General features: G+C 37.7%; 1 protein-coding gene and 4 pseudogenes across 1 annotated transcript; all 5 read right to left on the bottom strand.

Moving 5' to 3' along the window:
- LOC114118355 (olfactory receptor 4A15-like) overlaps positions 1-2484 on the bottom strand; it is a 2781-nt pseudogene extending 297 nt beyond the window's left edge.
- Positions 2485-29772: 27288 nt separating this feature from the next.
- LOC105614466 (olfactory receptor 4C6-like) lies at positions 29773-32528 on the bottom strand (annotated as a pseudogene).
- A 7482-nt stretch (positions 32529-40010) lies between these two features.
- Positions 40011-40937, bottom strand: LOC101117277 (olfactory receptor 4C3D-like). The gene has a single exon (XM_004016520.3). The coding sequence runs from the start codon at positions 40935-40937 to the stop codon at positions 40011-40013; it is 927 nt and encodes a 308-aa protein (XP_004016569.3).
- A 4550-nt stretch (positions 40938-45487) lies between these two features.
- On the bottom strand, positions 45488-46939 carry LOC106990769 (olfactory receptor 4A15-like; annotated as a pseudogene).
- A 17075-nt stretch (positions 46940-64014) lies between these two features.
- Positions 64015-65011, bottom strand: LOC105614520 (putative olfactory receptor 4A4; annotated as a pseudogene).
- Between the last annotated feature and the right edge of the window lie 7078 nt (positions 65012-72089).

Raw genomic sequence — 72089 nt, 5'->3', positions numbered from 1 at the left:
AGTACCCCATGCAAAACCCACCAATCAAAGTACGTAGCAGCAACAGAATACAAACTCGTTTATTCATGATTGTCAAATAATGCAAGGGTTTGGAGATGGCCATATAATTGTCATAGGCCATGATCACCAGGAGTATTATATCAGAATCATCAAATAAGTGCCCTGTAAAAAGTTGTACCATGCAAGCTTGGAAGGAAAAGATTTTCTTTTCACACAGCAAGTCTATAATCATGTTTGGAGTGACTATTGTAGAATAAACACCATCAAGAAATGATAAGTATATGTGTTAGTATACTGTATTGGTGTTTTTCTTTCTGGCTTACTTCACTCTGGATAATCGGCTCCAGTTTCATCCATCTCATCAGAACTGATTCAAATGAATTCTTTTTAACGGCTGAGTAATACTCCATTGTGTATATGTACCACTGCTTTCTTATCCATTCATCTGCTGATGGACATCTAGGTTGTTTCCATGTCCTGGCTATTATAAACAGTGCTGCGATGAACATTGGGGTACATGTGTCTCAATTCTGGTTTCCTCGGTGTGTATGCCCAGAGGTGGGATTGCTGGGTCATAAGGTAGTTCTATTTGCAATTTTTTAAGGAATCTCCACACTGTTCTCCATAGTGGCTGTACTAGTTTGCATTCCCACCAACAGTGTAGGAGGGTTCCCTTTCTCCACACCCTCTCCAGCATTTATTGCTTACAGATTTTTGGATCGCAGCCATTCTGACTGGTGTGAAGTGGTACCTCATTGTGGTTTTGATTTGCATTTCTCTAATAATGAGTGATGTTGAGCATGTTTTCATGTGTTTGTTAGCCATCCGTATGTCTTCTTTGGAGAAATGTCTGTTTAGTTCTTTGGGCCATTTTTTGATTGGGTCGTTTATTTTTTCTGGAATTGAGTTGCATAAGTTGCTTGTATATTTTTGAGATTAGTTGTTTGTCAGTTGCTTCATTTGCTATTATTTTCTCCCATTCAGAAGGCTGTCTTTTCACCTTGCTTATAGTTTCCTTTGTTGTGCAGAAGTCTTTAATTTTAATTAGATCCCATTTGTTTATTTTTGCTTTTATTTCCAGTATTCTAGGAGGTAGATCATAGAGGATCCTGCTGCGATTTATGTCGGAGAGTGTTTTGCTTATGTTCTCCTCTAGGAGTTTTATAGTTTCTGGTTTTACATTTAGATCTTTAATCCATTTTGAGTTTATTTTTGTGTGCAGTGTTAGAAAGTGATCTAGTTTTATTCTTTTACAAGTGGTTGACCAGTTTTCCCAGAACCACTTGTTAAAGAGATTGTGCTTACTCCATTGTATATTCTTGCCTCCTTTGTCGAAGATAAGGTGTCCATATGTGTGTGGATTTATCTCTGGGCTTTCTATGTTGGTTCCATTGATTTATATTTCTGTCTTTGTGCCAGTACCATACTGTCTTGATGACTGTGGTTTTGTAGTAGAGCCTGAAGTCAGGCAGGTTGATTCCTCCAGTTCCATTCTTATTTCTCAAGATTGCTTTGGCTATTCGAGGTTTTTTGTATTTCCATACAAATCTTGAAATTCTTTGTTCTACTTCTGTGAAAAATATCACTGGTAGCTTGATAGGGATTGCATTGAATTTGTAAATTGCTTTGGGTAGTATACTCATTTTCACTATATTGATTTTTCTGATACATGAACATGGTATATTTCTCCATCTATTAGTGTCCTCTTTGATTTCCTTCATCAGTGTTTTATAGTTTTCTATATATAGGTCTTTAGTTTCTTTAGGTAGATATATTCCTAAGTATTTTATTCTTTTCGTTGCAATGGTGAATGGAATTTAGAAAGATGGCAATGATGACCCTGTATTCAAGATAGCAAAAAAGACTCAGATGTGTATAGCGGACTTTTTGGACTCAGAGGGAGAGGGAGAGGGTGGGATGATTTGGGAGAATGGCATTGAAACATGTGTAATATCATGTAAGAATCAAATCACCAGTCTATGTCCGATGCAGGATACAGCATGCTTGGGGCTGGTGCACGAGGATGACCCAGAGGGATGTTGTGGGGAGGGAAGAGGGATAGGGGTTCATGTTTGGGATCGCATATACACCCGTGATGGATTCATGTCAATGTATGGCAAAACCAACACAGTACTGTAAAGTAAAATAAAGTAAAAGTAAAAATTTTTTAAAAAGTCCTATGTTGATACTTTTAAAATCAGCCTTTATGTTGATGTATGGCAAAACCAATACAATATTGTAAAGTAATTAGCCTCCAATTAAAATTAATTTATACTAAGAAAACAAGAAATGATAAGTCGCCAGTAAAGAAATACATAGGGAAATGCAGAGTAAGATTGAACACCACAGTCAAGACAATGAGTAGATTGCCCATCATTGTTGCCACGTAGATGAGCAAGAAGACAACAAATAATGTTTCTGACCCTGGACACTCTGAGTGAGCCCCAAGAGGACAAATTTAGTTACATTATTCCTTTGTTCCATAGGTTCTTCTGTAGTTCTTATTTCAGAGTTCGGGGGAAAATTACCTTCAAATGCAATTATTACTAGAGGATTTCTGAAGTCTTAAGTTAAATTGTTTATTCATTCAAACAATGAACCTTAATGTTTGTTATGATGCAATACTGTCAGATATTATAAGGTTGATCAAAACATTGTCTTGATCTTAAAAATCTTATAGAGTGGAAAATAACTGAGATTTATATACATGGGAAAAAGGACACTGTATTAAATAAAATGGATGCCACAACTAGCTTTCCATCTGGAAGCTAATGAAATAGCAAAGATAGTTAATATTTTATATAAAATAAAAACTGAATAGAATTTTAGTTAAAATGTAAAGCAAGATTTTCTTTATTTTATATTCAATTTATTAAAGATGTGATTGTCTTCATTCCAGAGGTAGAAGAATCTTCTTAATCAATCACTGAAATTGCAAATTGATATATTTGACAGTTTGATATTTCTGTTTTGGATTTAGGAAAGGATCTAATAACATCAACTGAAAAAAGTATTAATTGCTTGAAAAATAATTTATGTTTTAGGGAGTATACATAGAGTAAATTTCTAAAATAGACACATATCTATAAGCAACTTATAAATAAGATTATAAATAAAAATATAAAAATATTTAAAGGAAGAATACATCTAAATGACCAGCAAACATACAATCAGATGTGGAAACTCACCTGTGAATAGAAAAGTATAAAATGCAGTAGTAGCTTGCTTCCTGCCATATTACCTTGGTTTCTTTAATGTTACTGAATCAACATTTACAGATGCTACATCATCTTTTAATTTTGAAATTTAACAAAAAATGTTTAGAGAATACAGTAAATGAATCTAATATCAAATTTATAAATATCTGTCCATGAAAATGTTCCCAAATAGTAACACTTGAGATTAATTTCTATTAAAATTTTGTTATAGAAGGAAATTTTATTTCAGAGAATTAGAACATGAAGGTATCTAAAAAGTGTATTACAAAATTTTATTTTTGGTGATCACAAAAGATTCCTAACATGGTTGATTATGAAAATCACAAAGGAAAACTCATAAAAGACTGAATTCTCACACCACCAATGTACTCTTGCAAAATGGAAAGCCTAAGGCAGAATCTTGTATAAAGTACAGTTCCAGTTTACCTGCATAAGAAAACAATCATTCCATCCATGTTCTGGGCTCTGATGTTTTCTTCTTTTCCCATCATAACTGATGCCAGCTCTATGAAGACAAAAAGTCAGATACATTCATTATCATTTCCCTTTTAACTCTTTCCATGTGACCAACTCTTTCCATGTTACAGAAAATCTAATTCATCTCAGTATTTCAGAAAGACACTACCTTTCAAACTATTTGGATTTTCAATATGAATATGAATATCCTATCACCTAAAGAATTCTGACTCTTAACTGCGAAGAGAGACTCAAAATATTCATAGTTATCAGGATTTTTCCTAAACACCAGTGTTAAATCAACATTTTAATTGGAGAGAAAACTAGACTTCCCTGGTGGCTCAGAGGTTAAAGTGTCTGCCTGGAATGCAGGCGACCTGGGTTCGATCCCTGGGTTGGGAAGATCCCCTGGAGAAGGAAATGGCAACCCACTCCAGTACTCTTGCCTGGAGAATCCCATGCAGGGAGGAGCCTCGTAGGCTACAGTCCATGGGGTCACAAAGAGTTGGGCACGACTGAGTGACTACACTTTCATTTACATAAAAATGTTGCTCTATATATTTTATACCAATGAAAGTAAAATAGTGAAATAACATTTATAGTTATTTGATTCTCAATCAGTTTTACTGTCTTCTCTTCAGTGTTGAACTTTGGTTTTCCTGAAGGATGGAGAGTAATTTCATATACAAACTTGATTATGATTTGAGTCTACTGTTTAAATTCATAAAAGTCTGTCATGTGAAGTGAGGGAGAAGGTCCATAAATACCTTATCTATATTTGAAAAATCACACATATTATTGAGTCATTCAATTGGTGCCTCTCCAGGGATAATTTTGGACTAATTAAATTCCTTGGGAAACCATAATCATAACTTTGATAGTACATTCTTTAACTCCAGAGATGCCACCAAAATAAAAATAATCATCATCTGGAACAAGACTTAGAGAAATCTGTTCTCTAGGGGAAAAGTTATAAAAAATTTTTTTGAGGTCATTTCACCCAGATGGAAAAGACCAGTCTGGACAGAAGTAAAATATCTAAAAACTTCCTTGATTAAATTATGGCTTACAAAATAGGTAAAATAGGTAAACTTATTTAAGTTTAAACTCTTTCATTGAAGATTATATCTGACTGGATTTCCAGAAAATGATGGATGCTGATACCAGAACAAGTCATTCAAAATCTGTTTCAAATGACGTACTTTGTCATAAAATTTCAGAAAGGCAAGTTGATAAAATTAGTGCTAGTAGGGAAGTGGGGATAAAGAAAATATTTGTGGAACTATTATTCTATTCATCTGAGAGTATTCATTAACCAGACACCAAAGTAGACAATTACTATGCCATTGCCTAGCTGCAACACATTCCAAAGGATTTATACAGTGTAGATAGAGAGATATATGGATCGATTGATAGGTAATGCACTACACTTATCATATATATATATATATATACATATATATATATATTTTACTTTATTTTATTTATAATACCATATTGGTTTTGCCATACATCAAGATGAATCTGCCATGGGTGTACACATGTTCCCAATCCTGAACCTCCCTCCCACCTCCCTCCCCATACCACCTCTCTGGGTAATCCAGTGCACCAGCCCCGAGCATCCTGTATCCTGCATCGAACATAGACTGGCGATTAGTTTTTATATATTATATACATTTCAATGCCATTCTCCCAAATCATTCCACCTTCTCCCTCTCCCACAGAGTCCAAAAAAGTCTGTTCTATACATCTGTGTCTCTTTTGTTGTCTCGCATGCAGCGTTATCATTACCATCTTTCTAAATTCCATATATATACTGTATTGGTGTTTTTCTCTCTGGCTTACTTCACTCTGTATAATCGACTCCAGTTTCATCCACCTCATTAGAACTGATTCAAATATATCCTTTTTAATGGCTGAGTAATACTCCATTGTGTATAGGTACCACTGCTTTCTTATCCATTCATCTGCTGATGGACATTTAGGTTGCTTCCATGTCCTGGCTATTAAAACCAATGCTGCAATGAACAGTGGGGTACATGTGTCTCTTTCAATTCTGGTTTCCTTGATGTGTATGCCCAGCAGTGGGATTGCTGGATTATAAGGCAGTTCTATTTTCAGTTTTTAAAGGAATCTCCACACTGTTTCCATAGTGGCTGTACTAGTTTGCATTCCCACCAACAGTGTAAGAGGGTTCCCTTTTCTCCACACGCTCAACAGCATTTATTGCTTACAGACTTTTGGATCACAGCCATTCTGACTGGTGTGAAATGGTACCTCATGGTGGTCTTGATTTGCATTTCTCTGATAATGAGTGATGTTGAGCATCTTTTTATGTGTCTGTTAGCCATCTGAATGTCTTTGGAGAAATGTCTATTTAGTTCTTTGGCCCATTTTTTGATTGGCCATTTATTTTTCTGGAATTGAGCTGCATAAGTTGCTTGTATATTTTTGAGATTAGTTGTTTGTCAGTTGCTTCATTTGCTGCTATTTTCTCCCGTTCAGAAGTCTGTCTTTTCACCTTGCTTATATTTTCCTTTGTTGTGCAGAAGCTTTTAATTTTAATTAGGTCCCATTTGTTTATTTTTGCTCTTATTTCCAATATCCTGGGAGGTGGGTGATAGAGGATCCTGCTGTGATTTATGTCAGAGACTGTTTTGCCCATGTTCTCCTCTAGGAGTTTTATAGTTTCTGGTTTTACATTTAGATCTTTAATCCATTTTTAGTTTATTTTTCTGTATGGTGTTAGAAAGTGTTTCATTCTTTTACAGATGGTTGACAAGTTTTCCTAGAACCACTTGTTAAAGAGATTGTCTTTACTCCATTGTATATTCTTGCCTCCTTTGTCGAAGATAAGGTGTTCACAGGTGTGTGTGGATTTATCTCTGGGCTTTCTATTTTATTCCATTGATCTATATTTCTGTCTTTGTGCCAGTACCATACTATCTTGATGACTGTGGCTTTGTAGTAGAGCCTGAAGTCAGGCAGGTTGATTCCTCCAGTTCCATTCTTCTTTCTCAAGATTGCTTTGGCTATTCGAGGTTTTTTGTATTCCCATACAAACTGTGAAATTATTTGAACTAGCTCTGTGAAAAATACCGCTGGTAGCTTGATTGGGATTGCATTGAATCTGTAGATTGCTCTGGGTAGTATCCTCATTTTCACTATATTGATTCTTCTGATCCATGAACATGGTATATTTCACCATCTATTAGTGTCCTCTTTGATTTCTTTTACCAGTGTTTTATACTTTTCTATATATAAGTCTTTAGTTTCTTTAGGTAGATATATTCCTAAGTATTTTATTCTTTTCATTGCAACGGTGAATGTAACTGTTTCCTTTAAATTTTTTTCTACTTTCTCATTATTAGTGTATAGGAATGCAAGATATTTCTGAGTGTTGATTTTATATCCTGCAACTTTACTATATTCATTAATTAACTCTAGAAATTTTCTGGTGGAGACTTTAGGGTTTTCTGTGTAGAAAATCATGTCATCTGCAAACAGTGAGAGTTTTACTTCTTTTCCAATTAGGATTCTTTAATTTCTTTTTCTGCTCTGATTGTTGTGGCCAAAACTTCCAAAACTATGTTGAATAGTATTGGTGACAGTGGGCACCCTAGTCTTGTTCCTTGCTTTAGGGGAAATGCTTTCAATTTTTCACCATTGAGGATAATGATTGCTGTGGATTTGTCATATATAGCTTTTATTATATTGAGGTACGTTCCTTCTATTCCTGCTTTCTGGAGAGTTTTTATCACAAATGGATGTTGAATTTTGTCAAAGGCTTTCTCTGCATCTATTGAGATAATCATATGGCTTTTATTTTTCAATTTGTTAATGTGGTGAATTACATTGATTGATTTGTGGATATTGAAGAATCCTTGCATCCCTGGGATAAAGCCCACTTGGTCATAGTGTATGATCTTTTTAATGTGTTGGAATCTGATAGCTAGAATTTTGTTAAGGATTTTTGTATCTATGTTCATCAGTGATATTGGCCTGTAGTTTTCTTTTTTTGTGGCATCTTTGTTAGGTTTTGGGATTAGGGGGATGGTGTCCTCATAGAATGACTTTGGAAGTTTCCCTTCCTCTGCAATTTTCTGGAAGAGTTTGCATAGGACAGGTATTAGCTCTTGTCTAAATTTTTGTAGAATTCAGCTGTGAATTCGTCTGGACCTGGGCTTTTGTTTGCTGGAAGATTTCTGATTACAGTTTCAATTTCCATTCTTGTGATGGGCCTGTTAAGATTTTCTATTTCTTCCTGGTTCAGTTTTGGAAAATTGTACTTTTCTAAGAATTTGTCCATTTCTTCCATGTTGTCCATTTTATTGACATATAATTGCTGATAGTAGTCCCTTATGATCCTTTATATTTCTGTGTTGTCTGTTGTGATCTCTCCATTTTCATGTCTAATTTTATTGATTTGATTTTTCTCTCTTTGCTTCTTGATGAGTCTGGCTAATGGTTTGTCAATTTTATTTATCCTTTCAAAGAACCAGCTCTTGGCTTTGTTGATTTTTGCTATGGTCTCCTTTTTTTCTTTTGCATTTACTTCTGCCCTAATTTTTAAGACTTCTTTCCTTCTGCTAACCCTGGGTTCCTCATTTCTTCCTTATCTAGTTGCTTTAGGTGTAGAGTTAGGTTATTTATTTGTCTTTTTTCTTGTTTCTTGAGGTATGTCTGTATTGCTGTGAACTTTCCCCTTAGCACTGCTTTTACAGTGTCCTAAAGGTTTTGGGTTGTTCTGTTTTCATTTTCATTCGTTTCTATGCATATTTTGATTTTTTTTTCAATTTCTTCTATGATTGTTGGTTATTCAGCAGTATGTTGTTCAGCCTCCATATGTTGGAATTTTTAATAGTTTTTCTCTTGTAATTGAGATCTAATCTTATTGCATTATGGTCAGGAAATATGCTTGGAATGATTTCAATTTTTTTGAATTTACCAAGGCTAGATTTATGGCCCTGGATGTGATCTATCCTTAAGAAGTTTCCATGTGCACTTGAGAAAGAGGGGAAATTCATTATTTTGGAGTGAAATGTCCTATAGATATCAATTAGGTCTAACTGGTCTATTTTATCATTTAAAGTTGTGTTTCCTTGTTAATTTTCTGTTTAGTTGATCTATCCGTAGGTGTGAGTGGGATATTAAAGTCGCCCACTATTATTGTGTTCTTATTAATTTCCCCTTTCATACTTGTTAGAATTTTTCTTACATATTGTGGTGCTCCTATATTGTGTGTATACATATTTATAATTCTTATATCTTCTTGGATTGATCCTTTGATCATTATGTTGTGTACTTCTTTGCCTTTTCTTACAGCCTTTGTGTTAAAGTCTATTTTATCTGATATGAGTATTGCTCGTTATTTTTCACAGAGCTAGACCAGATAATTTCACAATTTGTATGGTAATACAAAAAACCTTGAATAGCCAAAGCAATCTTGAGAGAGAAGGAAAAACGGAACTGGAGTAATCAACCTGCCTGACTTCAGGCTCTACTACAAAGCCACAAGACAGTATGGTACTGGCACAAAGACAGAAATATAGATCAATGGAACAAAGTAGAAAGCCCAGAGATAAATCCACACACCCTATGGACACCCTATCTTCGACAAAGGAGGCAAAAATATACAATGGATTAAAGACAATCTCTTTAACAAATGGTGCTGGGAAAACTGTCAACCATTTGTAGAAGAATGAAACTAGAACACTTTCTAACACCATACACACAAATAAAGTTAAAATGGGTTAAAGTCTAAACGTAAGACCAGAAACTATGAAACTCCTAGAGGAGAACATAGGCAAAACAGTCTCCGACATAAATCACAGCAGGATCCTCTATCACCCACCTCCCAGAATATTGGAAATAAGAGCAAAAATAAACGAATGAGGCCTAATTAAATTTAAAAGCTTCTGCACAACAAAGGAAACTATAAGCAATGTGAAAAGACAGCCTTCAGATTGGGAGAAAATAATAGCAAATGACACAACTGACAAACAATTAATGTCAAAAATATACAAGCAACTTATGCAGCTCAATTCCAGAAAAATAAACTACCCAGACCAAAAAAAAAAAAAAAAAAAAAAGGGACCCACGAACTAAATAGACATTTCTCCGAAGAAGACATGCAGATGGCTAACAAACACACGAAAAGATGCTCAACATCACTCATTTTCAGAGAAATGCAAATCAAGACCACCATCAGGTACCATTTCACGCTAGTCAGAATGGCTGTGACCCAAAAGTCTACAAGCAATAAATGCTGGAGAGCGTGTGGAGAAAAGGGAACCCTCTTACACTGTTGGTGGGAATGGAAACTAGTACAGCCACTATGGAGAACAGTGTGGAGATTCCTTAAAAACTGCAAATAGAACTGCCTTATGACCCAGCAATCCCACCGTTGGGCATACACACCAAGGAAACCAGAATGGAAAGAGACACGTACCCCACTGTTCATCACAGCACTGTTTATAATAGCCAGGACATGGAAGCAACCTAGATGTCCATCAGCAGATGAATGGATAAGAAAGCAGTGGTACCTATACACAATGGAGTATTACTCAGCAATTAAAAATAATAAATTTGAATCTGTTGTAATGAGGTGGATGAAACTGGAGTCGATTATACAGAGTGAAGTAAGCCAGAGAGAAAAATACCAATACAGTATACTAATGCTTGTATACTGAATTTAGAAAGATGGTAACGATAACCCTGTATGCGAGACAGCAAAAGAGACACAGATGTATAGAATAGTCTTTTGGACTCTGAGGGAGAGGGAGAGGGTGGAATGATTTGGGAGAATGGCACTGAATCATGTATAATATCATATATGAAATGAATCGCCAGTCCAGGTTTGATGTATGATACTGGACTTTTGGGGCTGGTGCACTGGGACAACCCAGAGGGATGGTATGGGGACGGAGAAGGGAGGGGGGTTCAGGATGGGGAAAACATGTATACCTACGGCAGATTCATGTTAATGTATGGCAAAACCAATGCAATATTGTAAAGTAATTAACCTCAAATTAAAATAAATAAATTTATATTTTAAAAAAAGAAAGAAAATTCTCATAATGGCAGTTTCCAATCTCTATGGAGAGAAGTGTATTCAATAGCTGGCCAGAATGTGAAGAATGTTTCCAAGTCTTACTTTGATGCCTAAGAGAGAGGGGAAGGGCGGCTCTGGCAGATGAAGTCAAACCTTTTTCCTGATGTTTCTCAAGGACTGTTTCAAAATGGTCCCTAAAAGAAAGAAAAAAGCAAACTTTCTTGCTTAACTTCCAACTGGAATTTAAAGAGGTTTCCCTGTGAGGTCATAAACCTGGGCGACTACCTCTCAGTCCCCCTCAAGGTTTAGCAATTTCCCATCATAATGATTTTCCAAGACACAGTTATCTGTGGTTTGACTTACTTAAATGTTTTTAAAACTGTATGGCCTCCGCCAATTCAAGACTTTTTTTTTCTTTTTTATATAATCCTAGTGTTTGTATTTAAAGATTATTTCATTTTCCTTCATATTCAGAAATGGAAAACTTTCTATTGGGTTGACTAAAAAGTTTATTCAGATTTTTCTTTAAGCTGTTATCGAATAGTTCAGAGTGTGAGACAAAATATGTCTCTGCAGAATTGGGATAAAATGCTTGTGTGCACTAAATGCAAAAAGGTGAGTTCTGGGACTAGGCAAAGCATCAGACAATGAAAACAGCCCCCATTTCACGACAAGAATGAAATTGTATTGATTAAAGAACAACAAACTTTACAAATGTACAAAAACATGTACATTATTCCAAGATGTTATTTTCTTCTCTCAGTGCCTAACCCTGATAAACCATGACTTTAAAACAAAGTGAGTTTTTCACCATTGAGGATAATGTTTGCTGTGGGTATGTCATATATAGCTTTTATTATGTTGAGGTATGTTCCTTTTATTCCTGCTTTCTGGAGAGTTTTTTTTTGTTTGTTTGTTTTTTATTTTTTAAATTTTATTTTATTTTTTTTTCTTTATTTTTTTTTATTTTTTAAATTTTAAAATCTTTAATTCCTACATGCATTCCCAAACATGAACCCCCCTCCCACCTCCCTCCCCATAACATCTTTCTGGGTCATCCCCATGCACCAGCCCCAAGCATGCTGCATCCTGCGTCAGACATAGACTGGCGATTCAATTCACATGATAGTATACATGTTAGAATGGCATTCTCCCAAATCATCCCACCCTCTCCCTCTCCCTCTGAGTCCAAAAGTCCGTTATACACATCTGTGTCTCTTTCCCTGTCTTGCATACAGGGTCGTCATTGCCATCTTCCTAAATTCCATATAAATGTGTTAGTATACTGTATTGGTGTTTTTCTTTCTGGCTTACTTCACTCTCTATAATCGGCTCCAGTTTCATCCATCTCATCAGAACTGATTCAAATGAATTCTTTTTAACGGCTGAGTAATACTCCATTGTGTATATGTACCACAGCTTTCTTATCCATTCATCTGCTGATGGACATCTAGGTTGTTTCCATGTCCTGGCTATTATAAACAGTGCTGCGATGAACATTGGGGTACATGTGTCTCTTTCAATTCTGGTTTCCTCGGTGTGTATGCCCAGAAGTGGGATTGCTGGGTCATAAGGTAGTTCTATTTGCAATTTTTTAAGGAATCTCCACACTGTTCTCCATAGTGGCTGTACTAGTTTGCATTCCCACCAACAGTGTAGGAGGGTTCCCTTTCTCCACACCCTCTCCAGCATTTATTGCTTGCAGATTTTTGGATCGCAGCCATTCTGACTGGTGTGAAGTGGTACCTCATTGTGGTTTTGATTTGCATTTCTCTAATAATGAGTGATGTTGAGCATCTTTTCATGTGTTTGTTAGCCATCCGTATGTCTTCTTTGGAGAAATGTCTATTTAGTTCTTTGGCCCATTTTTTGATTGGGTCGTTTATTTTTCTGGAGTTGAGCTGCGTAAGTTGCTTGTATATTTTTGAGATTAGTTGTTTGTCAGTTGCTTCATTTGCTATTATTTTCTCCCATTCAGAAGGCTGTCTTTTCACCTTGCTTATATTTTCCTTTGTTGTGCAGAAGCTTTTAATTTTAATTGAAGGTAAACTTCCAAACTCATTCTATGAGGCCACCATCACCCTAATACCAAAACCTGACAAAGATGTCACAAAAAAAGAAAACTACAGGCCAATATCTCTGATGAACATAGATGCAAAAATCCTCCACAAAATTCTAGCAATGAGAATACAACAACACATTAAAAAGATCATACACCATGACCAAGTGGGCTTTATCCCAGGGATGCAAGGATTCTTCAATATCCGCAAATCAATCAATGTAATTCACCACATTAACAAATTGAAAATAAAAACCATATGATTATCTCAATAGATGCAGAGAAGGCCTTTGACAAAATTCAACATCCATTTATGATAAAAACTCTCCAGAAAGCAGGAATAGAAGGAACATATCTCAACATAATAAAAGCTATCTATGACAAACCCACAGCAAACATTATCCTCAGTGGTGAAAAATTGAAAGCATTTCCCTAAAGTCAGGAACAAGACAAGGGTGTCCACTTTCACCGCTACTATTCAACATAGTTCTGGAAGTTTTGGCTACAGCAATCAGAACAGAAAAAGAAATAAAAGGAATCCAAATTGGAAAAGAAGAAGTAAAACTCTCACTGTTTGCAGATGACATGATCCTCTACATGGAAAACCCTAAAGACTCCACCAGAAAATTACTAGAGCTCATCAATGAATATAGTAAAGTTGCAGGATATAAAATCAACACACAGAAATCCCTTGCATTCCTATACACGAATAATGAGAAAGTAGAAAAGAAATTAAGGAAACAATTCCATTCACCATTGCAAGGAAAAGAATAAAATACTTAGGAATATATCTACCTAAAGAAACTAAAGACCTATATATAGAAAACTATAAAACACTGATGAAAGAAATCAAAGAGGACACTAATAGATGGAGAAATATACCATGTTCATGGATTGGAAGAATCAATATAGTGAAAATGAGTATACTACCCAAAGCAATTTCCAAATTCAATGCAATCCCTATCAAGCTACCAGCCACATTTTCACAGAACTAGAACAAATAATTTCAAGATTTGTATGGAAATACAAAAAACCTCGAATAGCCAAAGCAATCTTGAGAAAGAAGAATGGAACTGGAGGAATCAACTTGCCTGACTTCAGGCTCTACTACAAAGCCACAGTCATCAAGACAGTATGGTACTGGCACAAAGACAGACATATAGATCAATGGAACAAAATAGAAAGCCCAGAGATAAATCCACACACATATGGACACCTTATCTTTGACAAAGGAGGCAAGAATATACAATGGAGTAAAGACAATCTCTTTAACAAGTGGTGCTGGGAAAACTGGGCAACCACTTGTAAAAGAATGAAACTAGATCACTTTCTAACACCACACACAAAAATAAACTCAAAATGGATTAAAGATCTAAATGTAAGATCAGAAACTATAAAACTCCTAGAGGAGAACATAGGCAAAACACTCTCAGACATAAATCACAGCAGGATCCTCTATGATCCACCTCCCAGAATTCTGGAAATAAAAGCAAAAATAAACAAATGGGATCTATTTTTTAAATTTTAAAATCTTTAATTCTTACATGCGTTCCTAAACATGAACCCCCTCCCACCTCCCTCCCCATAACATCTCTCTGGGTCATCCCCATGCACCAGCCCCAAGCATGCTGCACCCTGCGTCAGACATAGACTGGCGATTCAATTCTTACATGATAGTATAAATGTTAGAATGCCATTCTCCCAAATCATCCCACCCTCTCCCTCTCCCTCTGAGTCCAAAAGTCCGTTATACACATCTGTGTCTTTTTTTCCTGTCTTGCATACAGGGTCGTCATTGCCATCTTCCTAAATTCCATATAAATGTGTTAGTATACTGTATTGGTGTTTTTCTTTCTGGCTTACTTCACTCTGGATAATCGGCTCCAGTTTCATCCATCTCATCAGAACTGACTCAAATGAATTCTTCTTAACGGCTGAGTAATACTCCATTGTGTATATGTACCACTGCTTTCTTATCCATTCATCTGCTGATGGACATCTAGGTTGTTTCCATGTCCTGGCTATTATAAACAGTGCTGCGATGAACATTGGGGTACATGTGTCTCTTTCAATTCTGGTTTCCTCGGTGTGTATGCCCAGAGGTGGGATTGCTGGGTCATAAGGTAGTTCTATTTGCAATTTTTTAAGGAATCTCCACACTGTTCTCCATAGTGGCTGTACTAGTTTGCATTCCCACCAACAGTGTAGGAGGGTTCCCTTTTCTCCACACCCTCTCCAGCATTTATTGCTTGCAGGTTTTTGGATCGCAGCCATTCTGACTGGTGTGAAGTGGTACCTCATTGTGGTTTTGATTTGCATTTCTCTAATAATGAGTGATGTTGAGCATCTTTTCATGTGTTTGTTAGCCATCCGTATGTCTTCTTTGGAGAAATGTCTGTTTAGTTCTTTGGGCCATTTTTTGATTGGGTCGTTTATTTTTCTGGAATTGAGCTACATAAGTTGCTTGTATATTTTTGAGATTAGTTGTTTGTCAGTTGCTTCATTTGCTATTATTTTCTCCCATTCAGAAGGCTGTCTTTTCACCTTGCTTATAGTTTCCTTTGTTGTGCAGAAGTCTTTAATTTTAATTAGATCCCATTTGTTTATTTTTGCTTTTATTTCCAGAATTCTGGGAGGTGGATCAAAGAGGATCCTGCTGTGATTTATGTCTGAGAGTGTTTTGCCTATGTTCTCCTCTAGGAGTTTTATAGTTTCTGATCTTACATTTAGATCTTTAATCCATTTTGAGTTTATTTTTGTGTGTGGTGTTAGAAAGTGATCTAGTTTCATTCTTTTACAAGTGGTTGCCCAGTTTTCCCAACACCACTTGTTAAAGAGATTGTGCTTACTCCATTGTATATTCTTGCCTCCTTTGTCAAAGATAAGGTGTCCATATGTGTGTGGATTTATCTCTGGGCTTTCTATTTTGTTCCATTGATCTATATGTCTGACTTTGTGCCAGTACCATACTGTCTTGATGACTGTGGCTTTGTAGTAGAGCCTGAAGTCAGGCAAGTTGATTCCTCCAGTTCCATTCTTCTTTCTCAAGATTGCTTTGGCTATTCGAGGTTTTTTGTATTTCCATACAAATCTTGAAATTATTTGTTCTAGTTCTGTGAAAAATGTGGCTGGTAGCTTGATAGGGATTGCATTGAATTTGGAAATTGCTTTGTGTAGTATACTCATTTTCACTATATTGATTCTTCCGATCCATGAACATGGTATATTTCTCCATCTATTAGTGTCCTCTTTGATTTCTTTCATCAGTGTTTTATAGTTTTCTATATATAGGTCTTTAGTTTCTTTAGGTAGATATATTCCTAAGTATTTTATTCTTTTTGTTGCAATGGTGAATGGAATTGTTTCCTTAATTTCTTTTTCTACTTTCTCATTATTCGTGTATAGGAATGCAAGGGATTTCTGTGTGTTGATTTTATATCCTGCAACTTTACTATATTCATTGATGAGCTCTAGTAATTTTCTGGTGGAGTCTTTAGGGTTTTCCATGTAGAGGATCATGTCATCTGCAAACAGTGAGAGTTTTACTTCTTCTTTTCCAATTTGGATTCCTTTTATTTCTTTTTCTGCTCTGATTGCTGTGGCCAAAACTTCCAGAACTATGTTAAATAGTAGCGGTGAAAGTGGACACCCTTGTCTTGTTCCTGACTTTAGGGGAAATGCTTTCAATTTTTCACCATTGAGGATAATGTTTGCTGTGGGTTTGTCATATATAGCTTTTATTATGTTGAGATATGTTCCTTCTATTCCTGCTTTCTGGAGAGTTTTTATCATAAATGGATGTTGAATTTTGTCAAAGGCCTTCTCTGCATCTATTGAGATAATCATATAGCTTTTATTTTTCAATTTGTTAATGTGGTGAATTACATTGATTGATTTGCGGATATTGAAGAATCCTTGCATCCCTGGGATAAAGCCCACTTGGTCATGGTGTATGATCTTTTTAATGTGTTGTTGTATTCTGATTGCTAGAATTTTGTGGAGGATTTTTGCATCTATGTTCATCAGTGATATTGGCCTGTAGTTTTCTTTTTTTGTGGTATCTTTGTCAGGTTTTAGTGTTAAGGTGATGGTGGCCTCATAGAATGAGTTTGGAAGTTTACCTTCCTCTGCAATTTTCTGGAAGAGTTTGAGGAGGATAGGTGTTAGCTCTTCTCGAAATTTTTGGTAGAATTTAGCTGTGAATTCGTCTGGACCTGGGCTTTTGTTTGCTGGAAGATTTCTGATTACAGTTTCAATTTCCGTGCTTGTGATGGGTCTGTTAAGATTTTCTATTTCTTCCTGGTTCAGTTTTGGAAAATTGTACTTTTCTAGGAATTTGTCCATTTCTTCCACGTTGTCCATTTTATTGGCATACAACTGCTGATAGTAGTCCCTTATGATCCTTTGTATTTCTGTGTTGTCTGTTGTGATCTCTCCATTTTCATTTCTAATTTTATTGATTTGATTTTTCTCTCTTTGCTTCTTGATGAGTCTGGCTAATGGTTTGTCAATTTTATTTATCCTTTCAAAGAACCAGCTTTTGGCTTTGTTGATTTTTGCTATGGTCTCTTTTGTTTCTTTTGCATTTATTTCTGCCCTAATTTTTAAGATTTCTTTCCTTCTACTAACTCTGGGGTTCTCCAACTCTTCCTTATCTAGTTGCTTTAGTTGTAGAGTTAGGTTATTTATTTGACTTTTTTCTTGTTTCTTGAGGTATGCCTGTATTGCTATGAACTTTCCTCTTAGCACTGCTTTTATAGTGTCCCACACGTTTTGGGTTGTTGTGTTTTCATTTTCATTCATTTCTATGCATATTTTGATTTCTTATATGATTTCTTCTGTGATTTGTTGGTTATTCAGAAGTGTGTTGTTCAACCTCCATATGTTGGAATTTTTAATAGTTTTTCTCCTGTAATTGAGATCTAATCTTAATGCATTATGGTCAGAAAAGATGCTTGGAATGATTTCGATTTTTTGAATTTATCAAGTTTAGATTTATGGCCCAGGATGTGATCTATCCTGGAGAAGGTTCCATGAGCACTTGAAAAAAAGGTGAAATTCATTGTTTTGGGGTGAAATGTCCTATAGATATCAATTAGGTTTAACTGATCTAATGTATCATTTAAAGTTTGCGTTTCTTTGTTAATTTTCTGTTTAGTTGATCTGTCCATAGGTGTGAGTGGGGTATTAAAGTCTCCCACTATTATTGTGTTATTGTTGATTTCCCCTTTCATACTTGTTAGCATTTGTCTTACATATTGTGGTGCTCCTATATTGGGTGCATATATATTTATAATTGTTATATCTTCTTCTTGGATTGTTCCTTTGATCATTATGTAGTGGCCTTCTTTGTCTCTTTTCATAGCCTTTGTTTTAAAGTCTACTTTATCAGATATGAGTATTGCCACTCCTGCTTTTTTTTGGTCTCTATTTGCGTGGTATACCTTTTTCCAGCCCTTCACTTTCAGTCTGTATGTGTCCCTTGTTTTGAGGTGGGTCTCTTGTAAGCCGCGTATAGAGGGGTCTTGTTTTTGTATCCATTCGGCCAGTCTTTGCCTTTTGGTTGGGGCGTTCAACCCATTTACATTTAAGGTAATTATTGATAAGTATGATCCCATTACCATTTACTTTATTGTTTTGGGTTCGGGTTTATACACCCTTTCGTGTTTCCTGTCTAGAGAATATCCTTTAGCATTTGTTGGAGAGCTGGTTTGGTGGTGCTGAATTCTCTCAGCTTTTGCTTGTCTGTAAAGCTTTTGATTTCTCCTTCGTATTTGAATGAGATCCTTGCTGGGTACAGTAATCTGGGCTGTAGGTTATTGTCTTTCTGCACTTTAAGTATGTCTTGCCATTCCCTCCTGGCCTGAAGAGTTTCTGTGGAAAGATCAGCTGTTATCCTTATGGGAATCCCCTTGTGTGTTATTTATTGTTTTTCCCTTGCTGCTTTTAATATTTGTTCTTTGTGTTTGATCTTTGTTACTTTGATTAATATGTGTCTTGGGGTGTTTCGCCTTGGGTTTATCCTATTTGGAACTCTCTGTGTTTCTTGGACTTGGGTGATTATTTCCTTCCCCATTTTAGGGAAGTTTTCAACTATTATCTTCTCAAGGATTTTCTCATGATCTTTCTTTCTGTCTTCTTCTTCTGGGACTCCTATAATTCAAATGTTGGAGCGTTTCATATTGTCCCGGAGGTCTCTGAGATTGTCCTCATTTCTTTTAATTTGTTTTTCTTGTTTCCTCTCTGATTCATTTATTTCTACCATTCTATCTTCTATTTCACTAATCCTATCTTCTGCCTCCGTTATTCTACTATTTGTTGCCTCCAGAGTGTTTCTGATCTCATTTATTGCGTTATTCATTATATTTTGACTCTTTTTTACTTCTTCCAGGTCCTTGTTAAACCTTTCTTGCATCTTCTCAATCCTTGTCTCTAGGCTATTTATCTGTGATTCCATTTTGATTTCAAGATTTTGGATCATTTTCACTATCAATATTCGGAATTCCTTCTCCGGTAGATTCCCTACTTCTTCCTCTTTTGTTTGGTTTGGTGGGCAACTCTCCTGTTCCTTTACCTGCTGAGTACTCCTCTGTCTCTTCATCTTGGTTATATTGCTGCGTTTGGGGTGGCCTTTTTATATTCTGGGAATTTGTGGAGTTCTCTTTATTATGGAGCTTCCTCACTTTGGGTGGGGTTCTATCAGTGGCTTGTCAAGGTTTCCTGGTTAGGGAGGCTTGTGTTGGAGTTCTGGTGGGTGGAGCTGGGTTTCTTCTCTCTGGAGTGCAATGGAGTGACCTGTAATGGGTTATGAGACATCAAAGGTTTTGGGATAATTTTGAGCTGCCTGTATATTGAAGCTCAGGGGAGTGTTCCTGTGTTGCTGGAGAATATGAGTGGTATGTCTTGTTTTGGAACTTGTTGGCCTTTGGGTGGAGCTTGGTTTCAGTGTAGGTATGAAGGCATTTGATGAGCTCCTATTGCTTAATGTTCCCTGAATTCAAGAGTTCTCTGATATTTTCAGTCTTTGGATTTAAGCCTCCTGCTTCTGGTTTTCAGTTTTATTTTTACAGTAGCCTCTAGACTTCTCCATCTATACAGCACCGATGATAAAACTTCTAGGTTAAAGATGAAAAGTTTCTCCACATTGAGGGACACTCAGAGAGGTTCACTGAGTTACAAGGAGAAGAGAAGATGGAGGGGGTAGTTAGATGTAACTGGAATGAGATGTGGTGAGATTAAAGGAGGAGAGAGCAAGCTAGCCAGTAGTCACTTCCTTATGTGCACTCTATAGTCTGGACAGCTCAGAGGTATTTACAGAGTTATACGGGGAAGAGGAAAGGGAGGAAGTAGACAGAGGTGACCAGGAGGATAAGAGAGAGGAATGAGTAGGAGAGAGACAAATCCTGCCAGTAACCAGTTCCTTAGGTGTTCTCCACTGTCTGGAACACACAGAGATTCACAGAGTTGGATAGGGAAGAGATGGGGAAGAAAAGAGACAGAGGCCACCTGGTGGAGAAAAAGGAGAGTCCAGAGGAGGAGAGAGTGGTCAAGCCAGTAATCTCGCTCTCAGGTAAACTTGGGTAGTGAATTTGGGTTTTTAAATGTACAAAATTGACAACAAAAACCTAAGAGCAAAGGTTAAAAATCTGTTTTTGAAGACAATGGTCTGCTTTTCTGGTTGCCTGATGTCCTCTGTCAGCCTACAGAAGTTGTTTTGTGGAGTTTGCTCTGCGTTGAAATGTTCTTTTGAGGAATTTGTGAGGGAGAAAGTGGTCTTCCTGTCCTATTCCTCCGCCATCTTTCCTCCCTTCAAAACAAGCCCATCTTAAGCAGTTATTGTGTCCTTAGCAGTCCAGTGGTTAAGACTCCCTGCTTCCAGTGCAGGAGCTGTGGGTTTGATACCTGGTCAGAGAACTAAGATCTCACATGTTGCACTGGATGGCCAAAAAGAATCCCCCTGGAGAGTTTTTATCATAAAAGGATGTTGAATTTTGTCAAAGGCTTTCTCTGCATCTATTGAGATAATTATATGACTTTTATTTTTCAATTTGTTAATGTGGTAAATTGCATTGATTTATTTGCAGATATTGAGGAATCCTTGCATCCCTGGGATAAAGCCCACTTGGTGATGGTACATGATCTTTTTAATGTGTTGTTGGAGTCTGAATGCTAGAGTTTTGTTAAGGTTTTTTGCATCTATGTTCATCAGTGATATTGGCCAGTAGTTTTCTTTTTTTGTGGCATCTTTGTCAGGTTTTGGTGTTAGGGTGATGGTGACCTTATAGAATGAGTTTGGAAGTTTCCCTTCCTCTGCAATTTTCTGGAAGAGTTTGAGTAGGATAGGTGTTAGCTCTTGTCTAAATTTTTAGTAGAATTCAGCTGTGAAGCCCTCTGGACCTGGGCTTTTGTTTGCTGGAAGATTTCTGATTACAGTTTCAATTTCCGTGTTTGTGATGTGTCTGTTAAGATTATCTATTTCTTCCTGGTTTCCTTCTGAAAGTTGGGATGACCCAGAGAAATGATATGGGGGGGGGGTGGGAGGGGGGTTCAGGATTGGGAACTCATGTACACCCGTTTCAGATTCATGTCAATGTATGGCAAAACCAATACAGTATTGTAAAGTAAAATAATAATAATAAATAAAAAATAAAGAGCCAAAATAAATAAATAAATAAAACGAAGTGCACAGTATCTAGAGACTAAAGGAATTATTCTCTTTTCATTTTTTGAGAAAAATAAAAGGTGAGAGGAATGATAGGTGATGGAATGCAGCATTAGGATTGGGAAAGTCTAGACTTATTTCACAAGTTCCCTGCAGAGACAGACCACAGTGAGGAGTTTGTTGCCCTCTATACTCTTCTACCCCATAGAAAGAAGCAGTTCTGAAATAATTCATCAGAAAAGTGAAAGCCTGTAAGTGCCTAGGTTTCATTTGACTATGGTGTTAAGGGACAAGTGTTAACCATCTGACAGCAGTCCACACTCCTGAAGGCGATGGTATTTTGAAGTTATGATTCAATCACAGGACTCCAGCAATTAATCCTAGAACCCTGGTTCTTACTTGAAAGCACACTTAGCATCTTCTACTTTATTCCATATTTTCCTTTGCTTAATTCTTTATTATTTGTTTCTGTTAGAGGAAGTGAGTGGGACAATACTGAAATAATAGTGTTAACATGGAGTGGGAAAGATCATATAACAAGCAGGGTATCTATGAAAAAAGTAAGGTGAACTTAAAAACTTTAAAATCAGAGAAAGAGAGAAGGATGCACAGAGAAAAGCACAAAAATAAGGGGATGAGGCAGAGGGAAGATAAGTGACAAGATGCCCTTCTAGGATTTATCCAATAGTACACACTTCCTGACAGATCAAAGTTCCTGACAGGTTAAAGTTCCACCTTCATCATTAATTAAATTACAAAATGTGTATCTCCAAAGATATATGGCTCAATTTTGGGCCATTTCTTCTGTTCTTTAGAATTCTTCTTAACTGGGCATGCAAAAAAATTTACCAAAAAAAGGCTTTATGATATGCCTGTCTTCTGGTAAGTCTAGTCCCCTATCTCTATTCTTTTCATATTGTTTATCATCAAGGCTATGCAAATCCAGGCATGCTCCCTTATAAATATTAGAGCAGGATTATCAATTTCCATGAAAATATACTTTGTCATCTAGGAATATGCTGTTAGTTCATCACAGAGCAGCAGTCTCTTAAATCAGGGTCTGTCTGGGGTGTATAAAATAAGCCATATAATTTGTAAAGAACTCCACTATAATAATATGACTATAATATATTACAAAATTAATGGATGTGTGAGATATAGTAATTTAGCGCCTGAAACTTAGAATCACAGTTAAAGAGGATGTATTATGTATTTTTTTAATCAAATAAGAGCACAGAAAGAAACTTTCTGGTGTCCAAACATCTCTTCCTCTTCAGTTCTAGAACCTACTTCCTCCTGTTCTCTTTAGAATCCTTGTATTTTGGAATAATGCCTCTGAAGTTCCTTTTTTACCATATGTTTATTATGCTTTATATCATAAATGATAAGCTTCATTTTTTTGGACTGTCCACAGTTATTGCTGGCCAATTATTTTCTCAACAATATTTCCTTATTAATGAGCACAAATTGTGAGGACTAAAGCCTGATGTAAAATGTGAACACTAATTCATTTCCTGGTCATACTAGGAATTGCACAGTGGAAATAAAGAATTACTCAGCTTCCAACCGTGTCATCCTTTAAATTCCTTAGGCTATTATCACTGCATTCCTAGAAGGTGATATTTTCAACACTGACCGCAGCCTGCCTCCCACTCACCACCACCAGTAGGCACAATAGGTGAAAGACCTGACTGCAGACAAAGAAAAGCAGTCTCATACATGCTAGTTATATTCCTCATCACTCATGGTTTAGCACCAGCACAGGAAAACACAGTGCCACCACATCCATGGAAGCAGGAGAGGACCAGTTCCACAATATAGAGCAATGTAAAGCCCTTGCAGGAGTTAAGCACAGCCGCCTCTGAACAACTGACAGATGCATAACATAGAGCTTAAAGAAGCACTGGGATGACCTTCTTGGGTGTCAGTAGGAAAAACGAACAGGATATAGGATATGTGCCTATACCAGTGTATATGGTGGTACTGCAGTCAGCCATGGACAGGTGAGAGCCAAGAAGGGCCAGACATCTGGCCCAAGTCAAGGGTCAGAAAGGGACCACATATAATTTGCATCTTTAATGGGTCTTGTGTCCCCCAAGCCAGCAATGTGAACACCATCCCAGTAATAAATTGAATACAATATCATAAGAAAAAAAAAAAAAAGAACCAGCTAGTGGAAGCTATTTGCTTGCTAAACTGCCCTTCTGGAACCAAGGTCCTGACCATGGGGCCATATATAGCTTCATAGGTGAAGAATACAGAGCCTTGGAGAATACCTGGTGGACCCCATGGGAGGAATAGAGAATCAGAGATAACCCAGAAGGGGAAAGACAGATATGAGAGCCATACAGTCTAACCCTGGATGGAACATCCCACTAGAAGGTATTTCCTAGTCCCAGATACTGGAAGAGAGTTTAGAAAAATTCTCAGAAGACCTTCAACATACGGAGAGAAGAATAGTGGCCCTGCTTGCCTGGGCTCAAGGGCAGTACTACCTAAAATATCGGCTCTTTCCACTTATAACTGTAAAGTAAATTAGCTATGCTAATGACTGGAACAAATTATACCATGCAGAGACAAACATACAATGCACAGCCTAAGTAAAGACTCTACAGCAAGAACACACTGGCCAGTATGAGGGACAGACTGGTGCCAGTAAGGGGTCACTCATAAGAGTTAGGTTCAGAGAGATAGCAGGCAGCCAGTTAGAGCTACCTGGATTTACTAATTGTAAGAATTTTAGATTTTACCCTGAGTGACATGGAGAGGACTTGTAAAGTGTGATACAATCTGACTTACTAGTTTAATGGATAATAGTGAGTGTTGTATTGAAGATAGACTACTAGAACAGTAGATGCCAAAATTAAAACAGGAAGAGTGAGAATGAAGTGAAAGAGGAGAGTGAAAAAATGGGCTTAAAACTCAACATTTAAAAAACTAAGATTATGGCATCTGGTCCCATCAATTCATGGCAAATAGATATGGGGAAATGGTGGACAGAGTGACAGACTTTTTCTTCTTGGGCACCAGAATCACTGCAGAGGGTGACTGTAGCCAAGAAATTAAAAGACGCTTACTTCTTGGAAGAAAAGTTGTGATAAACCTAGATAGCATATTAAAAAGCAGAGAGATTACTTTGCAAACAAAGGTCTGTCTAGTCAAAGTTATGATTTTACCAGTAGTCATATATGGATGTGAGTTGTCCATAAAAAAGGCTGAGCATTGAAGAATTAATGCTTTTGAACTGTGGTGTTGGAGAAGACTCTTGAAAGCCTGTTGGGTTTCAAGGAGATCAAAACAGTCCATCCTAAAGGAAATCAACCCTGCATATTCATTGGAAGGACTGATGTTGAAATTGAAGCTCCAATACTTTGGCCACCTGATGTGAAGAGCCAACTCATTAGAACAACCCTGATTCTGGGAAAGATTGAAGGCAGGAGGAGAAGGGGATGACAGAAGATGAGATGGTTGGATGGCATCACCGACTTGATGAACATTAATTTCAGCAAGCTCCAGGAGATGATGAAGGACAGGGAAGCCTGGTGTGCTGCAGTCCATGGGGTCACAAATAGTCAGACACAACCAAATGACTGGACAACAGCAAAAAGTTTTGAGGCATTTCAATAATTCAGGTGAAAAATGATAGTAGTTTGATACTAGGTAACAGGTCTAAAGGCTTTCCCTGTGGCTCAGTAGAAAAGAATCTGCCTGCAATGCAGGAGATGTTGGTTTGATCCCTGGCTCAGGAAAATCCCCTGGAAGAGAGCATGGGAACCCACTCCAGTATACTTGCCAGGAAAATTCCATGGACAGAGGAGCCTGGTGGGCCAAAGTCCCTAGGTTTGCAAAAGTTGGACATAATTTGGCCACTAAACCACCACTACTACCACTGAAGTTTGAGCCAAAAAGATTTTCTGATAGATGTGAGGTGAAAATGAGAGATCAGATATGCCACTGGCTGAGACAGAGAATGCTGTAACTGAAGTAGGTTTGGGGATGAAGGAAGAACCAGGGCACAGCTTTAGCCTTATTTGCTTTAAGAAATCTGTTAGTCTCAGGAGGAATACTATGGAGGAACTTAAATTTCCAGGTTTCAACCTCAGGAAAGCCATCTGACCTGGAGTTAATTTGGGAATTGTGGTCTTTTAAAGAGAGTGTGCCAAAGAAGACTGGATGAAATGTTGCTGATGGATTTTGTAATATGAGAAGCAAGTGATGAGCGCTGTATCTAGTGGCATAGAGGTCACAGATGACATCGAAAAGAGCATTTTCAGTGTTAATATAATAACTGAAGTGTGAATGAATATGGTTAAAGAAAATAGAAGGAGAGAAATTGGAGACAGGTATTACAGAATCCTCTGATTTTTGTTATAAAGCAAAGAGAATGAAATGAGGTCATAGACAATAAAAGAAATGGGATCAAGAGATTTTATTTTTAAGGATGAGCTAGATAATATATTAGTTCTTTGCTGACGTAAAATGATTCAGAAAAAGGAAATGCAGATGAATTAATAGGGATAGAAGATATTTTTGACCAATGTCTTCATGTGAAGTTTAAGATGAAGTCCAGTGTGCATGATGTTGGTTGCTTTTGGATAAAACAGAAAATTCATTTAGAAGAATCAAGAGGTTATCATATAACTGAATGTTAGTCATGGACGGAGGAGCCTGGTAGGCTGCGGTCCATGGGGTCCCTAGGAGTCAGACAGGACTGAGCGGCTTCACTTTCACTTTTCATTTTCATGCATTGGAGAAGGAAATGGCAACCCAATCCAATATTCTTGCCTGGAGAATCCCAAGGATGGGGGAGCCTGGTGGACTGCCGTCTATGGGGTCGCACAGAGTAGGACACGACTGAAGCGACTTAGCAGCAGCAGCAGCAGTCACTCAGTTGTGTCCGACTCTTTGCAGCCCCATGTGCTTTAGCCCACCAAGCTCTTCTGTCCATGGAATTCTCCTGGCAAGAATTCTAGAGTGGGTAGCCATTCCCTTCTCCAGGGGATCTTCCCTACCCAGGGACTGAACCCAGGTCTCCCGCATTGAAAGCAGATTCTTTACCGTCTGAATCACCAGGGAAGCCTGTATGTAACTAAATGGGTGCTGGCAAATGAGAAGATAAAGTTGTAAGAGTCTGGAGAAATTTCTTCTGTTGGCTTACATTTTCTAACTGAAATAGGAATTAGGTTCATCTAATGTTTCCCAGTAAGTCTGATGCTTGCAGTAGTTTTTTTGACCAATACTCTCTTTCAAATTAAAGAACCATTTTATTCCTACACTTTGATATTTTTGTATCATGAGTAGTATCAAATTTTTTGATATAGATATAGATATCATATGGTTTACAATCTAATATTAGCAACAGCAAGTTTCTATAAAAATAAGCAGTAAAGCCAAGGATTATTTCAAAAGATAAAACAACATCATCCATTGAGCTGCTAAATAAATGTTTATTGAGTAAAGCTATTTCATGTGAAATAATTAATGGGACCTATAGAACAGATCAGAGAAAAATATTGTGGCATCTAAATGACAGAAAATAATTTCTGCTTGAATGGCCAGAAGAGCTTTTACCTAATAATAGAAGGGATAAATTATATATCTAACCTTGCTGCTGGAAAATTACAAAAATATTACAAATATTTAATGTTAGGGATCTCATTGTGATCTTCCCTATTCTTTAATTCCACAATTAAAACAGAAAAAAAAATGATCCTCAAATGTTCTTACACAGTTCAAAGTTATAACACTGCCACGAATTTTTTCTTCTTCTTTGACATGAAGCAGGCAAAAGAGTTGTAAAGTGAATCTAGAAATTCAAATTTTAAATATTGTAAGCTGGCAGTAAATAATACATTCTGCCATTGATGCAGCAAAATTCAAATGGAAGTTCTGTGCAAAGATTTTTGACAGCAATTTTCTATGTCATCCATAAGCTCACGAAGAGTTTGATTTTTAATTATTATTCTAATAAAGTTATTTTGAAGTCCATGTTCTTTTCAAACCTGAGATTTAGAAAATAGTAGATTCTTTCATCATGGCTCTGGCTGCCTTTTACATTTCACCTTCTACCAGATTTTCTCCTGTCCTGTGTATGGATTACCTTGATCTTCACTTCAGGGTGGTTCTTATCTTAGTGTTTACCCCCAAGCTTTTCTCTTGCCTTGAATGTTCTTCCCACTTATGTACTTAAGGATGGTCCTGTCTCATCATTCAGACCTCAGTTTTGAAGTACACTCTCAGAAAACCCCCCTTTGTTCACCTCACTAGAGCTATCCAGTCACATGTGTGTCACTTCATTAAAATTTTCTGAATATCAGTTATCAACTTATGACCTTATTTTCATTTTAATATCATCTTCTTTAGTATCTTTAGTATTTTTGACTTCTGGAGAAAATAAACTCCAGGAAAAAAGTCAAATGTATTGCCTTAGTCATTACTGTACACCTCAATCCTATAAGAGTATCTGATGCTTCATTCTAACTTGGCAAAGATTCTTCAAAAAGTATATGTACTTCATAGTTATTGAAAATAGTTCACAATTAATGTGAAATACCTTTGCACATACACATTCTGTGTTTAAAGATAAACTACTGTTTTATATGTCAAGCTTGTATGAAATAATAAACTGATACTGTAATTATTATCATAATATACATCAAATATTTTTAAAAAGTAAGAAAACTATAATGGAACACTGCTGCTGCTGCTGCTGGTAAGTCGCTTCAGTCATGGCCGACTCTGTGCGACCCCAGAGGCAGGCAGCCCACCAGGCTCCCCCGTCCCTGGGATTCTCCAGGCAAGAACACTGGAGTGGGTTGCCATTTCCTTTCCCAATGCATGAAAGTGAACACTAGGTTAGACTAAAATCTAAGTCTTCCCATATACCTATTTAAGCAATGCAGTTTTGAAAAGTATCAATGTGTCTCTAGTGACAAAGAAAGCAAGATCTGGGAGAAATAGTCTTTTGCATTTAGAAACTAAACTCTCAGATTTAACAGCAAGGATAGTTCTTCCCATAGTTAAAAAAAAATTATGTCTATATAGAATACTCTTGAGAGTCACTTGAACTGCAAAGATATCCATCCAGTCTGTTCTGAAGGAGATCAGCCCTGGGATTTCTTTGGAAGGAATGATGCTAAAGCTGAAACTCCAGTACTTTGGCCACCTCATGCGAAGAGTTGACTCATTGGAAAAGACTTTGATGCTGGGAGGGATTGGGGGCAGGAGGAGAAGGGGACGACAGAGGATGAGATGGCTGGATGGCATCACTGATTCGATGGACATGAATCTGAGTGAACTCCAGGAGTTGGCGATGGACAGGGAGGCCTGGCGTGCTGGGATTCATGGGATCTCAAAGAGTTGGACACGATTGAGCGACTAAACTGAACTGAGTTGCTCTCCTCTCATAAAGGATTACATAACTTCAAGATATTGACAAACATATTCTGAATTATGCTGACATGGTTATTTCTTTTTCTACTCATATAAAGGAAGAAAAAAAAGTAGTAGAGAATGTTTGTAGTGGTGTCTTCCATATTAAACAATAAACTACCAACTTGAAATTACACTGCCTTCTAGAACTTCCAAAAAGGACATTTGGAAGCAAGAAAACCATAGGAAGATTCTATCTTCCAAAAAAGATAGGAAGATTCTATCACCTAAAGAGTTAATATTTATGCGTTCTCCCTTACTTTGTACCCAAATCTATTTCTTTTAGACTTATATTCACTCAGCAGTATTTATTGAGCACCAAGTGACTGGAAGTGTTGTACATGTAGCATGAATGAATAAACCCAATGCCTCCCCTTACAGGGACTATAATCTTATGGGGGAAATAGAGAAAATTAAAATAAACAAACAATTTTTTAAGTACAGCTTCTGATCATTAATGTGAAGGATATAACCAGATGGAGAAGTAGGGAATAATAGAAGGGGATGACTAGAAAAAGTCATCAGGGAAAATTTGTCTAACAAGATGGGAACTCTTCGGAAAGTAGATAAAATAAGATGGAACAGGACAAGCAAAATTGCTGGGAAGAGAATTCCAGCAGTAAATAGAATCAGATAAACAAAAGTTCTGAATTGAGGAAGACTTGAATTATGCAAAAGACAGGTTAAAAAGGAAGAGAGAGACAGAGAGCCTTAAGAAAAGGGTTGAAATATAAAATGTACTTGAGATGTAGACAATACCTAACTTTATTACCTTAAATTGATTTGCATTCTTAACCAGATTTGCATTATTTGTTGTGTCCCAAGTGAATTATAATGAATGGGAGGTAAGACCTCACTGTCCTTCAGGAAAGAATTGCTCTTAGCATGTAAGCTAATGACCACACAAGGCCCCTTGTTTCATCCACAATTTCCTCATGGCATTTTTTACCTCTGTGTTCCTCAAGGTGTAGATCAGGGGATTTAACATGGGAGAAATGATGGTAAAAGACACAGCCATCACCTTGTCTATGGGGTAGGTGGCCACAGGCCTCAAATTCAAAAACATACAAGGCACAAGGAACATAATGACCACCATGAGGTGGGGGCCATAGGTGGAGAGGGCTTTACACCACCCTTTGGAGCTGAAGGACTTCACAGAGCAGAGAATGACCATGTAGGAGGTGATGAGAATCAGGAAGATGGTGACACACATCACCCCACTGTTGAGGATAAGTAAGAGGTCCAGGGTGCAGGTGTCCATGCAGGCCAGTTCCAACAGTGGGAACAAATCACACATAAAATGATCAATGATGTTAGGGCCACAGAAGGGTACTTGATACATAAAGAGAAGTTATGTTGTTGCATGTATGCACCGCCCCCCCCCCCCAAGCCAAGCCACTCCCAGCAAAAGGCAGCACATTTGAGGCCTCATGATGGTCACGTAGTGAAGAGACTTACAGATGGTGACTGAGCGGTCATAGGCCATCACCGTGAGAAGGATGATGCCCACCCCACCAAAGAAGTGGTCAGCAAAGAGCTGGACCATGCAGCCTTCCAGGGAGATGGCAGAGAGGGAGATGCTCTTAGAAAGGGAGTCCACAATCACCTTGGGGGCAATGGCAAAAGAGTAGGTGTCATCCACAAGGGGTAAAAAGGTTAGGAAAAAGTACATGAGTGATCTCAGACTCTGACTTGTGACCATAGTTACCACAATGAGGAAGTTTCCCAAAATGGTGAACACATACTTGATTAGAAACACAGCAGAGAGGATTTTCTGCAGCTCTGGATTCTTCGTAATGCCCAAAAGGATGAATTCTGTCACATTGTTGGGATTCCCTATTTACTATGGGCTGATGTAAGCTTCTTTCTAATCTGAAAAGTCTACAAAATAATATTATTTGTAGTTAGTAATCATTGAATGTATTGGACATTATTTGCATTGTTACACCCCCCGGCCTACCTTTTTCTCCAGCCATCTGTACAACAACCAGCTGATAATAATTGTATCCTGATAACAGTTTGATCCTTGTGATTCTCTCTACAACACCTCTCATCAGTGTATCTCCTGCTTTCCTTCCTGACACTTGCTGGTTGAGACACTTAAAAGATTCTGTTTCATCAATCACATGGTATTTTAAAGAATTATCATATCTTAAGGAAGACTGTTTGCAACTGCACAGACAGCAGCCCACCAGGCTCCTCTGTCCGTGGAAATCTCCAGGTCATAATAATAGAGTGGGTAGCCATTCCCTTCTCCAGGGGATCTTCCAGAGCCAAGGATACAACTCAGGTCTCCTGCATTGCAGGCAGATTGTTTACCATCTGAGCCAACAGGAAAGCACTTTATTTGTATATTATTTTATAAGGAAAACCTAGATCATCAGTAGATAGGAGCCAGAGGATCAATGGATTCACTTACATTCATTCCTTGTCTTGCTCACCCCCCATTTACAACCTTCATTCTGTTTTCCAAAATGAACCACTTACCCACAAGGCTTTCTCTCAGCCTACGCCTTTTAGAAATCTCACGTTAGGAATCTGAACTTATGTTATCACTAGACACACCTAATAGCCAATACTTTAGAAAGTTTCCTATAAATTGTCATTCATTTATTCTGTATACTTACTGAGCACCTACAATGTGTTAGCTGAAAAAACTTCCAGGTTAGGTAAGTCATGTTCCACCAAATATCAAATGCTGTGCTGTGTGCAAAGTTGTTTAATTAAATTTAATAACATTCATAGAACTGAATCCATCCAAAGTGAACTGCATTGAACCTTGGGGCCCAGGCAAACAGGTCCAGACCTTGCTTCCAGAAATGAGAGAGTGCTGCTCTCAGAGCCTGGTCGCTATTCCCCCAACAGTCAGGTTGAAGAATCCCAGTAACTTTCTTTTGTCTTTGCTGGTTTTATTCCCAAACATTCATTAGCCAAAGTCAAGAGCTTCTCCATTCCTTAGAATTCCAAGTTCAGTGTCAGTCACTGCCATGAGACTTTCTTTGTAATAAAGTCTATTTCTTTCCAGTGTGCCTGTGAAATACCATTGCTCATAAGATGTTTACATAAAACCTACACTGTATATATTTCTCACTTAATAACATGTCTGATAGTGCAAGAAATACAATTCAGCACCTTCTCCAAAAGAGGGAGAGAGAATGAGCTCTCCTGAAGCAATGCATGTACAAAATAACTTTCAGAAGGGAAAATATCAGTATGATATGCAGACTTCAGAAAAGATAATATAAGCTAGTCTTTGACACAAGAATTTAGACAATTCTAAATTTATAAAGTTATAATATAGAGAATGAACAAGGGCAATGACATGGTCAAGGCACAGAGAAAGAAGCATGAATACATGGTGTGTAGAATCAAATTATATGGATTTTGAGGTCAGAAAAGCTAGGTTTCATTATGGACCTTCCAGGGATGTATCAATAACTAACCATATATCAATTGTTTTTCTCAGGGTTGTTATATGAAACAAATTAATTTCCTGGGATTATAGTTTAAATGTTAAGATTAAACCTTATAGTCATTAAAATGCAATAAAAATGTGAACTTAAACTATAGCTTAAATATATTTTTTAAAATATAACAATGTCCTGGTATATGTTGTGTGTCTCATGAAAGTTAGTCACACATACCCATACTAATCTCAGGTAGGCGGTGTCTTAGGTAGAGATATATAATCAGACTGGAGTTCAACTGTGAATATTAAGTAAAAGCTTTAGTGGTGACTAAGACAGTAAAGAATCTGTCTGCAATGTGAGAGGGCTGGGTTCAATGCCTGGGTCAGGAAGATGCCCCGGAGAAGGAAATGGCAACCCACTCCAGTATTCTTGCCTGGAGAATTCCAAGGGCAGAGGAGCTTAGCAGGCTACAGTCCATGGGGTCGCAAAGAGTTGGACACAACTGAGTGAGTAACACTTTCAACTTTCATCTTAAAGAAATCTATGTAAATACTTCATTTTTCACATTTCAGTTGATTCTTTCTTCTAAGTATCTGCAATATGTCAGACAACCTCTCTGTGCCTCAGTTTCATTCTCTATAAAATGGGAAAGTAACATTACCATCTGAAAAAGTTGTTTTAAAGATTGAATGGTTTTATGAATGTAAAGGGGTTAGATCATCATTCTCATTTGTTTTCCCAGCATGAGGAGAATGCCACTGACAATACACTATTTCTAAAAACTTCCCCTCCTTTGGATCATGTGTTTACATATGCATCTGATAAATGTTCCATTTACTGGCAGGATATTGGCTTAATGACTCCTCAACACTTGGGTAGAATGTAAGGTTTTGAATTGATCTGAAAGGAAAAATATGCCAAAACTCTTTTCTAAAACATAGTTCTGACAAAAAGAATAATAACTTAAATAAAAGATATTTATTTATGTAAGTTACACAATTGGAAAATAGTACATACAGATAGAGTGATACAAACTTTACGGTCAAGGGACCTCTCCCGACTGTAAGCACTCACGGACCCTCAATCACCAGTCTAGTGCATGCTCTTCAGATGTTCATTTTTGTGTAGATACATACACATTATTTAATGTGTTTACTCCAGATAAAAGTACGCACAATACAGTAATATACATGAAATTCTATTAAAATTTGCATGAACATTATTTGTCAGTATTTATGAATCCTCCTTCATTTTAATTGCTACATATTACTCTATTTGGGGCTTCCCTAGTGGCTCAGAGAGTTAAGAATCTGCCTGCAGTGTGGGGGACCCTAGTTTGATTTCTGCACTGGGAAGATCTTCCGGAGAAGGGAATAGTTACCCAAGCCAGTATTCTTGCCTGGGAAATCCCATGGAGAGGAACTTGGTAGGCTACAGTCTGTGGGGTCACAAAGAGTCGAACATGACTGAGATACTTAAACACACATACAAACATTATTCCATTTTATGGTTACAACATAACTCTTTTAACGAGTCCATTTTTGCTTGGAATTATATTTTTAATATTTTGCCTCCCATACAGGGCCATAAGGAACATCCCTTACAGAAATCTTTACTTAGTAGTTTGAATATTTCTGTTGAAGAAGTCTATGTCATCACCATGTCAAAAACATGCTTATGCTTAAATTTGATAGACTCTGTAACATTCCTCTTTCAAAGTTTTGAAGCACCTTTTATTGTCATAAATCATGTATTACAAACTATTAAACAGTAATTTTCCCCACAGGGTTTTCAATTCTAAATATTATCATTATTAAACTAATATATTTAAAATAAATTAGGTGAAAACACACCTCACTTTAATTTGTATTCATTCATAGAATTTTGTTAATGACATAAAGGATGAATATATTATTGGCCTCCAGATAAATTTAAATTGCATGCAATGTAATGTCTAAATAGACATATATAATCTTAACAAATGTACCAATCTCATAATAATACATCACCCTCAGCACCAAAGCCAACACCATTCCTGTAGGCAGAGCTGCTCACAAAGGAATGTATTTTTACATGGATAGATATATTTATAAAGTCAACTCTTTAGTATCACTGTAAAAATGGAATCATTAATCAATTCAGAGAGAAAAATCATGATAAAAAGTCTTTCTCAGAGATGATTAGTATAAAAACTAAGTTAAAGGAAATGGTACAAGAAGAAAAAAAGAATATATGCATGTATATGTGTGTGTATATATATATATATACACAAACACACACACAGAAAATTGCATGAAAGAAGAGAAATACAAAATCTATCTTAAAGTATCCTACATATATCAGCTACTCCTGTTCCTCTCTTTTCTTAAACAAATCTCTGGAGGAATCAACCTGCCTGACTTCAGGCTCTACTACAAAACCACAGTCATCAAGACAGTATGGTACTAGCACAAAGACAGAAATATAGATCAATGGAACAAAATAGAAAGCCCAGAGATAAATCCACACACCTATGGACACCTTATCTTTGACAAAGGAGGCAAGAATATACAATGGAGTAAAGACAATCTCTTTAACAAGTGGTGCTGGGAAAACTGGTCAACCACTTGTAAAAGAATGAAACTAGATCACTTTCTAACACCGCACACAAAAATAAACTCAAAATGGATTAAAGATCTAAATGTAAGATCAGAAACTGATTTTTTATTTCTTGAGTCCATTGTACTTCACTTTTCAAGATGTGCATAAAGGGTAACATATCTGCACAAATGAGATCATTAGTTGTTTTTTCTCTGATACAAGAGGAATCAAAAAGATGCAGGTAGCCTGGGAAGTGAAGATGAATGCAGAAATGAGAGGAAGAAAATGCCCCATCCCTTTCCCCACCCCAAAATAAAGGCTGAATACTTCAATGACAATCTTCACAACTTGATCAGATCTGTGTTTTTATATGTTCACATCAAGCTAGGAAGAAATCTTGTGAAGTGGAAAGAGTAGAGGAAGCAGAGATTCAAAGGTTTGATATTGTTTAATTTCATTGTCACATTTTCTTTTTTATAAAATGAAGTATCAACCACTCTAATAATACATGTTGCTTCATTAAGAGAGTTAAAGCAGTGATTTATGTCTGAGAGTGTTTTGCCTATGTTCTCCTCTAGGAGTTTTTTAGTTTCTGATCTTACATTTAGATCTTTAATCCAAACACTCTCAGACATAAATCACAGCAGGATCCTCTATGATCCACCTCCCAGAATTCTGGAAATAAAAGCAAAAATAAACAAATGGGATCTAATTAAAATTAAAAGCTTTTGCACAACAAAGGAAACTATAAGCAAGGTGAAAAGACAGCCTTCTGAATGGGAGAAAATAATAGCAAATGAAGCAACTGACAAAAACTAATCTCAAAAATATACAAGCAACTTATGCAGCTCAATTCCAGAAAAATAAACGACCCAATCAAAAAATGGGCCAAAGAACTAAATAGACATTTCTCCAAAGAAGACATACGGATGGCTAACAAACACATGAAAAGATGCTCAACATCACTCATTATTAGAGAAATGCAAATCAAAACCACAATGAGGTACCACTTCACACCAGTCAGAATGGCTGCGATCCAAAAATCTACAAGCAATAAATGCTGGAGAGGGTGTGGAGAAAAGGGAACCCTCCTACACTGTTGGTGGGAATGCAAACTAGTACAGCCACTATGGAGAACAGTGTGGAGACTCCTTAAAAATTTGCAAATAGAACTACCTTATGACCCAGCAATCCCACCTCTGGGCATACACACCGAGGAAACCAGAATTGAAAGAGACACATGTACCCCAATGTTCATCGCAGCACAGGTGGGGAAGAATGGACATCAGTTTCTGTGAGGTAAGCCTAGGGAGATAAACCTGGAACCACAGCTGGACCCATTCCGAGTATCTGAAATCACTTTAGCTCTCACCTTTGAAGCAAACATGGTATTTTTCTAAAAATTACTGTATTCATTTGCTAGGGCTGCTATAACAAAGTACCACAAACTGGGAGTCTTCAACAACAAGTATTTATTGTTTCACAGCTCAGGAGGCTGGAAGTCTGAGATCAAGGTGTTGGTAAGGTGGGTTCCCTCTAAGGGGCAGGAGGGAGAATCTGGCCCATGCCCCTCCCCTAGCATTTCAGGGTTTACCAGCAATGTTCTTTATTCTTTATAGATACATCACCCTGATTTCTGTCATTGTGTTCAGATGACTTACTTTCTCTGTCCATGTCTGTGTCCAAATTTCCCTTTTTCATAAAGACATCGGTCAGATTATAGCTCACATTAATGATCCTATTTTTAACTTGATTACCTCCGTAAAGACCTGATCTCCATATAAAGTCACATTCTGAGGTACTGAGGATTAGCATTTCAATATATCATTTTATATATAAAATATATATGCACCCACACACTGGCATGCACACGATGTTTCATAAGACAAGTGCCTTTTAAAAATGATGTTAAGAATCTGGTGTTTATCTTAGAATCAGGTCATGGAATAGGATAGAAACAACATAAAAAGCAATGTTCCAGCTCAGTAACGTCTCATACAATGTTTACTGCTTTCTGTGGCATCTGCCTTCTCTAACAATCTGAAAATGAGCAGGTGTGTTTGAGGTTAGGGAAAGTATTTAAAAACTCTAATTTGTATTATGTATTATAGTGTATGAAGCATTTTCTCACTTTATCTCAGGTGATCTTCACAATAATTCTATTAGTTAAACAGGGCAGATATTCTGCTACCGATGTACAGACAAGGACTGTAGCCAGGACATGGAAACAACCTAGATGTCCATCAGCAGATGAATGGATAAGAAAGCTATGGTACATATACACAATGGAGTATTACTCAGCCGTTAACAAGAATTCATTTGAGTCAGTTCTGATGAGATGGATGAAACTGGAGCCGATTATACAGAGTGAAGTAAGCCAGAAAGAAAAACACCAATACAGTATACTAACACATATATATGGAATTTAGGAAGATGGCAATGACGACCCTGTATGCAAGACAGGAAAAAAGACACAGATGTGTACAACGGACTTTTGGACTCAGAGGGAGAGGGAGAGGGTGGGATGATTTGGGAGAATGGCATTCTAACATGTATACTATCATGTAAGAATTGAATCGCCAGTCTATGTCTGACGCAGGATACAGCATGCTTGGGGCTGGTGCATGGGGATGACCCAGAGAGATGTTGTGGGGAGGGAGGTGGGAGGGGGGTTCATGTTTGGGAACGCATGTAAGAATTAAAGATTTTAAAATTTAAAAAATAAAAAACTAAAATTAAAAAAAAATAAAATTTAAAAAATAAAAAACTAATATAAAAAAAAAGAGAGTTAAAGCATATAAAAGTGAAAGTGAAGTCGCTCAGTCGTGTCCAGCTCTTTGAGACCCCATGGACTCTAGCCTACCAAGATTCTCCATGGGATTTTCCAGGCAAGAGTACTGGAGTGGGTTGTCATTTCCTTCTCCAGGGGATCTTCCCAACCCAGGGATCAAACCCAGGTCTCCTGCATTGTAGGCAGATGCTTTACTCTCTGAGCCAGCAGGGAAGTCCCTATCAAAATGTATGCCTCATAGCTGGCCTTCAACAATGAGCTCACCTTCATTTAATGCCTGATATTTTCACTAAATTAACAGTCCAGATTAAATGAAAATATTCTTAACAACAGATTCAAACATTATTTATCTCTTTGATTTTAGGAGAGACATATGTCTTTATATGTTTCTTAAAGAATCAGACATAATCAAATGGCACTGTCCTCATGAGATTTTTGATGATGAGTGCAAAGAAATACTTTAAATTCCCTAGAATTATTTATAGACCAATAAAATTCCATACACCGAGGTGAGACTGCCTTACATTTCTTTCTTCTTTTCTTACACCTTCCAAGTTTGCTGTTGACACTGAGCCTTTGGTATAGCCCCTTCGGTCTTATTTTCCTCTTAAAATCAATAATTTCATCTTTGAGTAGAAATGCCATCTACTTAATACTTTTTCCATTCTTACCCTTGAATTACTCTCAACTCCTATCTAAGAGTCATAATGCAAAATGAACCCTATATTATTAAGTGTAGATTCTATTGCAGTGCTTCTCATTATCAACCTCAAAATTGATCATCTTTAACAGATTAAGTGCTGATGACATTATCTTCCAGGCCTAGATATTGTGGGAAAACCTTCTGTTTCTTATGAATCTGAGGTACCATGCATAAGCTAGTAAACAGTCACCCCACAGAATAGGTGTGGATGCTTTGGCATATCGATATGGTCAAATTATGGTGAAACAGTCACCCCATAGAATAAGTGTGGATGCTCTGGCATAACAATATGGTCAAATTATGGTGAAAAAATGACTAGAGATGACTACTGAGTTTGAGAGAATATTTCTGAAAAAGCACAATTTGGAGTGTTATAGTCAGAGAAGCTTTGACTTATAAAGTGTTAGGTAATAACTTAGAATGATCTGGTATTCTCCATGTGTCTAGAGGAGCATTACAGGTATCACTGCTTTCTTAAAGTTTGTGCTATGAAAACTTTTGTAAAATCTTGCTTTCATAAAAGGCTATCGTTAGTACAGTAATGTTTTTGTTCATAAGAGCAAAATTTCTCTTCTGATTTCTTTCAGTTAGTGGAAATAATTCCAAGCTTAGGTATTCTTATATTGCCCTACATATGACAAGGCTACAGCAAATTTGATTATCTTCTTCAAGGAGAAAGTGAATCATTAACATTATAGATACATTTCTTATCTATAGACGTAAATGTATCAGGAGTTGGTGATGGACTGACGTGCTGCAGTCCATGGGGTCGCAAAGAGTCAGACACCACTGAGTGCATGAAATGAATGAACTAAAGGGTGTCAAAGACAACTGTGTTTTATTTGAAGAAAGTAGAACTGAGATTTGGAAAACCTAGATTCAAATGCTGTAGCTAAAACTCTTAGATGTGTTTTCTTCTTGTTGCTGACATGTGATTAAAGAATGTTTACTCTTCTTTATTCAAAAGACTTCTCAAGTCTTGTTAAGAAGAAAAGAAAATAATTCCTTTATATTCTATAAAAACTGTAAGTGATAGGATATTTACAATGATAAGACCAAATTAAGAATAATTTTCAAATTTCTGGTTTATTTTTTATGCTACAAAAAGAATTAAAGATAAATTGAGAACTGTTCCTTCCTCCTTTAGTGAGTGTTTCTCTTTTTGCTTTTGATAAATTCATAGTGCCAAAAAAAATCAGCAGTGATTCTTTCACTCCATAAATACACCTAAGAATTTCTAGGATCTATTTGCTTTACCACAGGTTACGTAAAAATAAAAGAAGATCTGAAATCAAGGCAGGCCCTAGGGAAAAGCCAATTTCATCCAAGCAATATTTGTATGAAGAATTTAGTAGAGTAGAAATACATACTTTATAATCATCTCACTAGGCATTCATAGGTGTTTTTCCTATTGCACATCCTAAATCTATGCACATGAATGTTAAAGCCTTGGCAGAGTACATTAAAAGTTATAAAAAGCACCTGGCAAAGTACCTATCCATTAAGCATTAAACAAATTTTAGTTTCTGGGCCTTTTTTAATGTCAATGATCTGCAAATTTTATTAATTGTTTTTTTTCATATTTTACAATAGATATAATCCTCTCTACATAGATAAATCATCATACTATTGGCTTCATGAACAGTCTACTTTATTCTCCTCTTCATCAAATTCATCATGGCATTTTTCACCTCTGTGTTTCTCACTGTATAAATGATAGGATTTAACATGGGAGTGAGGATTGCAAAGAACACAGCCACCCACTTGTCCACAGGATAGGTGGCCACAGGACGCATGTAGGTGAATATACAAGGGACAAAAAAGAGCACCACTACTGTAAAATGGGAGCCACATGTAGAAAGAGCCTTGTGTCGTCCTTCAGAGCTGTAGGATTTCAGGGAGTTCAGGATGACTGTGTACGAGACGAGGAGCATGAAAAAAATGAGCAAACACATGGCCCCACTGTTGGCTGCCACCAGCATACCAAGCTTGTAGGTGTCACTGCAGGCAAACTTTAGCAGTGGAAAGAGGTCACACATGAAGTGATCGAAGATGTTGGGACCACAGAAGGTCAAGTTGACCATGAAAACAATCTGCACAGTGGCATGCATAATCCCCCCGATCCAGGCTACCACCACCAGGAGCTGGCAGAGCCCCTGTCGCATGATGGTTGTGTAGTGCAGAGGCTTGCAGATGGCCACATAGCGGTCATAGGCCATGACGATGAGGAGTATGATTTCTGATCCTCCCAAGAAGTGCTCCAGAAAGAGCTGAGTCAGGCAGCCACCCAAGGAGATGGTTCTCCTCGGGTACAGCAGGTCAGTGATCAATTTAGGGGTGGTAACGGATGTGTAGGAGGCATCTATGAAGGCCAAGTAAGTGAGAAAGAAGTACATGGGAGCAGAAAGTATGGGGCTGAGGGAGATGGTAATGACAATGAGCAAGTTGGCCATAACAGTGAATAGGAAAATAAACAAAAACACAATGAAGAGTATTTTCTGCAAGAGTGGATTCTGTGTGAGTCCCAAGAGAATAAATTCAGTCACATTGTTAGGAGGTATAAGAACATCCATTTAGGAAGTAATACCTTCTTGTGGCCTGAATTACCTACAAAAGAATAAAAACTGGCACCTGTTAATCATGAAAGGTTTGTGGTCTGAATTTCTTAGAACAAAACAGAGCAGTCACTATAGCTGTGGCTCAAGTCCTTGGCAGTTTTGCCCCAGTAATTGTTTCAAATCATTCTTATTTTTTTTCATGATGTGTTCCACCTTTTCAGACACCCAGCACCTGTCACTTGTAAAACATCTGGAGGGAAACACGTGATGTGTAGTTTACTGAGAAAATACTGGGTTCCCTACATGAAACCTAGATTCTCCTCCTGATTTCAGCTGCTTGCAACTCTGCCATGTCATCTCAGTGTTCCTTGATTTCAAGCCCTCCTTTGTGTATGTGAGGTTACAAATTGTAATTCTCAGATGTATCTCCAAAGCTGAGAGGTGTCCCACAGGGGTTAGAGCTCTTCTCTTTTCAGTGAGAATTTACATTTGAATTCTTAGATCTAACTGTGAAAAGAAAGACACATCAATAAATCTATCACAAGCAGGCGGTTTAGGGAAATGGATATAAGTCTTTGGTAACACACTGTCCGTTTTACCTACCGGAGCACATATGCTATTCAAGTGTATTTACTAACTGTGCCTATCACAGTGCCTGGCAGGATTTCTACAGTGTCTGAAACCTGTTAGATGATGAGTAAATGCTTTCCGAGTTGTCGTTCATGGGTAAGGGTATGCCTTCTTCCACAGATTATAAATCCAGAAGAATTCAAGTGTTCTTGTCCTCCAGCTCTGCTTATCATTACTTTTTATGAAAAACAAAAATAAACATTTGAAAGGAAGCTGCATTCCACTTTAATAATTTCTGACACACTTTATGGAGTAAGTATGAAAATATTAATTGCCTCTAGGAAAGATTATATTACTGGGTAATTTTACTTTCAGGATAATTACAATATTTATTAATTAATATTTTTAATTCTTCAAAATCCTGTTCCACATGCAATTTAACATAGTTACATTCAGTAAATGTACAGCTTCAGTAGACATATAAAAAACTGTGACATAGGTGTGCAGTAAAATAAAATTTATCAATCAAAGAAAATCATTATTTTCAAAGTTTTAAAAATAGAGATTTGATGTGAAAAATATAAAGACTCTGCTGGATGAGATAAAGTAACTATGCATATATACCCAAAAACATATATAATCTGTTTGTATAAGTAATTATTAATATTACAAGTTCATCCATTCAACAAGTATTTACTGGATATGACTATGTATAGTAATGTGTATGTGTTTACATAGAGTCATAAAAAATGTGCCTATTAAATGTCTTTGTAATCCTTTCCCTGAAATTTCATCACCAAATAGCAGCAAGGCATCCATCCTTGATATGAGTCACCCTCCCACTCCATTATGTTTCTGCTACAGAAATTCCCCTGCCTTCTTTTCCCATCTTCCCATAGCATCCATCATCAATCATTCTTGGTTACAAGATACTGTATTACTAATATGATGAGGACAGGTGAGACATACATTTTCCAAAGAAAAGAGAAAACATAAACATAATTAAAAAAAAAAACTATTCTTTTTTCCAAGATGAAAATTCTATACATATGTGAAAACAAAGTACAGCAGCTTCACTGAATTTCCTTATTCTGAGGTGGAGTTTCTCAGCAGATCATAAAAAGTATAGTGAATAGAAAAAGTAAGAATTAGATATAACTAATAAAATTTATTCAGACATAACTGAAAAAAATAGAAATTATTCTGTCTTTTTTTCTTTGACTCCAAAATACTCTCTCTAGAAATAACTTAATGGAAAAATTTTTTAAAAACAGAAAAATTAAATGTTCAAATATGTTCAACACAGTTATTAAAAGCTGTGGAAAATTTAGAAACCACACAGAATGCTGAACATTGGGGAAAGGGATAACTAAAATATATTACATATTTTTGAATAATGTATCATTTTAACAGAGGTGTTAAATAAATATCAGTAAGAAGAAGTCTGATATATTTTTACTTCTAAATTGATAGCACTGTACTTAAACCTATTTTTCTTGATGCTTGACATGCTTAAAAGAGATTTAAATCTTAGACTGGTGGGTGTGAGAGGTGATTATATGATTTGTAAAATCCATTTAAACCTGATATTCTATGACTGTATAATGTCCTGTCCGGGGGGCGAGCTGGGGAATCTCACCCATGAACTTGTCTGACATAGGTCTACAGCCAGGGCCCCAGGCAGCTGTTAGTGCACCAAAAAAGAAGTAAATTTCAATATTAAAAGCATCAACTAATTCAGATACAGTAAGTGTTTTTTTGAGATAGAAACAGTACCTGTGGAGAAGGGCTTTCTCTTGAGCCTCAAAAGTGTTACCATATATCCTGTTTGGGAGCAAAGTCTATGAAGATACTTACCTGTGACTAATTAAACCCAAGGGATATTTCATCATCATTACCAGGTCTTGCCAACAAGCCGATTATCTCAAGTAAGGTAACTGAACATCAGAGATGAACTTTTACAGAGTACATCTTTGTAACCTTCATCCTGATGTCTACATGAAAACAAAACATGATGAGAGGAAAAAAAAAAATTTGACCACATAAGAACTTAGATATTTGATAGTAAATGAGCTTAAATATGGAGTCTGAATATTTAATATTAAATATGTAAACAGTTGGGTATCTATTTTTTTATTTTTTATTATGATATTTTATTTTTTAATAGATCTACCATTCATGTCCATGAAAATAATTTTTCAAAAAGGAGTTTCTTGGATCTATACCAGGAAAGCCTGTTCCCAGAATACAAATGCAAAGATAGAATAGTTCAAAATCCTGAAAACACAGCAACACAGATTCTCAAACTTGAAAGGTAAAACAGAATGAAAACAGAAGAGATTGTATATGGATCATATCACTGTTGATCAGAAACTAGTTGAGGTGTGCTTTGACCTTTGATAGACTCAGGGACTAATTTCACAAAAACCAGGTACCTGTCAAAGTGTTCTCTTGGCAGCTTTATGTACTTGGGTAGCAGCTTTATGTATTTGGGTAGGTGCAAGAACATGTTCTCAAAACAACAAAGCACTCAAGTAGAGTTTGTATGTCTTATTGTTGTTCAGTCAATAAGTCATGTCTCACTGTTTGCGACCCCATGAACTGCAGGACACCAGTCTTCCCTATCCTTCAATATCTCCCAGAGGTTTCTCTAACTCATGTCCATTGCTTCAGTGATACCATCCAATCATTTCATCCTGTCGCCCAGAGGCAACATGTATTAATCCAATCCTAAAACACTTTTATACCAGGAAGGTATTTCTTATGTTATTTATCAGAAATAGAAAAGTTTGGGGGAATGAGATAATTTTACTTCTAATAGAAGTACAAGCAAATATAAAAATACTTATAGCAAGTTATTGGCATGGGAAGAATCACAGAACTTGGAAACAGCTTCCAAATCACCTAAGTAAATTACTTTTAGAAATGTAAAGGTTATGGAATAAAATAATGGTATGTTGCAAAGTCGCTTCAGTCATGTCCGACTCTGTGGAACCCCATAGACGGCAGCCTACCAGGCTCCCCCATCCCTGGGATTCTCAAGGCAAGAACACTAGAGTGGGTTACCATTTCCTTCTCCAATGCATGAAAGTGAACAGTGAAAGTGAAGTCGCTCAGTCGTGTCCGACTCTTCGCGACCCCATGGACTGCAGCCTACCAGGCTCCCCCATCCATGGTATTCTCCAGGCAAGAGTACTGGAGTGGGTCCCCATTGCCTTCTCCTAAATGACTGTATAGTAAAAATTAAAACTCACATCTCCTAATCCTGAAGCTAGTGTCCTAGATTTCTTTCTGATTAAAAGATTTAAAACACTTTTTTATTTCTCACACTGAAAAATAAAGGAAACTTAATTTAACGTGTGTCAGGTATGTGGAGGCGTTAATATTGCTAAGTAGATGTGATGAATCCAAGTAGAATTGAGAAAGGATGAAGGCATATTTTAGGACTTAGTATCTGTGCTGTAAATTGAGTTCTAACAGGAAACATGTAATTCTAGAGCCTTAAATAGGATGCTTATAAAATAGTATCTGATTTCCAAGTCTGATATAGAGCAATTGCCAAAAGCAAGACAACTTCTAATTAGTCTTTTAAGTCAAGAACATACAGCTTACAGAGAATCAGATTATCATTCATTATATAAATCAGAATAATCTGTTTCCAGAATGTTAAACCCTCATTGTGCTAAAAAAAAAACCATGTACCTAGACATTTTAATTTAATGCAGGTGGACTCTGAGGCCTTATGTGATGTGAATGACTTAAATATGTATTTCAATTATTGGAGGAGGTCAAGTGATCCAGATATATAGAGACTGGGGCTGAACAATTTAATTTTTCAGTTTAAAATTTGATCAGAATATACAAAATCAACCATATGGCACAATCAGAGTATATGCTAAAAAATTTCATTTTTCACAGATTTGAAAATGCAACTATGATCCTGTCTTTGAAATTTTAAATTTATTTTTTTATCAGATTCCACTATAAAATCTTAACACAGTATGATTTCATCTATAAGAGATTGAAGCTATGCAATTCTCTTGGTGTTTAAGATCCATAAACTATTCCACTAGGATAAGGATTAGTTCATATAGCAGTTTCAGGAATAAGTAGTTTAAGTAACCCAAAGAAAATTATTTTTTAGTTGTAATTACTGATACTGAAAATATTCATTGATTATCAAAAAAAAAAAAAAAAAAGAATATCATGTCCTACACAACCTCTTCCAACTAAAGTCACATTTTTACTCCAAAGTTTCCTCATGGCATTTTTAACTTCTGCATTTCTCAGGGTGTAGATTAAAGGGTTCAACATGGGAGTTATGAAAGTTAAAACCACAGTCATGGATTTATCAATGCTGCTGCCGCCGCTGCTGCTGCTGCTAAGTCATGTCAGTCGTGTCCGACTCTGTGCGACCCTATAGACAGCCACTCATGAGGGTCCCCCATCCCTGGGATTCTCCAGGCAAGAACACTGGAGTGGGTTGCCATTTCCTTCTCCAGTGCATAAAAGTGAAAAGTAAAAGGGAAGACACTCAGTTGTATCCGACTCTTAGCGACCTCATGGACTGCAGCCTACCAGACTCCTCCATCCATGGGATTTTCCAGGCAAGAGTACTGGAGTGGGTTGCCATTGCCTTCTCCAATTTATCAATGGGTAGGGTTGAATTAGGCCTGGCATATAGGACGATACAGGGAACAAAGAATAAAATGGCCACCATCATTCGGGAGGCACAGGTATAGAAGGCTTTGTGATTCTCTTCCAAACCATGAGTCTTCAGGGATTGTATTATGACACCATAGGACACTAAGAGGATGAAGAAGACAACAGTGCAAATTGCTCCTCCATTAGCTGTCATAAAGAATCCAGTGAGGTGGGTATCAAAGCAAGTTAGTTTCAGTAAAGGGTATATGTCACAGACAATGTTGTCAATCACATTGGGGCCACAGAAAGGGAGATGAGAAATATACAGCAATTGAACCAGTGAGTGCAGAAAGCCTCCAGTCCAGGCCACCAGCAACATGAGGACACACACCGCCTGATTCATAATGATCAAATAATGAAGAGGTTTGGAGATGGCTACATATTGATCATAGGCCATCACCACCAGAAGAATGCCTTCAGCACCAGCAAATAAATGATCTATAAAGACCTGAGTCATACAAGACTGGAAGGAAATAGTCTTTTCCTCATGAAGCAAAGTCAGTGATCATTTTGAGAGTAACAGTAGTAGAATAGACAGGATCTATAAATGATAAAGAAGCCAGGAAAAAATACATGGGGGAACCAAGTGACCTGCTGGCTGCAATGGTCACCATGATAAGCACATTGCCCAATACTGTTGCAATGTAGATAAGTAAGAATAGGACAAATAGAACTTTTTGCATCTCAGGATTTTGTGTGAGCCCCAGGAGGACAAGCTCTGTCACATTGTTCCTATTTTCCATGTGTGCTTCTGAAGCTGTGAATCGAGTGTCAGAGGCTACAAACAAATGGCCAGTAATAACTTCAGAGGATTGCAAGCTTTGTGTCAAATACGTGGTGCCTTACTCAACAGGGTTGGCTCCATGAGATCTCACACATAGAAATTATAGAATATCAGAATTGGACACTTTTCCCACAGCACTTCATTCATTTTATCAAATTCCTTGCTTAAACTATAGCGGTGAGACTTCAGTATTCTAACTGGGAAGTATATATGAGTGGGTGTGAGTTGACGTACCAAATGACAAGAAAGTTGTTTTCTCTAGAATACCTCTCACAAACACCAAATGTTTTAACTTTATATATCATTTCTTTCCTTTCCTTTCTTTTCTTTTTTTTTCTTTGAGAGCAATTTTGGCATTCTGAAATATACCATGAAAACAATCAAATCCCTAATAGCTTTATTTACATATTTACATAAAGTAATACCTAGGCATGGGGCATAAAATTGTAAGCTGATGCTTAAATAGCAGCCTTTCTGAGTTGCTATGAGCTCCAAAATCAGTCAGTCGCCCTCTGCAGGGAAAAAACCAGGGACATCATAAGTGCTCAATAAATGCTGATAAGATTCCACTTATTTACAATGAATTTCAAAACACATAAGAAAGCTCCTGAGAACAGATAAATGTATGAACTTCTTCCCATCCAAGAAAATACAATGAAAGCAATGTTTTGTTTGTAAATACACACACACACACACACACACACACAAACACACACACAACATGTGTGCTCAGTCACTAGCTCTGTCTGACTCTTTGTGACTCCATTGACTATAGTATGCCAGACTCCTTCCTCTGCCCATGGAATTCCTCAGGCAAAAATATTAGAGTGAAAAAAAAAAATTAGAGTGGTTGCCATTTCTTCCTCCAGGGAATCTTCCAGACCCAGGAATCAAACCCATGTCTCCTGTTTCTCTTGAACTGGCAAGTGGATATTTTACCACTCAGCCACCTAGGAAGCTCCCTCAATCCTGCCCCGGCCCTGCCAAAGACACACTAAACAGACATTTATTATAGTCTAGGTTATTGGAGGAAAATAATAGATAATACAAATCTATGTTAATGAGTACTACATAGACACATTTCTTGATTTACATAGCTGTTTAGATTTGATTATTGCTAGCCATAGCTCAATTCAGGATGCCAAAATAAAAATTTTAAGCAGAATCTTGGTATAGTAGAAAGAATTCCATGCCAAAAATCTAGAGCTATTATTTGATTTTGCTCAGGCATCTTAGGAAAACTCATACTTTTCTTGGAAAGATGACGGTATTTCCAGATACTATGAGTTTCTGAATTTTTGTCATTGAAGCCTTTATCCTAAATGACATGCTAACACTTTTGCTGGTAGATCATCTTTATATTAACCAGAGTTAATTAGTGTGTATTGAAGGTTGTTTAACTATTATAGTAATCAATAAATTAAACTCATTATTTGGTTCATATTGTAAGTTCCTGGTTTTTTGAGTCTATATGAAAAACAGGACAATCCTCACTTGAGGAAAATAGATCCATGGCCAGTTTTACATGTAATGCGTGTAACTTCATTTTGGCAAAAATATTTTAAGTGTGCTCCATCTCAGTGTCTAATTTACAGACTGTCATTTATGAAAGGTGGAAGATTGTTCTCTTCTTTGTGCATTTGGTAATTCAATTTATGCTCAGATATCAGAGGGAAAATAAAAGTGAGAAAGAAGGAGGAAAGAAAATAAGAGACGACTGAGAAAATGTAGATTCAAAACAGCAAAGACTAAATATTAAATAAAATATGCTTTGAAATCAGCCAACAGTTTGGGTTGAGGGTACTGAATGAACAAGGAGTGGAGGATTTCCTGAGCTGTCCAGCTAGAGATGGATTGGAGGGTAACTCAGAATCAGCATCAGGATTTGCCTCTCAGAATCTTTATACTTCTAGGTCAAATAAAGAAAAGAAAAGAAAATTCTGAAGGTATGTGAATGGAAGAAACCAGTTGCCTCAGAGTTCCATCTTCAAGGTTCTGGCTGTTCATTGTATACATACATAGTTAAATATCTCCACTCACAATGACATAACCACATATTCATTTTTAATGGAAAATAAATACTTGTGGTTCCTGGAAGTTGTCCTGTGTTCAAGAGATAACTTCCAGTAGGAGAGTCTAACCCTTTGACCTTCTGAGCATTTAAAACATTTATGTGTTTATAGCTGGTTTTATGCTTTCATATGTTGAGTTTGTTGGGACAATAAACATGTCTTAATAACTGTTTCTCTGGAATCTGAGTGTGCCTCATATATTTTAAGTGATCAAGAAATAGTTCACTTTTAAAATATTCTTATGAACACATTTATTCCTCTAAATGGTTTAAACCATTAATTTGACAAGACATGATACAAAATCCTATATTTTATTGATCTTATATTTTATTAAAATAAATATATCTGCTTCAAACACTTGGGATATTCTTCAAACTTCTTAATATAATCAATTGGAACAAATAAATCTTTAAAGAATCCTCAGAACATGTAAATCCATGTCAACTATCCCACAATGATAAATGAAGTAAGATAAATTAAGTAGGTCTACACAATGACAAATTCAACAACATAAGGAGGAAAAACAAAACATCTACATGGATATGCAAAGTGTAAAATACTGAGAAACATTTTCATTCAGTAATATATTAGAAATTATAGACAGAAATTTCAGTTTCTGAAAATTTTGGTACATATTCTTTTGAAACATGTGATCGCAATTCATGCCTAAATATGTTTCTCTTTAACTGTCTATATAGTAAAACCTGGGGCTTCTCTTGTAGCTCAGTCACTATCTGCCTGCAGGAGGCCTGGATTCGATCCCTGGGTCAGGAAAATCCCCTGGAGAAGGGAATGGCAACCCACTGCAGTGTCCTTGCCTGGGAAATCCCATGGACAGAGGAGCCTGGTGTACTGCCATCCACAGGGTCACAAAGAGTTGGACGCAACTGACAAATTAACACTATCACTGTTACTGGCATAGTAAAACCTGCTTCCCACGTGAGCTATAGTGACCATTAAAATGATGCAGCAAAAATTTTGACGTCCTAAAAAATGCCTATCCAGTTCATTAGGTTAAAAAGAGGTAAATTTTAAAGTAATATCACATTTTCCAAATCAATTTCTTTATAACAAAAGTGTTACATCTAAACCCTGAATATGGTTGAATAGACTTTGGAAACAAATACACACACACACAAAATAAAACTATCAGAGATGTCATATTGCCAAACTTATATATAGTTATATAACTTTTCTTTTGTTTTATAAATATAAAATTTATTTTATAAATATTGTGACCCTAAACGTCCACAGTGTACTTTTTGAGAGTGCAGGTTCTAAACTCTTGTTCGGAATTTGAGCCTCAGAATCTGTACTTACAAACTTTGTAACCTGGGTAAATCATTCAACATAATCTCTGTAATTAAACATAATAGAATCTAACACACTAGGGTTTAAAGAGAATAATGTAAATGAAGATCTTCAAAATTGTAAAAAATTGTCTAGCAAATAATAGGCATGAAATGAGTTCAAAATATATTTTGTTATTCTTTTGTTTCCCCATTTAACTTTAGTGTCACATCTCATCCAAAGATGCTTTCCTGAGGGATGGAGAGATTGATTGGGTCATTATCATATGCAGTTTTGAAAAATGTCCGGTTTTACTACTCACATGATTGTGTGGACATTCCCTTTTATTTCTTTCTCCATATCTCACTCTCCTCTTTGAAATGTATCAATACATTTAAATTTAATTTGAGGGATCTTCTTTCCATAAATTATGAGGTCAACTGACTGCCTAATGCCATGTGTCTTGTTTCATTTACAATATTCATAAGACCCTAAAAATGAGAAAATATCCAGTTCATTAACCCCCTGAAGATAGATGCTGACATTTTCTCTAAGACTTTAATATACTTTGTATAGAACACAATTCATGAATTGTATTTCCACAGACACTAAAATTCACTCTCCAGCTAGGTGTAAGTACAAATTGATGAGTCTAACAAGTAAATAAAGTCTCTGAATGTAAGTTTTTTACATTTCAAGTTTTGAGTTCCCTTTTATAATAATAAGTTATTGATTTACATATCAAAATGTTATTTGGGGTTTATACACAAAGGAATAGGAAGCAGAGATTTTAACATTTATACATCAGTGTTCATAGAAGCATTTTTCACAATAGCCTAAAGGTGGTGACAACTCTAATGGCCATCAATTAATGAATGTGCAAACAAATTATGGTATCTACAGACAATGGTATATACAATTGGTGCAGAGGTTAAAGCGTCTGTCTGCAATGTGGGAGACCTGGGTTCAATCCCTGGATCTGGAAGATCCCCTGGAGAAGGAAATGGCAACCCACTCCAGTATTCTTGCCTGGAGAATCCCATGGATGGAGGAGCTTGGTGGGCTACAGTCCATGGGTCGCAGAGGGTCAGACATGACTGAGCAACTTCACTTCACTTCACTTCACTTCACTTCACTTCACTTCACTTCACTTCACTTCACTTCACTTCACTTCACTTCATGCTGATACATGCTATCAGATGAATCTTGAAGAAATTAACAGTAACAGATGGAGAAATTAAAGTAACAGATGAATCTTGAAGAAATTATGCTAAGCACAATATGCCAGACACAGAAACACTTATATTTTATGATCTCCCCTTTATGAGGTACCTAGAATAGTCAAATTCAATGAGGTAGAAAGTATAACAGTACAACAGGGACTGGAGGGATGAGGAGACAGGGAATTACTTTTTTACACATCGAGTTTCAGTTTAAAATAATGAAAAAAAATTCTGTTAGATAGAGAGTGTTACTGTATAATTTACCACAACAACGAAAAAAAACACACAAATTATGAAAAGGAGTTAAATATCTACACAAAACAAGAACATTAAAAATACCATGTACAAGGTAGCAACTTGTAAAGAACTATAATAATCTTTGGGTTTCCCTCAGAGCACAGAAGCTGCAATAAAGGAGACCCTGGTTCAATTCCTCGGTGGGAAGATCTTCTGGAGAAGGAATAGGAAACCCACTCCAGTGTTCTTGGGTTTTTTTTGTGGCTCAGCTGGTAAAGAATCTGCCTGCAATGTGGGAGACATGGGTTCAATCCCTCGGTTGGAAAGATACCCTGGAGAAAGGAAAGGATATCAAAATCTTTACTATCATTATCTTCAATATATGAAGATGCAAAATAAATAATTGTTTGGTTTTCTAAATTATATGAAACATTCAGTTCAATTCAGTTGAGTCGTTCAGTCGTGTCCGACTCTCGGTGACTCCATGAATCCCAGCACGCCAGGCCTCCCTGTCCATCACCAACTCCCGGAGTTCACTCAGACTCACGTCCATCGAGTCAGTGATGCCATCCAGCCATCTCATCCTCAGTCGTCCCCTTCTCCTCCTGCCCCCAATCCCTCCCAGCATCAGTCTTTTCCAATGAGTCAACTCTTCGCATGAGGTGGCCAAAGTACTGGAGTTTCAGCTTTAGCATCATTCCCTCCAAAGAAATCCCAGGGCTGATCTCCTTCATAATGGACTTGTTGGATTTCCTTGCAGTCCAAGGGACTCTGAAGAGTCTTCGACAATACCACAGTTCAAAAGCATCAATTCATCGGCGCTCAGCCTTATTCACAGTCCAACTATTACATCCATCCATGACCACTGGAAAACCACAGCCTTGACTAGACAGAACTTACTTGGCAAAGTAATGTCTCTGCTTTTGAATAAACTATCTGGGTTGGTCATAACTTTTCTTCCAAGGAGTAAGCGTCTTTTAATTTCATGGCTGCAGTCACCATCTGCAGTGATTTTGGAGCCCCCAAAAATAAAGTCTGAAACCGTTTCCACTGTTTCCCCATCTATTTCCCATAAAGTGATGGAACCGGATGGCATGATCTTCGTTTGCTGAATGTTGAGCTTTAAGCCAACTTTTTCACTCTCCTCTTTCACTTTTGTCAAGAGGCTTTTTAGCTCCTCTTCACTTTCTGCCATAAGGGGGATGTCATCTGCATATCTGAAGTTATTCATATTTCTCACAGCAATCTTGATTCCAGCTTGTGTTTCTTCCAGACCAGCGTTTCTCATGATGTACTTTGCATACAAGTTAAATAAGCAGGGTGATAATATGCAGCCTTGACGTACTCCTTTTCCTAGTTGGAACCAGTCTGTTTTTCCATGTCCAGTTCTAACTGTTGCTTCCTGACCTGCATACAGATTTCTCAAGAGGCAGGTTAGGTGGTCTGTATTCCCATCTCTCTCAGAATTTTCCACAGTTTCTTGTGATCCACACAGTCAAAGGCTTTGGCATAGTCAATAAAGCAGAAATAGATGTTTTTCTGGGACTCTCTCGCTTTTTGCATGATCCAGCAGATGTTGGCAATTTGATCTCTGGTTCTTCTGCCTATTCTAAAACCAGCTTGAACATCAGGAAGTTCCTGGTTCACGTATTGCTGAAGCCTGGCTTGGAGAATTTTGAGCATTACTTTACTAGCATGTGAGATGAGTGCAATTGTGCGGTAGTTTGAGCATTCTTTGGCATTACCTTTCTTTGGGATTGGAATGAAAACTGACCTTTTCCAGTCCTGTGGCCACTGCTGAGTTTTCCAAATTTGCTGGCATATTGAATGCAGCACTATGGCAGCATCATCTTTCAGGATTTGAAACAGCTCAACTGGAATTCCATCACCTCCACTAGCTTTGTTGGTAGTCATGCTTTCTAAGGCCCACTTGACTTCACATTCCAGGATGTCTGGCTCTAGATGAGTGATCACACCATCGTGATTATCTGGGTCATGAAGATATTTTTGTACAGTTCTTCTGTGTATTCTTGCCACCTCTTCCTTATATCTTCTGTTTCTGTTAGGTCCAGACCATTTCTGTATTTTATCGAGCCCATCTTTACATGAAATGTTTCCTTGGTATCTCTAAAGTTCTTGAAGAGATCTCTAGTCTTTCCCATTCTGTTCTTTTCCTCTATTTCTTTGCATTGATTGCTGAAGAAGGCTTTCTTATCTCTACTTGCTATTCTTTGGAACTCTGCATTGAGATGCTTATATCTTTCTTGTTCTCCTTGGCTTTTTGCCTGTCTTCTTTTCACAGCTATTTGTAAGGCCTCCCCAGACAGCCATTTTGCTTTTTTGCATTTCTTTTCCATTGGGATGGTTTTGATCCTTGTCTCCTGTACAATGTCACGAACCTCATTCCATAGTGCATCAGGCACTCTATCTATCAGATCTAGGTCCTTAAATCCATTTCTCACTTCCACTGTATAAACATAAGGTATTTGATTTAGGTCATACCTGAATGGTCTAGCGGTTTTCCTTATTTTCTTCAATTTGAGTCTGAATTTGGTAATAAAGAGTTCATGATCTGAGCCACAGTCAGCTCCTGGTCTTGTTTTTGTTGACTGTATAGAGCTTCTCCATCTTTGGCTGCAAAGAATATAATCAATCTGATTTCGGTGTTGACCAGCTGGTGATGTCCATGTGTAGAGTCTTCTCTTGTGTGTTGGAAGAGGGTGTTTGCTATGACCAGTGCATTTTCTTGGCAAAACTCTATTAGTCTTTGTCCTGCTTCATTCTGCATTCCAAGGCCAAATTTGCCTTTACTCCAGGTGTTTCTTGACTTCCTACTTTTGCATTCCAGTCCCCTATAATGAAAAGGACATCTTTTTTAGTGTTAGTTCTAAAAGGTCTTGTAGATCTTCATAAAACCATTCAACTTCCGTTTCTTCAGCATTACTGGTTGGGGCATAGACTTGGATTACTGTGATATTGAATTGTTTGCCTTGGAGATGAACAGAGATCATTCTGTCTTTTTTGTGATTGCATCCAAGTACTGCATTTCTGACTCTTTTGTTGACCATGATGACTACTCCATTTCTTCTGAGGGATTCCTGCCCACAGGAGTAGATATAATGGTCATCTGAGTTAAATTCACCCATTCCAGTCCATTTTAGTTCGCTGATCCCTAGAATATCGACGTTCACTCTTGCCATCTCTTGTTTGACCACTTCCAACTTGCCTTGATTCATGGACCTGACATTCCAGGTTCCTATGCATATTTCTCTTTACAGCATCAGATCTTGCTTCTATCACCAGTCACATCCAGAGCTGGATATTGTTTTTGCTTTGGCTCCATCCCTTCATTCTTTATGGAGTTATTTCTCCACTGATCTCCAGTAGCATATTGGGCACCTAATACCTGGGGAGTTCCTCTTTCAGTATCCTATCATTTTGCCTTTTCATACTGTTCATGGGATTCTCAAGGACTAAGCGCAGGTGGCTGTGAGAGCCAGCACACTAAATGCAGGTGGCTGTGAGAGCTGGCACACTAAGCGCAGGCAGCTGTGAGAGCTGGTGCACTAAGCACATCCGACAGAAGCTACCCCACGTCCGAGGTCAGTGGCGGCCAGGAGGAGAAACCCTTCATCAGAGGTCAGTGGTGGCTGGGAGGAGACCCCCTGTGTTCCAGGTCAGGGCGTTGACCGAGAGGAGCTACCCTGCATCCGAGGTCAGGGGCGGCTGGGAGGAGACACCCCGCGTCTGAGGTCAGGGGCGGCAGCCAGGAGGAGCTATCCCTCATCTGAGGTCAGAGGCAGCCAGGAGGAGCTACCCTGCATCCGAGGTCAGGGGCGGCCAGTAGGAGACACCCCATGTCCGAGGCCAGGGGTGGTGACCCTGAGGAGCCACCCCGAGCCCGAGGCCAGGGGCGGCAGCTGGGAGGAGCCACCCATGCCAGAGGCCAGGGTTGGTGGCCAGGAGGAACATCCAGAAGGGCGGTGTTGGGCAGGCGCAGGAGGGCCTAGAGGAGCTATCCCATGTAGAAGGTCAGGAATGGTGGCGGTAAGGAGATACCCCTCGTCCAAGGTAAGGAGCAGTGGCTGCACTTTGCTGGAGCAGCTGTGAAGAGATACCCCACGCCCAAGGTAAGAGAAACCCAAGTAAGATGGTAGATATTACAAGAGGGCATCAGAGAACAGACACACTGAAACCATACTCACAGAAAATTAGTCCATCTAATCACATTAGGACCACAGCCTTGTTTAACTCAATAAAACCAAGCCATGCCTGAGGGGGAACCCAAAATGGGCAGGTCATGGTGGAGAGGTCTGACAGAGCGTGGTCCACTGGAGAAGGGAATTGCAAGCCACTTCAGTATTCTTGCCTTGAGAACCCCATGAACAGTATATGAAACATTAGAAAAAATTATTGTGCAGACCATATGCATGTCCTGTTATATTTTGTTATGTTGTATTTAAACTCTATTTCAGTTTGAATTTAAACAATCTTAATACAAAATATTGGCGAACATTATCGTCATTGGACTTATTCCAATAGTATTTTGTAAAATGGAGTAAATGTACATACTATATTATTCCTGGAACTTTTGGCATAAAATACTTAAAAAAGTCAAACAATAAATAAATCAGCTCCTTAAGAAATATACATGATTAATTTAAAATAACTCTATTTTGCCCTCTTTTCATAGCAAGGAAGATTTTATGAATGTGTTACCTGGGTTTTCTATTTCTTCTTTTGTCTCTTGTTCCAAATTCAGGCTTCTCCAATTTTATCTTTGGTTCTTGAAAATGAGTGTTTAGTTTGATGAAGATAAGGTAGGAGTGAGTGCAGAGAAAAAAATCAGGACACAGTTAGTGCCTGCAACTGGAAGTGCTTTGTTATTTGGATACATCTCTCTGCCTGCACAAAGCATGAACATCTTGTTCAACTTTTATAAGCTTTTTACACTCTAGATTGTAGAATTACTCAGAACTGGCTTCAAAATTATACAGTTGATGTCACTGAACTTGAAAGCTGTTATTGAAAATATATCAAGAACAAATTTAAAACTTCATGAACAAATTAATTGAATAATTTCAACAATGTTTTAGTCAAAACTGTAAAACATTGTATTATTACAGAAATTGACTTTATCTTGTATATTTTAAAACATTTATTTGACCATTCTAATATGTTTCATAGTTAGGGAACTAATAGATTTTATTTTACATCTTGACAGTGACATTAATACCCAAGGAGAAATCTTCCAGGTAAGGGGAAGATATGAATGGGCACTTAATCAACAATGAACAATAAGTCACTTCATTTAGTTGTTAAAAAAAAGTCTGTTCCCAAGGTTTGTTCAAGATTAAATTCACTGAGGAATCATGCTCTAGAGGACTGAGATTTTTTTTTCAGTGCATGGTATATTTTCAGAGGCTTCTCCTGGCCAATCATTTTAGGGGAGTTAAATGAAAACAGAGTCTTCTAATAGCAAAGAATAAGCCTCTTACTTGGACTTCCCTGGTGGCTCAGATGGTAAAACGTCTGTCTACAGTGTGAGAAACCTGGGTTTGATCCCTGGGTTGGGAAGATTCCCTGGAGAAGGAAATGGCAACCCACTCCAGTACTCTTGCCTTGAAAATCCCATGGATGGAGGAGCTTGGGGCAGGCTACTATCCATGGGACCGCAAAGAGTCAGGCATGACTGAGCAACTTCACTTTCTTTCACTTTGGGCTTCCTAGGTGGCGCTAGTGGTAAAGAACCCATCTGCCAATTCAAGACATGTAGGAGATGATTTCATCCTTGGGTTGGGAATATCTTCTGGAGGAGGACGTGGCAAATCACTCCAGGATTTTTGACTGGGGGATCTCATGTACAGGGGAGCTTGGCAGGCTAGAGTCCATAGGATCACAAAGAGCTGGACATGACTGAAACAACTTAGCATGCATGCACATCTCTTATTAATAGCAAAGCAGTAAGGTTGCTTAAACAAGAATCCTTTATTTTCAGCTAATCAGTGTATATTTGAAACTCTCAAATCTAAGATGGCACTGGAATAAAGTGAAAGTCTGTGTATGATAGACATATTTAATAAGATTGTTACTAATCAATTGACTTAAAGTACCGTTTAACTTAGATAACATTCTCATGCAAAATTTCAAATCAAACTTTGTCCGGAAGAAAATAATCTTTCTTAAAAAGAAATGCAGAAATAAGTAACTAGGACTTACAATTTGAAAGACACTATTATAAATTACTATAATAAAGTATAGAAACCAAACCCAGGAATCTTTAATATAGCAATGGCAAGTCCTTAAAACCTGAATCTCTCTACACATGGTCTTTTAAAACAAACAGTACAATAGAATAAACACATAAGTTCACATATAACTAACACTTTATCGTAACTGAGACACTGAGAATAAGCAAGTTCCAAATTGATTCTAAATAAATAAATAAGCATCAAATTCCAGCAGAACAATCTGGAGTTTATGGTCCAAGCTTGAGAGGAGAGTGAGAGAACTTGCAGAGAGGATTGAAAAGAAGAGGAAAGTAGCAATCCCAAGATACAGCATAGCCGTAATTGTGTAAAAGAGTCAATCACACTAATTTTTTAAAACTTTTTATTTTGTATTTGGCTATAGCCAATTAACAATGTGGTAATAGTTTCAGGTGAACAGCGAAGGGATTTAGTCATACATATACATGAGTCCATTCTTCCCCAAACTCCCCTCCCATCCAGGCTGTGGTGTAGCATTGAACAGAGTTCCATGTACTATACAGTAGGTCTGTGTCTCTTATCCATTTAAATTATAGCAGTGTGTACATGTCCATCCCAAGTTCCCTAACTATCCCTTCCCCCTATCTTTTCCCCTGACAACCATAACTTTTTTCTGTAAGTCTGAGAGTCTTTTTCTGTTTTGCAAGTTCATTTGTACCATTTCTTTGTGCTGGGAGCCAGTGTGAGGAATCCCGCCCGTGACAAGGTCATGAGGAAGGAAGCTGATATACGCAAGGCGTGCTCAGACTTCAGGGACCCCTCTGGAAATTCCTAAGCATGTACCCCAACAAAAATCTGCCAGCTTTTGTGCTCTGCTTTTCCACTCTTCTGACATTTTCTGGAAAAAGTCAATTCAGGGCTTTAGTCTTCTGCATTTGAAAGAGTGTTTCAATCCAAAAAACCCTCTGATGGCTTTCTTTCAATCCAAAAAACCCTCTGATGGCTTTCTAGCCTGCCTGCAGGACTCGTACAGCTGCGCATGTGATTGTTTGAGGCCTCCTGACCGCAGGAGGCACAGGAAGCTTAAAACATCCTAGGAATGTAGGAGCTCCCGAGGAGTCAAAATCTTTAAAATAGGACTGATTAAAAGTTTCATTTGTTGAATCAATGCTCGCTGCTAAATTTTCATATCCTTTATTTGTAGATATAGTTGGTATACAGAAAAACAAGTAGTATACCTTGTATTAGCAACATTAGGTCTTTGAGTGAAGTACCTTCTTTGTTATAATCCACTGCACCTTTGTTCTATAGAGATGTAACTTTAGCGCTTTTAGGAGATGCAGATTAAAGAAAAACACTTCAGGGGAAACAAAATTAACATTCATTAAGGAAGAGAGCCAAAAAGTGTTAACAAGCCTCTTGGCCAGAAGATAATGTAAATCACCTGAGACCTTTTGTACACAAAATGATATACAGAAAGAGTCTGGGCTGCGAACGCTACATAATTTTGTGTTACTCATTGATCTCCATGTTTTATCAAAAGTATAAAAGGCCTTCTAAACAATAAAGGATGGGGCCAGCTTCTCGAACCAGTTTCTCGGACCAGTTTCTCGAACTAGTCTCTCGGCCTGGTTTCTTGGGACTCTGGCTCCCCCTGTGTCTTTCTCTCTCTTCTTCTCTCCTTTCCCTCTCTCTGCTCTTTACTTTAACTTCAGGCTGGATCTCCACCTGGGGCGCGGAGGCTCGCCAGGTCTACTTACTTGCCCTGGCTGTTAAGACCCGCGCGAAAGGGAGCTTAAGGCGAGGCACCCTTAGATATTCAAGCAGGCGCCGGTGGCCCGACATAAATGGTGCAAGTTCCTTGTCTGGAATTTTATTGGCCTTCCATGTAAACCAAGCTATTCAGCCCTCTTCCTCCACTTAATCTTCCTACTACGCTACAGTTTCTTAATCTAATCTTACATTAATAAATAAACAAGTCTTTCCACACCAACGCCGTCCACCCTTTGAATTCCCTGGATCCACCGGGGCTGGACCCTGGCATATTTGTAGATTCCACTTACAAGGGATGATATATGATAATTCTTCTTCTCTGTATAACTTACTTCACTCAGTATGACAATATCATAGGCCATCCAGGTTGCTGCAAATGGCATTATTTCATTCTTTTTAATGACTGAGTAATATTCCTTTGTATATATGCACCATATCATCTTTATCCATTCCTCTGTCAATGGACATTTAGGTTGCTTCCATGTCTTGGCTATTATACATTAGATGGCGACCCCGTGGACTGTAGTCCACCAGGCTCCTCTGTCCATGGGATTCTCCAGGCCAGAATACTGCAGTGGGTTGCCATTTCCTTCTCCAGGGGATCTTCCTGACCCAAGGATTAAACCCAGGTCTCCTGCATTGTGGTCAGACACTTTAACCTCTAAGCCACCAGGGAAGCCCTGCCAATTATTAGAGAAATGCAAATCAAAACTATGTCAAAAACTAGTCAAAACTAGTCAAAATGGCTATCATAAAAAACAAACACACACACACACACACACACACACACATTAAGTGCTGGAAAAGACGTGGAGAAAAGAGAACCCTCTTACATTCTTGGTGGGAATGTAAATTGGTTACAGCCACTATGAAGAACAGTATGGAGATTCCTTATAAAATAAAAAATTAAGCTACCATATGACCCTGCAATTCCATTCCTGAGCATATATCTGAAGAAAATCATAATTTGAATCAATATATGCACACAATGTTCATTGCAGCAGTATTCCCAATAGCCAGAACATGAAAGCAACCTAACTGTCCATCAATAAAGGAATTCACAAAGGAGATGTGATATATATACATAATGAAATATTACTAAGCCATAAAATGAACAAAATGTCATTTGTTGCCGCATGTATGGACCTAGTGATGGTCATACTGAGTGAAGTAAGTCAAATAGAGAAAGAAAAATATCATATATCAATCATATATCACTTATATGTAGAATATAAAACAAGACTACAGATTAACTTATCTACAAAACAGAATTTGAGTTACAGATGTAGAAAATAAACTGATGGTTATAAGGAGGGGTATAGTTGGGGAGGTGTAAATTGGAAAATTGAGAGGGACACATACACTCTGTGATATATAAAACAGAAATGCAATCTCACATTGCATCACAGCAAAGCAATGGGCCCATAATTCTGAAATTCACTGAACTTATGTTTCCCTATCACTCAGAAACATGTTCTATTCCATTTGTTTCTTTAGCCCTTTCCACTTTTCTTTTTTTCTCTTGCTACTGCGTTTTTCTTTGTCTCCTTGTATTCATTATTGTAAGATGCAAAACAGAAGAAAAATCAAAAGTTTATAAAAACAACCTGACTGTATGCATCCTTGTTTATACCATTTAGGATCTAGATAGAAAATGTTGAAAAACATAGGTAGTGGTGTATACATTATATTTGAAAAAGCTCGACATATTACTGAAGAACTAATGAACAAGTGACATGTAGAAAATCATTCTTCCATTGTTTTCTTCTATGAAGAATCTGTGGATTTGTATTATATATTAAGCATTTACATTTGGTTTGTTTCACAGGTAAAATATGAACAATTGAGTACAGTATTGAAATACTCAATGTGCTGGCATTTGTAGTTTTTATAAATCCCATTGCTGGCAATGGAATCATGCTAGAAAAATTTGATTTCTATTGCAAAAGGATTAGAGACTTTCCTGGTGGCTCAGATGGTAAAGCATCTGCCTACATGCGAGAGACCTGGGTTCGATCCCTGGGTCAGGAAAATCCTCTGCAGAAGGAAATGGTAACCCAGTCCAAAACTCTTGCCTGGAAAATCTCATGGATGGAGGAGGTTGGGGCAGGCTACTACCATGGGGCCACAAAGAGTTGGGCACGACTGAGCGACTTCACCTTCACTGCATATGAATAACATTGATAGCTTGTATTTCAATGTAGATATGAGGTGTGAGTATGTCTGAGTTGAAATTATTTGATGGCAAGGAAGTAAAAGGAACTTGTACATTTCCCATGTTTGGGGCAGGGTTTTACTTCTTGTCCAATAGTCAAAATGTGAATGATAAGAGCAAAAATTGACCATTAAGGATACATTATACATTTGCTCCTACAAAAGCAATTCTAATCTTTGCAAGTTATTCTGGGCCCTAGGAATTTGATGCCTATAAAGTACATCAATCAATCAGACTTGCCATTTTGGCAACGCACTCCGTATTTTTGCCTGGAGAATTCTGTGGACGGAGGGGCCTGGTAAGCTACAGTCCACGGGGTTGTAAAGTGTTGGACACTATTGAGCAACTTCATTTCACTTCTTCTTCTAGGTCCCACTCATGGGAGCAAATAGGAGATCTAAGAGTGAAAATTAAAATCACCAATGTATTAATTCCCCTAGCACTTTCCCTTAAGAGCCATGATTTGGAGTGATCATACCTCTCTAATCAAGCCAAGGCTCCTGTTAATGACACTTATTCTTTACTTATAGCTATTACCATCCTCTAAATATATATATATCTTCCTTTGGCCCCTTCATAGCTTGGATACTAGTGACTTCTCGCTGTTGCTAGAAGTAGGTACATCATCATTTTAAAAAGTCTCTTTATCTTGAAAACTTTGTGAATAGCTTTCAGTTGTTTCTTTGAAGACTAATATCTGTTCCTGTCAGGACACTGACATACAGGTGGGAGTCATAATATTTAATACACACATTTTTATAGAAGATCACCACAAGCATCCCTATTGAAGCTATAAATGATTCAAAATTTCCTTTTTTCTCAGTTGTTACCTTGCTTTCCTATATCAAATAATACAATAATAAGGAGAAACACAAATATTTTTAGCCAAACACAGCATTTTCTCCAGTCTAAATATCATGAAACAGATGGAGAAACACTGGAAACAGTATCAGACTTTATTTTATTGGGCTCCAAAATCACTGCAGATGGTGACTGCAGCCATGAAATTAAAAGATGCTTACTCCTTGGAAGAAAAGTTATGACCAACCTAGACAGCATATTCAAAAGCAGAGACATTACTTTGCCGACTAAGGTCCGTCTAATCAAGGCTATGGTTTTTCCAGTGGTCATGTATGGCTGTGAGAGTTGGACTGTGAAAAACCTGAGCACTGAAGAATTGATGCTTTTGAACTGTGGTGTTGGAGAAGACTCTTCAGAGTCCCTTGGACTGCAAAGAGATCCAACCAGTCTGTTCTGAAGGAGATCAACCCTGGGATTTCTTTGGAGGGAATGATGCTAAAGCTGAAACTCCAGTACTTTGGCCTCCTCATGCAAAGAGTTGAATCATTGGAAAAGACTCTGATGCTGGGACGGATTGGGAGCAGGAGGAGAAGGGGACGACCGAGGATGAGATGGCTGGATGGCATCACTGACTCAGACGTGAGTCTGAGTGAACTCCAGGAGTTGGTGATGGACAGGGAGGCCTGGCGTGCTGCGATTCATGGGGTTGCAAAGGGTCAGACACGACTGAGCAACTGAACTGAACTGAATTGTAATATCCTGAGCTGCAAACACATAGACATTTACTTGAGGAATAGAAATTGTCTTAAGTGCAAATGCATAATGCATCCACAGAAAGTTACGATGATGAAAGAATAATTTTAACACTTTGAAATTTTAAAAACTTTTTTTTGTGTCAGAACTATGTTCTATTAACCAAAATGACTTTCTCCCGTTAATTTGGATTAAAAAAAATATATTTTCAATATTAGCTTGTTTTTCGCTTCTGAAAAGAAACAATTCTTTCTATTATTTCTTCTAAAGTCTGATTTTAATAAAAACTGAGAAAATTAAGTTACAAGATAAACTTTATTTTTTTCTGGTAATGACACAAACACAGGTGCCTTTTATTCATCTTGAAGAATTTCTCTATTAGATTGATTCTCTAGTCGATTAATTCTACTTTTTGGGTTGCTTTTGTATAAATGGAAAAAAAACCTCCTCATAGAGTTCGTTTAATTGACTAAATCATCCATTGTTAGAATCGACTGCCCATTTATTGCTTTAGGATTAGTAACAAATGTATTCAATGTGGGTGACACATTCTTATAATTGCCTGCAGTTAACCTTTTATACCAGAGTTTTGCCATAGCACTTTTCACCTCTGAATTTCTCAAAGTGTATATTAAAGGGTTCAGCATTGGAGTGATGATGGTATACATCACAGTTATGGATTTATCAATGGGAAAGTTGGAAACAAGTCTCACACCCATAAAAATACAGGGAATGAAAAAGAGAACCACCACTGTGATGGGGGAACTGCAGGTAGATAGGGCTTTGTGCCTTCCTTCCTGACTGTGAGCTCTGAGGGAGTTTAGGATGATCCCATAAGATACTAGCAGGAGGATAAAGATAACTGTACAGATTGCTCCATCGTTAGCAACCACCCTGAGACCTGCAATGTGTCAGTACAGGCAAGATCCAACAATGGATAATGTCACAGATGAAGTGGTCAGTGACACTGGGGCCACAGAAGGGGAGTCAGTACACAAAGAGGAATTGAACCATCGAGGGCAAAAGACCTCTCACCCAGGCCACCTCCAGCATCAGGATACAAACCTGTCACTTCATGATGGTCAGGTAGTGCAGTCCCTTGCAGATGGCTACATAGCGATCATAAGCCATCATCTCCAGAAGGAAAATCTCAGACCCTCCAAATAAGTGTTCTACAAAGAGCTGTCCCATGCAAACTGGGAAGGAAAGTATCTTTTTACCACTGAGTAATTCTATAATCAACTTGAGTGAAATGGCAGTGGAATAACCTGTATCCATGAGTGAAAGATAAGCAATGAAGAAGTACATGGTAGTCCAGAGAGGGGTAGTCCAGAGCAAGTTTCCCACCATTGTCACAAGGTAAATGAACAAAAACAAGACAAATAATGTAATTGGCTCCTCAGGATCCTGAGTGAAACCCAGGAGAATAAATTCTGTTACTTTGTTACTATGTCCCATTTAGTTTTCTGTAGGAGGCTCAGTATTAAAGAATCCACTTATCAACACAGTAGACACAGGAGACACAGGCTCAGTCCCTGGGTTGGGAATATCTCTGCAGAAGAAAATGACCGCCCACTCCATTATTCTTGCCTGAAAAATCCTATGGGCAGAGGAGCCTGGCGGGCTACAGTCCATTTTTTCTCAAAGAGTCGGCCACAACTTAGCAAATGTTTCAGAAGTAAGAACTCAGGAGAACCAGACCTGTACTGAGATTGTGAACAGGGCTGTAAACATATCTGTTACATTTTGGAACACATCTTCATCATTATACCTTCTATGGTGGTTTGCACATAAAACACATACAGTAAATATCTACTGAGTTCTTTCAATGAGCCTGTGAAGACTTCATTTGGGAATTCTGTTATTCTTCAGATGATTCTGTTGGGGTTATAAGAGATTATATCTTTATGTCTTAGAGCATCTTCTACAGAAAGGAGTAATTAAAGGCCTAACAAGCAATCATACATTTAATAGAATTTTATTGAAATTATATCAGTTTTTGACACAAAAGCCATCAATGACAAACTGGTGAAAGATCTCTGTTTCCCAGAAATTTCCTCCTTGGTAATAACAATCAACTATAGTGAAGGACAAGGAAGCTTGGTGTGCTGCAACCCAGGGAGTTGGAAAGAGTCAGACAGACACAGACACAACTTAGCAACTGAGCAACAACAAAACTGACTACTAACAACAGACCACAACCCAGTCCTTTGAATTGGTAGTGTTTTTAGTGAACACCATTGCAATATGACTTATATAACATCAAAAATAACTTTTGACGTAATTCCCTTAATATTATAATAGTTCACACTATTAGATATTCAATCCTTCACGTTTCAAATGCTGTTTGATTTTCATGAATCTCATTGGCTCTATCAAAGAGCTATACCAAATATAGAGAATTATATAACATATTGTTTCCTACAGCAATTACTTGGTCTGACTCTTTGACTATCAGATTTTTAAGGAACTGTAATTTTCTTCATTTAATCTTTTTTTTCTTTTAACTGGAGTGTAGTTGCTTTGCAATATTGTATTAGTTTCTGCCATATAACAAAGTGAATCATTTGTATGTACACATATCAGTTCAGTTCAGTTCAGTTGCTCAGTTGTGTCCGATTCTTTACGATCCCATGGCATGCAGTATGCTATGCTTCCCTGTCCATCACCAACTCCCAGAGCTTGCTCAAACTCATGTCCATCAAGTTGGTGATGCCATCCAACAATCTATTCCTGTGTCGTCCCCTTCTCCTCCCACCTTGAAACTTTCCCAGCATCAGGGTCTTTTCAAATGAGTCAGCTCTTCATATCAAGTGGCCAAAGTATTGGAATTTCAGCTTCAGCATCAGTCCTCCCAATGAATATTCAGGACTGATTTCCTTTCAAGTGGACCGGTTGGATTTCCTTGCAGTCCAAGGTACTCTCAAGAGTCTTCTCCAACTCCACAGTTCAAAAGCATCAATTCTTCAGTGTTCAGCTTTCTTTATGGTCCAACTCTCACATCCATACCTGAGTCTTAGAGTGAACTGACTTGAAGACAGTGTCTAGGGTAAATACATAGTTCATTAACATAGATTGACAAACATTCTATAAGAAAAAAAGCATTGGTTAGCCCAAGGTTTGAGAAAAGTTAAGTTTATGTGGAGCCAGATGTGGTCATGGCAACCCAGAATTTTAAGAGAAACCTCTTTTTAAATTTGTATAGAGAAGGGGGGAAAAAATCTAACACTTGTTTGTTTCCTCCTGCAGCTTAAGAGAGAGAGAAAAGTATGTCTGACACTTGCAGACTATTTCCTCTGTTTGGAGACTCCTGGCCTTTCTGCCTGTTACCATCTCAATATTGTACATAGAAAACCCTAAAGATAGTATCAGAAAATTACTAGAGCTAATTGGTAAATTTAGAAAGTCATAGGATAGAAAATCAATACACAGAAAACATTTGTATTTCTATATACTGACAATGAAAAATCAGAAAGAGAAATTAAGGAATTAATATCATTCACCACTGCAACAAAAAGGATTAAGTATCCAGGAACAAGCTTACCTAAGGAGAAAAAAATAACTATACACAGAAAATTATAAGACACTGATGAAAGAAATCAAAGATGACTTAAATGAATGGAGAGATATTCCATGTTCCTGGGTAGGAAGAATCAATACTGTGAAAATGACTATAATATCAAATGCAACCTACAGATTCAATGCAATCCCTATCAAATTACCAATGGCATTTTTCACAGAACTAGAACAAAAGATTTCACAATTCATATGAAAACACAAAACACCCAGAATAGCTAAAGGAGTCCTGAGAAGTAAGAATGGAGATGGAACAAACAACCTTTCTGACTTCAGATTATATTACAAAGCTACAGTTATGAAGATAGTATGGTACTGGCACAAAAACAAACATATAGGCCAATGGAGCAAGATAGAAAGGCCAGAAATAAACTATGCACCTATGGGTAACTTATTCTTGACAAAGGAGGCAAAAATATACAATAGGGCAAAGACAGCCTCTTCAATAAATGATACTGGGAAAACTGGACAGCTACATGTAAAAGAATGAAGTTAGAACACTTCTTAACACCATACACAAAGATAAACTCAAAACAGATTAAAGACCTAAATGTAATACCAAAAACTATTAAACTCTTAGAGGAAAACATAGAGCAGAGCACTCAATGACATAAATCAAAGCAAGATCTTCTATGATCCACCTCCTAGAGTAACAGACATAGAATCAAAAGTAAACAAATGGGACCTGATTAAACTTAAAAGCTTTTGCACAGCAAAGGAAATTATAATCAAGGTGAAAGACAACCCTCAGAATGGGAGAAAATAATAGCAAATGAAACAACTAACAAAGGATTAACTGCCAAACTATATAAGCAGCTCATACAACTCAATACCAGAAAAACAAGCAGCCCAATCAAAAAGTAGGAGAAAAACATTAACTAACATTTCTCCAAAGAAGACATATAGATGGCTAATAAGTACATGAGAAGATGCTCAATATGACTCATTTATTCAGTTCAGTTCAGTTCGGTCACTCAGTTGTGTCTGACTCTTTGCAACCCAATGAATCGCAACATGCCAAGGCCTCCATGTCCATCACCAATCCCTGGAGTCCACCCAAACCCATGTGCATTGAGTCAGTGATGCCATCCAACCATCTCATCCTCTGTTGTCCCCTTCTCCTCCTGCCCTCAATCTTTCCCAGCATCAGGGTCTTTTCAAATGATTCAACCCTTTGCATCAGGGAGCCAAAATATTGGAATTTCAGCTTCAGCATCAGTCCTTCCTATGAACACCCAGGACTGATCTCTTTTGGGATGGAATGGTTGGACCTCCTTGCAGTCCAAGGGACTCTCAAGAGTCTTCTCCAACACCGCAGTTCAAAAGCACAGTACTTCAGTGCTCAGCTTTCTTTATAGTCCAACTCTCATATCCATACATGACTACTGGGAAAACCATAGCCTTGATTAGATAGACCTTTGTTGTCAAAGTAATGTCTCTGCTTTTGAATATGCTATCTAGGTTGGTCATAACTTTTCTTCCAAGGAGTAAGCGCCTTTTAATGCCATGGTTGTAGTGATTTTGGAGCCCATCCCTCCCAACCCCCGCCAAAAAAAAAGTCTGTCACTTTTTTCATTTGTTTCCCCATCCATTTGCCATGAAGTGATGGGATCAGATGCCGCGATCTCTGAATGCTGAGTTTTAAGCCAAATTTTTCACTCCTCTTTCATTTTCATCAGGAGGCTCTTTAATTTTCTTTGGTGTATGTATATATATATTTCATCTTTTATGAATTTCTTTGCCATTTAGGTCACCACAGAGCATTGAGTATAGTTCCCTGTGGTATACAGTCGGTTCTCATTAGTTATCCATTTTATACATGGTATGTATATGTCAATCTCAATCTCTTAATTCATTTTCATTTAATCTTTACCTGTCCCACAGCTCTTAACCCACATATGGTATATAGCAATATTTCAGAAAATATTTTTGAATTGGTCTAACTCACAGCTGCTGCCAACTATTACACTGAGATTAGCAGATAATACTTTTTTCAAAACTCTTGGGGTGAGCTAGATAGTGATTTTTATTGCTAAAGTACTGAGAGTGCTCAAAAATAGGACTTCAGTAAGCAGCATACTGAAGGGAAAAATCTGAGTTTAGTATGAGAAGGCGTGGGTTTGAATCCTTTTCTAAGTGTAATGGCAAGTCTGTGTCAGTTTGCTCATTGGAAAATAAAGGAATTGAACTAGATGATCTTAGAAACTTTTCCAGTCTATCTGTGATACTCTTTGTGCAGCTCCACCTTATGCTATTCTGCTGATATCCTTTTTATTTCTTCAAAATTTTTAAAATTATGCAAAAATTTTCATGCTTATGACTATTACTTTAAAAATGCTAGCTAGCAAGCAATAAAGGGATTTGATAATTATAGGGACCAAACAATGACTACACGTTTCTCATCCAGTGAGCTCCTATCTAAAATCCAAAATATCCATGGAGAGAGAATATGGCACAGTGATGAGTAATGTTTGCTTAAGAGCTGCTCTGCCTGTGTTGGAATCCTGGCTTCACTACCTACAATTCAGCTGACCTTGGCAACTTAATAAACCCTCTTTCAACATTAATTTCATCTGAAGGAAACAGAGGATACCAATAGTGCCTGTCTCTTAGGGCTGTTTGTTTTATAAAGCAGGGACATTACTTTGCCAACTAAGGTCCGTCTAGTTAAGGCTATGGTTTTTCCTGTGGTCATGTATGGATGTGAGAGTTGGACTGTGAAGAAGGCTGAGTGCCGAAGGATTGATGCTTTTGAACTGTGGTGTTGGAGAAGACTCTTCAGAGTCCCATGGACTGCAAGGAGATCCAACCAGTCCATTCTGAAGGAGATCAACCCTGGGATTTCTTTGGAGGGAATGATGCTGAAGCTGAAACTCCAGTACTTTGGTCACCTCATGAGAAAAGTTGACTCATTGGAAAAGACTCTGATGCTGGGAGGGATTGGGGGCAGAAGGAGAAAGGAACGACCGAGGATGAGATGGCTGGATGGCATCACGGACTCGATGGACATGAGTCTGAGTGAACTCCGGGAGATGGTGATGAACAGGGAGGCCTGGTGTGCTGCGATTCATGGGGTCGCAAAAGTCGGACATGACTGAGCGACTGAACTGAACTGAACTGAACTGAAATCCCTAGAAGTCTCCCTAGTACTTATTAAAGGCTAGATAAATGCTATTATTACTGTTTCTAAATACTTTACTATGAAAACTGCATCAGAAAAACTCATTTGGATTTTTCAGTTTAATTGTTATGGTCAAGTCTCGAAATCTCCCAATGATCACCAGGGAGCTGATATCCGATGCAAAAGCAAGAGAGTTTTTATTACCAAGCTCAAGCTGGGGCTCCCACCGATACTGACACAGTGGCTATAGGGAGGAGCCCCGGATTTTGGATTATATTGCTTATATAGGGAGCATACATGGAAAAAAAAGGATTTCTAGGTAGGGGAACATCTGATTGGTCACTTTCTTTAGAAGGGTTGTGTGTTAGTTCTTGATTGGTTCCTATTGTCTAGGTAGACCACTAATTCCTGAGCGTTAAGTCAGGAGATTTTGATCTGGGGTCCGATTGGCTCATGGGTGGTGGGGTGAGGTCAGGGCATTTCCAAAGGCTCTTGGATTTCCAAAGGCTCTTTTCCTGGAACCTTACAAAACGGAGTTTTTCTGTTAACAAAATGGAGTAGCTTAGATTATTCATTCCCCACTTCTCTAGGATCCAGGACAGACCCAATCATGGGTCTTGGGTCAGCTCTATATTGTCTCCCGCTAAGGGGACCGTTGGCAAGGGTGTATATTGGGATCTGCACACCATGAGCTGCACCGCTTTGATGTGGCTTTTAATGAAGGCCACCAATTTGCTTAGTAAGCTTGGCCGGAGGGTGAGTAACAGTAATAAGATAATCAGGGGCCCTCCAAAGGAAGAAATGAGATTTGTGAACCAGGGGGATGAGTTGAACCAGGATTCAAACAGACATTTCTCTTTCTCTTTTTTCTCTGACTCAGCCCTTCTCTTATCTTGGCCAGGGACTCCCTGACTAACCCCGAGTGATTCACATAAAAACAACGTTCTTCCCCTAATGCAGCACATAGGGCCCCTTAGAGACTTCATACTCAAGATACTTCTTGGGAATTCGGGTGGAGGCCTCTTTCTTCTGTAACTTCTTCCTGCTGTTCATGGGCGTAGGCCTGCCTAGCAGAGCAGAAGTCTCTCTCTACCTGATCTAAGTTGGGGTTTTCCACATCTGAAATCAGCTTCTACCCTTGTAGTAACTGCAATTTAGTTGACCCCTCTCAGAGATGAACTAGACAAGGGCCAAACAGGAGTCCTAACAGGATGGTCATCTCTGGTCCCTGGAAATAGAAGACAACATTTGGGATGAGGGTTGTAGGGTTTGTGACCCTTTCTGATTGGTTGGTGGCAAGGCAACAGAGCTGTGCTCCAAGAATCTTGTGTTCAGTCTGAGGTTACCATCTTCCACATGGGTGGGAGCTCAAAGACATTGTTATACATATTTCTTTGACTAGGAACCAGGACTCTGTCTGGAGGCTGTACCAACTTTTGATTGTTTCTGTTTTTGTATCCCCTTCCTTCCCTGATTAGCAATTGTTTGAATCCATGCTTTGGAATTCAGGGAAGGTCAAGGAGGCTGAAAAAAATCTATATCCTATAGATAAGAAATGGAGAACACAGAACAGATCTGTACTCCAGAGCCCCACAGAGTCCCGCTCAGTTTTAATTTGAGGGAACTAGGCAACTATGACTGTGATAACTTCCTGTCAAAATGGGGTATAGTTCTTCCGCAGTTTGGAGTATAGACACTAAATTGGAAGTATTTCTGAGTTCCAAGTTCTAGATCTGAGTCTTGTATGATTAAAATCTTAATCCCTTGGTCTGCCATTTTGATGTAACAGACCCAGTTAGAAGTAGTTGGAGGAGTGATAACTGGAATTTAGTAGACAAA

Source organism: Ovis aries, chromosome 15, assembly GCF_016772045.2.
Source record: "Ovis aries strain OAR_USU_Benz2616 breed Rambouillet chromosome 15, ARS-UI_Ramb_v3.0, whole genome shotgun sequence".
Lineage (NCBI taxonomy): Eukaryota > Metazoa > Chordata > Mammalia > Artiodactyla > Bovidae > Ovis > Ovis aries.
Note: the sequence above shows the minus strand (reverse complement) of the source record. Positions and strands in the feature narration are given on the sequence as shown.

Coding starts and splice junctions, on each gene's coding strand:
- LOC101117277 (XM_004016520.3), bottom strand. CDS start 40,937: ATGGATGTTCTTATACCTCCTAACAATGTGACTGAATTTATTCTCTTG.